The following is a 72,089-nucleotide window of genomic DNA, read 5'->3' as shown; positions in this document are numbered from 1 at the left end:
GCAGGACAGACAGGTGGCTGAGCTGATGCTACATTCAGGATGCACACTACCTTACTCATAGAGAGGCCTTCCTGGTATTTTACACCTCTCTGAGTTGCTCACATGAGGTCCTGGATCTGGATGAGACCCACGTGTAGACGTCTGAAACATGACTGTCGTACTCAAGTCAGAGTCTCCAGGGGAGAGTCCCTCCACTGCCCCTGGTACCCAGGCTTACAATATAGGCCATTGCTCTGTGGTTCTGTTGCTGGATGTGTAGCTGATGGAGCACCGAGACACATGAGATCAGGCGAGCCACCTCGTAGCATGAGCTGAGCTTCCAGGTTTGCTCTGGCTGCTCCAGGCCACTGCAGACTGAGCTCACCATCAGGTCTTAGACCCATTAGGCCTTGAAGACATCTTGACAGCAATCCATTCTCCTTCCCAAAGAGGAGTAGTGGAGGACAGGGCAGGACTCCTCCTCTCAGGGTGGCCTCTCCACAGTGTTGCCAGCAACAGTCCCAACAGTGTAGGGTTGAACCTAATTTGGTGCTGGCTGCCTGGAGTTGGCCCACCGGTTAAGAGGACATACTCTGGAGCTGGACTGCCCACATCCAGTTCTCAGCTTTTACGTCTTAGCAAATTTTTTACTTGTGTGAATTTAGAGGAATTACTTTATCTCTCTCTGTTTCCTCACCTATACAACAGCAATAATAACAGCATATATCTCATAGGATTATTAGGAGAATTCAATTTGTTACTATAGGTAAAATCCTTAAAAGAATGCCTGACACACGGTAAGTTCATGCGAATGCTATAAGGGAGCAGATGTGAAGGGAGTCTTGAGTTACTTGAAAAATGGTGTCAACCTCAGCACATCAGGCCAACTTCCTTCTCTTTTTTAGGAGGTCAGGAGGTCATTACTAGGTCAGTTCCACAGAAAATAACAAATTACTATCAAGTATATCTTGGAATGTCTAGGTGTCCTCAAGTGACCAGGGTGTCTCTCAGTCCAGAATTATGGACACCCAGCTACAATGAACTTGGTCCAAAAATGCCACGCATTTCTGGAGACTGTGTTGGAGCTGCTGATGCTTCAGGGAACCCAGGACTGTTAGACTAGAGGATTACCTAAAGAATAACTGGGCAACGTATGTGTGGAGATATTTAAAAGTATATTAGGACATGGTTAAAGAAGCATAAAAGCCATCCCCTAGGAAGGCAGGCAGGATACTGAACATTTGGTGCTGCAACAGGACAAGGGGCATTGTGGTCTCTAAAAACTATCTAGACACTTTTAAAAAGTGATCTTTTATTCTTTATCTTCCAAATGCAGCTCATGAAAGGCAAACAAGGTTATAGAAACTGAGAACCCAGAGCTGGCCCAGGAGGACCATGAGGTGACCAGACAGATCAGGACCCCAGGAGTCCTAGCAGAGACCCCAGTTCTCGACTTTTGTCCTTTACAAAGCACCGCAATGCCTTTTTGAGAGAAGTGGAGGCTCAGTGGATCCCAAGGCCTATGAATTCCTATCTCAGGTTATGGGGGTTGCCAGATAAAATACAGGCCACCTAGTTAAATTTAAATTTTAGATGAACATTGAATAATTTTTTAGTGTGAGCATATCCCAAATGTTGTGTCACGCATACTTATACTGTAAAAGTATTTGTTGTTTATTTGAAATTCAAACTTAACTGGGTTTTCCTGTGTGTTTATTTAATGGATCTCGGAACCCTTGCTGGGTAGGGTGTAGTCATGGAAAGAAGGTGGATGTGTGCAGCCTCCAGCTGAATGCAAAGAGCAAAGATGCTGGAGGATTCTGATGCCCTCACCTTAGAGTTCAGTTCAAGTCACTGGGAGTGAAGTAGGCCTGGATGCTTACCCCCTCTAGCATTGTAGTTGGCCACTCCATGGACATCAAAGGCTCTTGCCAGTTAGTCACAGCTGTGAGTAGGTCCCCGTGGAGCCCATAGCATGGCCTTCCAGTCTGTAGTTGGGCAATAGCATTCTGATTTTTCCTGTACATGAGAGGTTCTGCTTACAAAAGTGTCCTCTTCTCCCCAAAGATAAATCTTATATCTCCGAAAACTGCTGAAGGTGGATTAAAAGGCATGGCCACTGGGAGGGCCACCTGGAGACAGAGATCCTGCTCTGACAACAGGCATTGCAAGGCTTGGCAAGGTCTGGCCAGCAACCTGTGACCTCAAAGTCAGCAGCCCCGTTGTCAGTAACTTGCCAAATCTACAGACCAGACATAGCAGCCACCATCTGAAACCAAACTCTTTATTTCCTTTCTGAAAGCTGAGCTGCTGAGAATTAGCAGGAGACACAGCCTTGTGGACTAAGGGACAGTGTCTGACCTCACTCCCTCAAGTAGGAGTAGGTGGTAACCAAACACTAGGGATGTGGTGTAAGACTGGGTTTCCTAAACTGAGAGAGCAGTCCAGAACCTCAGACACATACACACAGGTAGAGTCCAAAAGCCAGGTCACAAAGACCTACCTAACCAGGTCAAAACATCACGACAGCCTCTGGAGGCAGAGTTCAAAGAGAATGAACCAGAAACAGGTCAATGTTTCCAAAGTCAGCACATGACTAGCCATCAGTGGTTCATTTCTTACCACTGGGGTTCTGGGTGAAGAATATGGCTGATTACAGATGCTTCTGTGAGGTTAGAGGTATTGTCAGGGACTAGGCCTAACTAGGAGCAACACAAATGGACACTGCTCAGCCCTACTCTTTGAGTACTCTGCTGTCTCCAACTCTGTTAGATGCTCTCTTTTGTTGTCATTCTCTGCACATTTGGCTTCTGAGATTTTGTACTCTTCTGATTTTCTCCTACCTGCTCTTTTCCTGTCTTCTTCCAGGGCTCTTCTTCCTGATTCTTACATATTTATATTCCTCAGGGCTCTGCCCTTGACCCCCTGCTCTTATCTTCTATGTCTTTCCATAATGCCTGGATGTCCTCATTTGCTGTCATTGTTCCAAATAAGAGCACATTTTATTGAAATGTGGGTTGTGGAAACAAAGCATTTATGTCTTTTCATAATTTTTAGTGAGACTTAGGTGAAGTTTTGTTTTGTTTTCTTAAGCTTCTTTAGACTTCATAGCTTTATGTACACAATGAGGATAAATAATACCAAGTAGCTTGTAGGACTGTTATGAGCATTAAATAATGTATGTAAATGACTTTGCACAATGCCTGACATAGTAAGTGCTCAATAAATGTAATCATAAGGCTATTATTTATTACTCCCTCTATACTGTTTAATCTCTTTGTTTCTAGCTCATAACTCCCTCAGGAACCATACTCATATATGCATCTGTCTACTGCATATATCTACATAGATGTTCCAAACACACCTCATGTTCACTGGGTCAAAAATAAAACTGGTCCTTTCTCATTCTCAACCTCCTCTCCATCTTTATTCTCCACCTCAATTGTTGGTACTATCATTCATCCGTCACCCAAGCTAGAGCCCTAGAAGTTATCCTTGACTCTGTCTTTTCCTAGACACTTGTTATCTGCCTCTGCTCTTTAGCCACTCAGTCATTAGAATCTGATGATTTTGCCTCTTCAGTTCTTTCACTTTATATTTTCCCCCATTTATTGATAAAAATCTCTTGACAAGGTAATGATTCAAGGCCAATACCTTGGCTCTGATGAAGTTCATAACTTTGGTGGCAAAGACAAAGTCCTGTGGTAGATTATATTATTGTTAGGAATACTCACTGCCCTTGCATATGAGGCCTATAGGAGAAATATACATCTCTGCCCCATTGACATCTGGCTTGGCTATCAACTTGCATTGGCCAATGGAATGTAAGCATATTTGACATTTGAGTGTGAGCATATCTGACCAGTTATGAGCAATTCTGATCAGAAGCTAACCAAACTGAGAGATAGCAATGATTCATAGAGTTGCATGCTGAAAGGAAATGGCATTACTGTGAATTTATTTATGGCCTACATCAACGTATTAGAAAAAATGTCAGCAATCTGAGGGTTAGTAGTATAATTTGAAAGAAAAACAAGCTTCAATTTTCTAACTCCACCACAAGGCCCAAATCAGCCTGACCATTTCTAGGACACATTGTCTTTGCTTGGCAACAACAGTAACAATAACAATAGGTAATAACAAATGATCATGTATATTGAATTGTGTTAACATCAATGGAGGTTAAACAGAACATTATTTTGCAGTTCCATGTGACAAATTTGTGTATTAACAAGGCTCTTCAAGAGTTTAAAATATTCTGGACTCAATACTAAATACTCAATACTTACTATTAAAGCAGTTTCTTTTCTTTCTTATTTTTATATATATTATATTGATTATGCTAATAAAGTTGCCCCATTTTTCTCTCTGCTTTATTCCCCTCCACCCAGCACACCCCCCAATCAGCATTCCCTCCCCACCTTAGTTCATGTTCATGGGTTGTACATGTAAGTTCTTTGGCTTCTCCATTCCCTACATTATTCTTAACCTCTCCCCACCCCCATCTATTCTGTACCTACTATTTATGCTTCTTGTTCCCTGCACCATTTCCCCCATTCTCTCGCCTCTTCCTCCCCTCTGATCTCCATTTCTGTGATTCTGTTCCTGTTCTAGTTGTTTCCTTAGTTTGCTTTTGTTTTTGTTTTTTTAGGTTCAATTGTTGATAGTTGTGAGTTGTCATTTTACTATTCATAGCTTTTGATCTTCTTTTTCTCAGATAAGTCCCTTTAATGTTTCATATAATAAGGGCTTGGTGATGATGAACTCCTTTCACTTGACCTTTTCTGGGAAGCATTTTATCTGCCCTTCCATTCTAAATGATAGCTTTGCTGGATAGAGTCATCTTGGATGTAGATCCTTGCCCTTCACGACTTGGAATACTCTTGCCAGCCCCTTCTTGCCTGCGAGGTTTCTTTTGAGAAATCAGTTGATAGGTTCATGGGAAACACTTTGTAGGTAACTGTCTCCTTTTTTCTTGCTGCTTTTAAGATTCTCTCCTTATCTTTAATCTCGGGCAATGTAATTATGATGTGCCTTGGTATGTGCTTCCTTGGGTCCAACTTCTTTGGGACTCTCTGAGCTTCCTGGGTCTCCTGGAAGTCTATTTCCTTGGCCAGATGGGGGAAGTTCTCCTTCATTACTTTTTCAGATAGGTTTTCAATTTCTTGCTCTTCCTCTTCTCCTTCTGGCACTCCTATGATTCGGATGTTAGAATGTTTAAAGCTGTCCCAGAGGTTCCTAAGCCTCTCCTCTTTTTTTTGATTTCTTGTTTTCTTCATTCTGTTCTGGTTGAATGTTTATCTCTTCCTTCTGCTCCCAATCATTGATATGAGTTCCAGTTTCCTTCCCGTTACTGTTGGTTCCCTATATATACTTCTTTATTTCACTTTTCATAGTCTTCACTTTTTCCTCCATTTTGCAACCATCAATCATCTCTGTGAGCATCTTGATTACCAGTGTTTTGAACTGTGCATCTGATAGGTTGGCTATCTGTTCATTGCTTAGTTCTCTTTTTGGAGCTTTGATCTGTTCTTTCATTTGGGCCATATTTCTTTGCCTCAGCATACCTGTTATGTTGGAAAGGGCCAAGCCTTAGGTATTTATCAGGGTGGGACAACCCCCATCTCAGTGTTGATACTTTGCAAGTGGGGTAGGGATCCGAGAGGGAACAATGTCGCTTGCTTGGCTCTCTGCAGGTTTTCATCACTTCCCCTCCTACCGATAAGCAAGATGGGCCCTTCTAGTGCTGATTCCCTGGGTAGGTGGGTTTGTGTACATTCTGGGACCCTGTGGGTCTCTCCTATGAGCTCTCCTGTGAGGCTGGGGGTTTTTCCTGCTGCCGTATCCCCCGCAGGTGTTTACAGCCAGAGGTTTTGAAGCTTTCTTTTCTCGCACTGGAGCCCAGGATTGCGTGGTCTGTCTCACTCCCCAGCTATTCTTCCCAGTTTATCTGCACACAAATGTGGGACCACCCAGACCTCCAGCTGCTGCCTTGCCCACCCAGTCCTCCACCCGCAGTCTTGCTGCACGCATCCTCTCCACCCTGGCTGTCCATCTCCATCCCTCCTACTAGTTTGGATGAATGGTTCTTCTTTAATTTCCTGGTTCTTGGGCTTCCATACAGTTCAATTTTCTGGCAGTTGTAGTTATTTTTTGTTTTTAAATTTGTTGTCCTTCTTTTGATTGTGCGAGGAGGCAAAGTGTGTCTTCCTATGCCTCCATCTTGGCCGGAAGACATTAAAGCAGTTTCTAAATCTCAGCATATGGACATATAAGGCCAGATAATTCTTTTTTGTGGGAACTGCCTTGTACTTTGTACGATGTTTAGCAGCATCCCTGGCCTTACCCATTAGATGCCAGTAGCACTCCCACAGTTGTGACAACCAAAAAACGTCTCCAGACATTTTTGCCAATGTCCCTGAAGGTGTCTTCCTGCTCTCTAGTGGTAGGAGATGAGAATCTGTGGCATACAACACTGAAGATATTTTTAAGTGGACAGGCTTTTGGTTTATCTTAGTTCAGATAGTTAGCTCTTCACTTTGCTTATAAGTCAAGCCAACTCTGCCCCCATTCCTAGTAACAACTATTGATTGAGGACCTCTTATGGACTGTAAACATAATTTGCATAGTAAGTAGAATTTGGAGATTAAGCACTTGGCTTTGTTGTTAGACAGGCTGGATTAGATCCAGGCTCTGCTATTTTTTTGCTGTGTGACCTGGGGTAAGTTTCTTTACCTCTCTGCCATTGCTTCCTCATCTACAAAATGAAATAGCATAGCATATATGAAATAACATACTCGAGAGAATTCAAGGAGTCAATGTTCATAAGATGTTTAGAACTGAGCTGAGGGTATGGAAAAACAGTCAATAGATGTTTACTCTTATTCTTGACCTTGAAACAACCTGCAACTTAAACAATATTATCTCTATTTTACAAATGTGGAAACAAATATTTAGGGAAATCAAATCCAAATCACAAAGTTGCCAAGTTACATGGCCAGCAAGAAGAGGAATCACGATTCAAACTCCAGGACTGAAGTGTTTCTCACTACACCGCAGACCCGGCAAAGGCAAGTTAAACCTGAGAAGATTAGCTCTCTTTCAAGGATAAAACTGCAACTTTTCTACTTGGCTAGTTGTCTGCATGGAGTAATGGAAAGACCCACTGAACAGAGGTAGAAAACAGCCTTTACTACTGACTAGTTGTGAGAAGTTGGGCCACTCACTCGCAGATCCTCAGGCTGTTTACTCATCTGCAAAATGGACACAAAAACACCTGCTCTGCGTTCTTCATGGGTGGTGGTCAGAGCGATGTGAGAAAAAGTGCAGCACAGCGTAAGGTCGGAAAGTAACGCTCTCGCAGCTTGTTTTGCTGTGTAGGCGTGTCTAAGACCTGTCTTTCCCCTGTCGCCTTATTCATGAGGCCCCAGGAGCGCACGCTAGCACTGGCTGGGCGATCTGGGAGGTGACTCCAACATGGAGGCAGCAGCTGCTGCTTATCTGTAGTTAGTCAGCCACCCAGACAGATGAGGTGTCCGTGGTGACCTTCCTGCCTCAGTGACTGTGGGAACTCGGGGCTTCCCAAGGCCAGGGGCTGGGAACGTAAACAAAATGGCCCCTGCTGAAGCTCCAGCCTCACCTCCTTCCTCGGGCTGCCCCAACCTTGAAGGAGACTGGAGAGATCATCCAGGCACCACCGCCGAGGGTGCGGAGGAAAAGAGCCGGGGCTCGGGGGTGCCAGGGTTGCTCTACCCCCGGCGCATCCCTGATTCCCGCGGAGGTGGATGCTTCCTGCCAAAAGTCCCACCACCTTCGCTGTCAGCACGGCAGTCAGCAATCTGTCACCCTGATGGAAACTCCTTCTTGGCCTCGGCCCTCGGCAAGTTTATCTCTGTGTTCTGTAGACTGCTTCCTGGTTAGTCATCTGTAAAGAGCAGGGACTTGCAGTCTCTTTCTAGCAAAAGGCAGCAAACGAGAGGCAGTCTGGCAGAAGTGGCTTCTTCTCGGGCCCCTTCTATTCGCCCGCAGAAGGCTCGGCCTGGCCACAGCTCCTTGGGATGGACACACGCGCTGTTCTTCGCAGTGATTGACTTCTCCGCTCCTCCTGTGTGCTGGAGTCTTCCTTCTGCATTTCCTCACTCCTCCAGTAGCACCTCTCAGAGGGATTCTGGGGCAAAACAGAAAGCATTTTAAATCCACACCCTTTTTTTTTCTTAGTCTTGTTCCTCTCCATCCAGCTCCGCATTTAACAAATGCGTCAGAGGCCATAAGGGTGCCAGGGATACAGCAACCGGCAGGCAAGATAAACTTGATGACTTCTCATTGTTTACATTCTAGCTGGGAAGACAGATACTGGACAAGCATTCTCCAAAAGGAGACGCTTGGGGTGCTTGTATCAGTTCGTGCAAACACAGACCAGGCTCAGGACAGCCTCCTTGAAGACATGTTAGCTGAAGGGTTGGGGAGACGTGGGAAGGGGCAGGGGGCCATGTACGTGAAAGTGCTGAGGGAAGGCAGAGCCTTTGCAGAACCCAAAATGAACAGCATAGTGGCTTGTGGTGCATGTCCTGGGCCGCACCCACCCCCTTAAGCTGTGCTTGGTCTCTAAATACTTCTGCTTGCTCACCCACCATAAAACCTGTCAGGTATACTCTTGCTTTGAGGCTCTGCTTTTTTCCTGCCCTGACGGCAGTCTCAACAGATAATTTCCTAAAATGGGTTTGGAATCTGGAGACTTTGATTCTTACCCAAATTCTACCACTTAACTGTACAACCTGAGCAACTGACTTAGCTTCTCTGAGCTGTGGTTCCTCATTAGTAATAGGGGCTAGTAATGTGCTAATAGCAATATTTAATAATGTTTACTCTGTGCCAGCCTCCAGTGCTTAGTGCTTATTGTAGTTTATTGCATTTAATCCTCACAAACACCATAAAGTAAGTAATATTTTTATCCCTTTCTACACTTCTCAAAGGATTCTTGGGAAATCTGAGTGTGACCCAATTATAGATGTACTCTGTCATTATTAAGGGTTAATGCAAAAATGAAATAATATTACCACAGAGTTCAACAAGTGTACATGTAATGACTAAATTCATTTATTGAATGCCACAACAATTCCAGGCTATGCATAATTAAATGAGTCTCAAAATCTTTTGTGTCTCCCCTTCTGCAAAAAGCAGGAGCAGGAATGAAGAATGCGGTCATCCCCAAAAAGCTAGCTGGATGTAGTGCTGAACAACCAAAGGGAGAATTCCACAGACGTGACCCCAGTCCCCCTCCCCCCAAAGTTTACAGTCCAGTGACTGCCACTGTCAGGAACACACACCCAGATAACAGAGTGAAAGCTCAGCGTCAGCTCCTGCGGGGACACTGAGATCATGGCAAACTTACTGCCCACCGAGGGCAAGGGCCCTCCAGGAGGCTGAATGAGCTGGGGGACATTCTTAGGTTTATAGCAGAATTCAAGGTTGGGGCTGAACCTGGAAGGGAGAGCCACATTCTCTTCAGTTCATGTCTCTCTGGTTTCTCCACTGTATCACAGCATTCTTTCACTCTGACTCTGCAAAATTATTTATATGTGATACATGTACTGACATAACAATGACAGATTCTTAAACTGTCAGTGTCTGAAAATGTGAGTAACGAACAAACATGAATGTGTGTGTGTGCATGTGTGCGAGTGTGTGTGTGTAATGGCTCCTACACTTACACTCCCCCACTCGGCAAGAAGTGGTGCTGGTCCCCCCTGAAAGCAGACAGTGTGGGAGAAGTGACACCAAAAACAAAGGAGGCGGAAGAAAATAACTGGCTTGAGCCTCACAGATCCGGATGATAAGCAATGAATAAGAAAGTCAATGAGCTGAAAATCACTTGAATGCAGACACCTCCTAGAGATTATACCCCTAGTAAATGACTGTAGTACACATTTGTTTAAACTCTTTTAAAGTGCTTTAAGCTTTACTACCCATCCCCATACCGCCCCCCCTCCCCCACCCCGTCACAGTAGAGGTAGTCTGTCTTAGAGGTTAGAGCACATTCTGGGTTCAAATCCCAGTTCCAGCAGATTCTGCCACTTGCTAGCTGAATGATACTGGGCAAGTCACACTACCTCTCTGCCTCTGTTTTTTCACCCTCAGTATGGGAAAAGTGCTATCTACCTTGTGGAGCTCTTGTAAGGACAAAGGAAAATAAAATGTGGCGAGTGTTTTATGTTCTATATTTAGTAAATGACTACCTGATGGTGTTTTACAAGTGACAACACAGGTGCCCAGAGAAGAAACTCCCTCTTTTGGGTTCCCCACAGTTCATTTAGAGGCAGCGCTGGGGAAGCAGCTGGCCATTCCGTCTCTGGCCCAGGGCTCTTTCTACCCAACTATGTGGAGCACCCATCCCACACTGAAATAATTTTCAAGTCACAAGTGATTTTTCACATATTACCTCTTTAATTTGCATTTCTCTGCCAAACCTACACATTAGAAGCTCAGAACTGAAGAAAATGTTTATGTAGGACCTTCGGGAAAATTAGTGTAGACCTGGGGCGGCCTGAGGAGACCCAAAGAGCTGCGTGTGAGAAAAAGAGCAAAAGACATCCTGTCAAACACCCTTCAATTGTGGACATGTAGATTATTTACTTTGTGGATTGACATTACACAATCTCTAATCCCAGTTGGCTACGCTCCGCCACTTTCCTCCACCATTAGTGGGTGTGTGCCAGGCAATGTAAACTCCGGAAAGTAACGCAAAACCGGGGAAGTAAATTTGCTTTTTTCACCTGTCACCCCACATCAACCTCCTCCTCTCTTTGTATGTTGTCCTCCTCAAGCTTTAGAAAACTAGAGATAAGTGCATTTTCAATTATCTTTGCTCAACTGCCACTAGGAAAACAATAGAAAGACAGCTGGACTAGGGCTCAGGAGGCCCAGGGGCTTCGGTCCAGGTGTGACATTGGTTCATTGTGGGCACTCAGACAAGTTTGATCAATTCCTCAGGCTTTGGCTCCTTATCTGTCACATGAAAAAAGCATTCACCGAGTGCCTGCCTTGTGCCACGTGCCTTTGATGTTGTCACTTTAGTCTTTTAAAATTTATATTTATATAAATGAGATAAAAAGGGAGGAGAGGAAGCTAAGTTAATTGCCCCATGCCCAGGTGACAGAGAAGAACCTGAACTGAAATTTGAACCCAGGGCTATCTGATTCCAAATTTTATCTTGTGCTAGTAATCCAATACAGTCTATAATATTCCTTCCTATTCTAATATACTGTTCTGTGAATACAGTTAATCAATAGTTGGCTGAGCTTGTTGCAGTGAGTCATTCCTCCATGGCTTGGGGTCTTATGCTGAGTAGGCAGAGGCTGTGAGGAGATTTACTGCCCCCTCGTTTGGTCAGCTCTTATATCAACTATACACTGTAATGTTATAAGTAGTTTCATCACCGTCAATTGAAATTTGATTCTTGCCTTCATCTTAAATGCATCCTACAATAAGAAAAATATTTCCTTGGAAGCCCTTATCCTTCCTTGGAAGCTTAATATTTATATAACTGACTTTACCTTCAATTATTGAAAATTGTTCAACAACAAACCAACGATATTTCACACGTATATATTTAAGAGATTCTAACCCACATAGCATCAGGGAGTGGTATGAAGGATACCTGATTCCTGGATAGTGGGTAGATGAGATGAGATGGTGGGGAGCACAGGATATGGAGTTTTCAGCTACTCTCTCTTGTAATGGAGATTTGTCCCCTCCCCCCCCCTTATTCTCAGGTGACTTTTAAGTTGGACTTAAATAAGAACTTAACATATCTCAACTGTGAATTCACTGCATGATGGCTGGAGGAGGGAGGTACAGTGGAGCACACCACGCTTTCTGGGAGGAGAGACAGGAGTATTAAATGTTACCGATTCCTTTGGTAGTCAACTAGCTATATCATGGACCCTGGTTCTTTCACATTGTAGTTATGCTGTCTAAGGTAAAGATGATGTTTGTTTTATTTTGTTGTTGCATCCTAAAGCTAGCCTAGTGCCTAATGTATAGTAGGTGCTCAATAAATGTATTAAATGAACGTGATGAGGAAGACCAATAGAAAAGATGATTAGGCGAACCTAGGCCATCACTGGATTAAGTGTAAGTTAGCAATTTAAATCATTTCAATCTACCTGAGAGTGGTGACCATATTTTTTAATCCTCTTTCAGTTCCCTAAGACTTAGCCTTGTACAACAGGGGTTCAACCATTTCTATGGAATTTAGGGACTCCAATGATTGTGTAGTGAAAACATTCTAGAAGATAATATGCTGGAAGGATAAAAAAAAAGGGGTAAGTGATTTGAAGGTGGTGCTGTAAGGACAATAGCAACGATTGCAAGCACACTTGGGAGAGCGGGAAGTCAGGGCTGCTCCTGGAAGGGAAACACGCCAGTGCTGGTGACACTGTAACACAAGTTCTCCGAGGAAGGGTGTGACGTGAGTGTTCCCTCTGCGGCTCCATGGGTGCCAACGTGAGTCCATTCCCATTGGCACTGAGGGAAGGTGATCCCCCAACATTCCACTCAGTTTTGCTCCTATCATCTCCTGATAGTCCCAAATACCACAGCTCTCACGGGTCAGATTATTTTTTCTTTTTCCTGTTCTCATACATAGCCACTTCCTGCACACAAGGGCCCGAAGATGAATTCCAGTATCTTCCCTCCGGAACCCAGTACCACACCCCTCTTCCTCTCCAATAACAACTTCTCTGCAAAGGGGTGGGGGAGGGGTTTTCAGTATGCCCATGACTCCTCTCCTTGCTCTATCTATCTTCCTCAAGACTGCCATGCTCAGTGATTCCAAGGTTATTCCCCGCTCCACACTGTGACTGCCATCATTGACAATTTCTATGAAAGAGGAGAAGAGCATACTTTTTAATCTTTAGTGGGACACCTCCTCTGGGCAAGAGGGCATCTCATTATGTGAGCAGGCTGGCGGTGCGAGGATGGGGGATTTAGTGATGCTTCATAGATGTGTGGTTGTGGGCTCAACTTCTGACTCGAAGTTGGAATGAGTAGGAATACATTAATGGCTTTGGTGAGGGGTAAGTAGGGCTTGTTTAAAGCCTGGAGGGAGCAGTGTCCTACACAGCTGAATAAGACAGACAGGAAATCGTCTCAAATGGAGCAAGTGTGGGAAACATTTGGATGAGAAAATAGATAAAAGAAAGAAATGCAGAGTTTTAAAGTCCACATGGAAGGTTTGGGAAGATAACAATAATTAATATTATCCACCCAGCACTCTTCTAAGCTCTTTGCATATATGACTCCACATAATCTTCACAGCAAGTCTATGAGGTACATAGGCATATTATCCCCACTTTACACAATAGGAAATTGAGGCACAAAGTATGGAGTAATTTACCCAAGGCCACATACAACTAAGTGGTAAAGAAAGCTGGAATTTGAAGCGTAAGCTCTACTTCCTATTAACACTGATTCAGCACCATCTATGTACTAGGTAGTTTGCTTTAGTCTAGATCTGGGGCGTTCCCAGGAGACCTAAAGAGCTGCAGGTGACAGAAAAACATATCCTGTCCCATCCTCTTCAATTGTCAACATGTAGATTATTTACATGGTGAGTTGATTTACTTTGTGATTTGTGCGACACAATCTTTAAGCCCTGGGTTGTTTTCTCACACATATCCTTCCCACAAAATATTTGTATATACACATTGGAAATGTGTACATGTTGTGGTATTTATATATTCAAACACAATTTACCATCAGTCTTCAAGATCATGCCTCATTCTTACCTCCAGTATTTAGCATGGTTTCCACTTTATCCCACAGAGGAAATAAGCCAGTCCTTCCACTTTACAGTCAGTGAAAGTGGCTTAGAAGAGGTCAATGGCTTGAGCAAGGTCACAGGTCAAGTTAGCAGCATTTGGCTTAAATCAGGATCAATAACCTCCATCCTTCCAGCCCGATCCTTAGAGGGTCAGCCTGTCCTGGGGCCTGGGCCACATTCCAAATTGGGTAATCTGGTGCATGCTGCCTGTCTGAAATTCCCCTTGTGGTTTTGCTCACATCTGGTGTTTTTCACTTCTCTTTCTAAACACGTGCTTTGATCCTACTGCTGCTACAGCAGAAAGATGTCCATAGTTCCAAGGAGCACAGTTAGCTTAGTGAGAGGTGAAAGATACTCCTCTCAACAGGACTTCTAAAAATAAACAATATCAGGGCCTCACCATGTCATGCTTGAAACACTTCCCGGAAACCCCCAGGTTTAGAAACATCTACACAGTCTCTCTACAGCCCCCAATCCTCCAATGTGCCTGGGTTCCTAGCTGCCCCATCCCCAGCTCCTCTCAAATGCTCAACAGATTTGAAGTCTTGTGCTGTTCTTCCTCTTGGTCATTCTCAGAGTACACAAGATGACAAGGGGTTAAGTCTCTCCCATAACAATTCTGTGGTCATAATTCTCTCTCACACCCACTGAGCTGAGAACCATGTATACTTACTTCCAGAAAAATCTTATCTACAACTAGTTTCCCTATTGTATTTATTTTGTCAAACTTTGTTATTCATTCTGCCTCTTACCTGATTGTAGTAAGTCTACTTCTTAATTATAAAAGTATTTTTCCATTATAATGAACAATTTTAGGGAAATAATAAGAAAAAATCCACAATCCTAGTACTCTAACATAACCACTATTAATTATGTGGTTTGTTTTCTTCTGGGCTTATTTTCCTTGTACGTATGTGTGTGTATGTTTTGTTTATACATAGCCAGAATCATAATTTACATGCAATTTCATATACTTTTCACTATTTAATATATTATAAATGTTTTCTCATGTTTCTACATAATCTTGTTGGTATAAAATGAAAGAGGAAATCAGGTTTTAGCAAAGGGACTGGGCAAATCCATCAGTGACCTCCAATAAAAGAATGGATTGTGACTGGCATTTGGGGGGACCTAAATCTTCTCTAAATTTCTGGGATTTAGGGTGGGACTAGAGAAGACATAGCTGAATACAAAGAAGCAAAACAGTGCCTAATTTTTGAAAACCAAAGATTAAATTGAAGTCACAAATGGCTAAATTCAAGATTCAGGACAACCCTCCCTGCTGAGATAAGTCAGAGGCAAGGCTAAATGTTTGGGTTGCATCTACCTAAACAGTCTCCAAAAAGAACATCTTATCCCATATAGGGCCCCAAAAAAGGGATGTTTGGAAAACGCCCCTCCTTGGGAAAGAACATCTTCCCATGGGCTATGAAAGTTAGAAGTTCCTTACTCCATTTCTCAGACAAGAAATGAGGAGGGTGGGCATTCTTCATATTAGAGGGAATCGATTGCTTCCCAACTGTGTTTTTTACTTTTTCTTGGTCCCTCTTTCCTTTTCAACTGCTCTGTCGTCAGAAAGCCACCCAAACTAAGGCACACTGTCCCAAATGGACTAAGTTGTCCTTCAACCAGTCTTCTTCCTCCAGTCAACCTTCCAATCCAACCTCTCTCGCTGTTCTTTGCTGACCCTCCCAACCCCAACGTGTCTGGCCAGCTCCCTCGTGCCACCTCACTCTCCATCTTCAGCCCTGCGGTGCGCAGAGGCCAGGGCTGAGCAGCAGCCACACCCTTGCTTGGCAGCCTTGGTGAAGCCTTCATTTAAGAGCTGAGCAGCCCCTGAATGACAAATGCCTTGCTTGATGTCTTTGGAGGTGCTCCTCCAACTCTTGGGACACCAGCTGACCTACTGTGTGCCAGGCACTTTAATCCTCACAAGAATGCTGAAAGACTGGTATGGCTCTGCTAAAATTACAGCTGAGAACGCTGGAGCCCAAGATTTGTCTCTATAATAATACATAATACTGTAGAGATGTGAGAGAATTTCTGGGTATTCAGAAAATACCCAGAATTGCAGAAAAAAAGTACAAGGCAACATCACCCATCATCCACCTCCCAAAAGAACCACTTATTTATAAACTATACCTCCATTTAGTTTTCTGTGTGTGACAGAGAGAGTGAGAGGGCTAATCCATAGCACAGACGGGTTTGGGATTATACTATTTCTACTCGTTCACTAGGGCTGGTTACCACAAACTGAGTGGCTTAAACAAGAGAACTGTTGTCTCACGGCTCTGGAGGCTAGAAGTCTAAGACCAAGGTGTCAGCAGGGCTGATTCTTCTGAGACCATGAGGCTTCAGAATGCTCCAGGCCTCTCCCCTGCTTCTGCTGGTTTGCTGGCCTTCTTTGTTCTTCCTTGACTTCTGCCGCACCACTCCAACCTGTGCCTTCATCTTCAGGCTCTGTGCGTGTCTGCCTCTCCACATGGCATTCTTTTTTTATAAAAACAACAGCACTAGGACCTACCCTACTCCAGCATGACCTCATCTTAACTTAAATAATCACATTTATGATAACCGTATTTTCAAATAAGGGCACATTCTGAGTGCTGGGGGTTAGGACTTTTACATATGAATTGGGATCGGGACGGGGGCACTATTCAACACATAGTGACTATTGATACAATATTTCATCTTACTTTTTTCCCTCCACTTCCCATTCTATAGTGGACATTTTCCAGGACAGGTGCATTTTTGTCAGGAAAAGGGTTTGGAATGTGCTGAAGGCATCTGTGGGCAGGGAAAGAGGGCCTGAGTGGGGCTCCCCCTGAGGAGCAAGCCAAAGTGCTGTGTGTGGGGGGAGAGGCAGGAAATGAGAGGAGCACACGGGAAGGGCAGGAACGCTGTCAGAACGTCGGCTGTCGTCATGGTTGTCTACCTCACAGGCTTTCTGAGGACTTCTCAGAAACATGTGTTAGAAAGGGAAAGCTGCCAGGACCGCCCACTCTCCTTCAGGACCAGTCCCCCACCCACGTACCATTGTTTAGCTTGGAAGAGATCCTGGAAGGAAGATGCAGCAGGAACCATAGAGACAGACAGGAGGGGAGTAAGTGTGAGGGAAGTTTTAGAAGGCAACTGATGAAGATCTGTCAACTGTGAAGCACTATGAGACGATAATTAAGAAGTTCTACAGAGAGTCAGAGAAATGTATTTTCATATCTTAGCTCTCCTGCTCTTTTTTTTTTTTTTTTTTTTGGAGACATCTCGGGCGTTACTACTCAGTCTCCCTATTCAGCTACTACACAGCTTCAATTTCTTCCCCTGGTAATAGTACCTACTCATAGGTTTGTTGTGAAAATAAAAATGAGGTGATGCACATAAAGTACTCACTGTAGTGCCTGGCCTGAAGAAAGCAGTTCGTTCACTCATTCAACAAATATTTGGTATCTACTGTTCCTGAGACTGTGCTGGATTCTAAATACATGGTGCTAAAGAAAACCAACAAGGTTCCTGTCCTCATGGAATTTACAGTCTGGAAAGAAAGGTAGATGTTTAAGCAAATAAACATATAACTAAAGTCTATAATTATAAACTGTATAAATAATCTGAAGAAACAAGCTACTTTCCTAAGATGGAAAGTGGGAAATTTTAGTTTGATGGGGATGGGGAGGGGACAAGGCACTTAGGGAGGACACGCTGAGGAAATGATAAGAAACTAACCCTAACCTGAAAGTCAAGTTGGAAATAGCCAGATGTAGGGGTGGGGGTGGGGTGGGGAAGGAGGTCCCAGGTAGAGGGAAGAGGGCCTAAGGCACTAAGAGCTGGGTGCATAGAGGAATTGAAAAACAGTTTAGTGTGACTGGAGTGGAGGGGGAGGGGGAGGGGGGGGGGGGAGGGGGGATGCAGAGAGACAGACCTTCAGAGAGGTTTTAAAAGTCAAAGACTTAAGTTGAGGAGAATGAGGGCTAAACAGGACCAAGGGATTTAGCAAGCAAAAGTCCTTTGACCTGGGAGGTACCAGGTCAGAGGGGAAACTAGATTGCATAGGGTGAAGCAGCAGCATGTGGTGAGGAAGTGAAGGAAAAGAAGGAAGTTGGCGTGTATTCTTTTCACAAGTGCTGTGATGAAGGAAAAGAGAAAGTTGAGTTGAGAGCTGAAGGGAGAATTTTTTGTTTATTTCTATTTTAGGTGGGAGGAATTTCTTAGCATTTTCTAGGCTGGGGAGAAGAATACAGTGGCTAGAGACTGAAGACAGGAGGAGAACGTAGGACTGAGTTCGCTTTTAGGAGGCCCCGTTCCCATGGATGTTTTGCCTGCAATTAAAAAGTAGTCGACTCTGGTGTCTTGATTGGACCATTGACCTAAAGGATGTGATTTCAATCATAGGTAAGGTTAATCAACACTCTATAAAGGTGAAAGGGATTAAGAAGTACAAATTTCCAGTTATAAAAATAGTGGCGAAGATGTAAAGAACAGCATATGGGACGTAGTCGGCATTACTGTGATAACTGTGTGTGGTGTCAGGTGCCTACTATACTTACAGGGGTGATCACTTCATAAGTTATAAGTTAGATAAATGGCTAATCACTATGTTATACACCTGAAATTAATATAATTTTATATGGCAACTGTAATTGAAAACTTCTTAAAGTATTTTAAAAGCTCTGTGCAGACCATTTTAATGTATTTTAAAAAATCAAAACATGATTTTGATTTTAAATATAAAGTCTTATATTTAAATTCTGGAATCTAAGGCAACTGGCATTTAAAGTAAAATTTCAAGAAATGTACATAGAGACACAATTAAGAATTTATTCCACTGATATTTTAGTGCTAATAACATCCCCCCTAACGTAATCCCAGCTTTATTTTTGAATTTGATGGAGCCCTTCCTTGGCACTTACCTCGGAACCTTCCCATGGGTCCAAACTCTCCTGGGGTGGTCCTAGATCTCAGGTCAGTCTGGCATCAAAAATCTCGTAAAGAGTTTTAAAGTCTTAATTTCCCACTTCTCATAATTATTTTTTTTCCTGCCTCAACAGGAGATGAGAAGACAAAGGCCCTGCTGGGTCGATGGACACAAGAAACAGGGAAGTTTCCCTTTACCTCCCCGGCTTCCTCCTCGGCTAGGAATGGCGCACCTTCCCCTCTGCCTTCCTCCTTTAGTCACACAGCAGAAGAAAAAACAGAAATTACTGCTTTTCACGTAGGTATTTATATCAACATTAGATGTGCACAGTTTAAAGAATAAAATAGTTCCTCTTTATTAGACAGCAGTCCCCCACCCCGCTCCTCCCGTTCCTCATTCCTCAGAGGAAACCACTCCCGATGCTTTACTAACCCCACACCCCCTTTTTGGTATTACATCTCTAACCCTAAATTACTAACCCCACACCCCCTTTTTGGTATTACATCTCTAACCCTAAAATCCGTTGACTTTCCACTGTGGAAAATGGAGATTTAGCTTCTACCCCTCCCATACCACACACACATATATTTTCTGGCTTACATACCTATGTCCTCATTATATTGATGCTCAGAGTTTAAATTGCTTTAACCAAATAAATACTCTTCACACCCAGTAGTATGATAAATTATGGTCACTTTCCTGAAGAACATTTTGCTTTCTCTGGAGTTAATAATTGTGCCATTTTTCATTTGCCTAGATTTCCCTCTGCATGGGTCAGGAATTTAATCCCTACCTCCTCTCCCCAGTTGTTTATCTCCTCTCAAAGGGTTCAAACAAATTTGCCGTTTAATGAATTTCATCTTTAAGAGAGTTTTTCCAGAGCCTTCTGATCTGCTCCTATTTGGGCTAATTGACCTCTAGGCTTGCTGTTGAAGCGAAATTCTAAAACTGCCTTTGGGACAGGGATTTTAAGCTGTTTATTAAGAAACAAGACTCAGAAAAAACCTTTGACTGCCCTTCCCCTGACCCCCACAACCCATTTCAGGTCCAAGAGCTTCAGACAGAAAAACCTGCCTTAGGAAGAGACCCTTGGCTTGATCACCGTGAGTATCTCCACTCTAGCAGTAGTCAGGGTGACTCCAAGCCTGTTAGCCTGATACTACGGTGTCCCATTGTTTGAGTTGCCTAGAAAGAATTTTCCTGCCATGTATGCTCCTCAACGCTAATAAGCGTCTACTATCACTTCTGAAATCTAATAGCCCACCCTTCCTTTTTTCTTTTGTCCAAAATGCCTTATATAGCCAATCCTCTCTTTGGAATGTTCATGCACATGTGAGTTCTCCATGCACACATTAAAATTTTTTATTTTCTCCTGTTAATCTGTCTGTGTTCATTTCATTCTTAGCCCAGTTAGAAGAACTTAGAAAGCAGAAAGAAAAAAAATTTTTTTTTTTTAGTCAAGCCTCCACATGGTAGAGCTGTCACCTTGGGATCTCCCTTCACCACCTCCTGGTGGCTCCCTCCATCGGTTGTGTTGAATACTCTGGTTTTTGGATGCCACCTCTTTCTTGATCTTGATTCACTCCTTTGTTTTGGCAGAGCACATTCTCCAGTAATTTTCTAAGAAAGAGTGTAAGGAAGATATAACAGAAGCTGTCAGTGCCCTGCCCACGTCTCTCAGTGCCTACCACGTCCCTGCTAATTTTCTAAATTAGCAGCACAAATGTTCCTTTTCCCGAGGGCTTTTACTGGCCTCAGGTTTGCTCGGGAAATCTTAGGGAATCACACCCCTCTTCCCTGCAAGGAGCCCCTAACCAAAGACTGACAAGAGTTAGTAGATAAACACCGCAGTCTCCTCAGCCCTGAGCGGGGATAAGTTTGAGGCAAAATTTCTACACTGGTCTCCAGAATTCGCCAAAGGAATCAAGTCCCAGTTTTTCACACTAACTTGTTGGATTTATTGGCTTCCTTATTTCCCTTCCCACTGCCTCACATGTGTTTCCTGAGACCATCTCCCAAATAAATTACTTGTGTTCTTATATCTTTTTTTAAAGTATATTTTATTGATTACATTACTACAGTTGTCCCATTTTTTTCTCCCCTTTATTCCCCTTCACCCTGCACCCCTCCACTAACATTCCCTCCCCTGCTTAGTCCATGTCCATGTGTCATACATTTAAGTTCTTTGGCTTCTCCATTTCCTATACCATTCTTAGCCTCCCCTTGTCTGTTTTGTAGCTATCATTTATGCTTCTTATTCCCTGTACCTTTCCCCCCATTCTTCCCTCTCCCCACCCCTCTCATCTCCATTTCTGTGATTCTGTTCCTGTTCTAGTTGTTTCCTTAGTTTGTTTTGGGGTTTTTTTTTTTCAGGTTCTGTTGTTGATAGTTGTGAGTTTGTTGTCATTTTACTGTTCATAGTTTTGATCTTCTTTTTCTTTGGTAAGTCCATTTAACATTTCATATAATAAGCGCTTGGTGATAATGAACTCTTTTCACTTGACCTTATCTGAGAAGCACTTCATCTGCCCTTCCATTCTAAATGATAGCTTTACTGGATAGAGTCATCTAGGTTGCAGGTCCTTGGCTTTCATCACTTTGAATACTTCTTTCCAGCCCCTTCTTGCCTGCGAGGTTTCTTTTGAGAAATCAGCTGATAGTCTTATGGGAACTCCTTTGCAGGTAACTGTCTTCTCTTGCTGCTTTCAAGACTCTCTCCTTATCTTTAATTTTGGGTAATGTAATTGTGTTGTGCCTTAGTGTGTGCTTCCTTGGGTCCAACTTCTTTGGGACTCTCTGAGCTTCCTGGATCTCCTGGAAGTCTGTTTCTTTGGCCAGATTGAAGGAGTTCTTCATTATTTTTTCAAGTAAGTTTTCAATTTCTTGCTCTTCCTCTTCTTCTTCTGGCACTCCTATGATTCAGATGTTGGAACGTCTAAAGTTGTCCCAGAGGTTCCTAAGCCTCTCCTCATTTTTTTGAGTTCTTATTTCTTCATTCTGTTCTGGTTGAATGTTTATCTCTTCCTTCTGCTCCCAATCATTGATATGAGTTCCAGTTTCCTTCCCGTTACTGTTGGTTCCCTGTATATATTTCTTTATTTCACTTTTCATAGTCTTCACTTTTTCCTCCATTTTGCAACCATCAATCATCTCTGTGAGCATCTTGATTACCAGTGTTTTGAACTGTGCATCTGATAGGTTGGCTGTCTGTTCATTGCTTAGTTCTCTTTTTGGAGCTTTGATCTGTTCTTTCATTTGGGTCATATTTCTTCAACTCAGCTCGCCTGTTATTATGTTGGAAAGGGCCAAGCCTTAGGTATTTGCCAGGGTGAGGCAACCCCCATCTCTGCGTTGTTACTTTGCATGTAGGGGAGGGGTCCGAGAGGGAACAGGGCTGCTTGCTTGACTCTCAGCCAGCCAGTTTTCAGTCACTTTCCCCTCTATCTACAAGCAAAGTGGGCCCTTCTAGTGCTGCTGATTCCCAGGTGGGTGGGTTTGTGTACATTCTAGGATTCTGTGGGCCTGAATGAACTCTCCTGAATGTCTAGGAGTTTCTCCCACCGCCACAATCCCCACAGGTGTTTACAGCCAGAGGTTTTGAGGCTTTCTTTTCCTACGCTGGAGCCCTGGATTGCGTGGCCTGTCTAGCTCCCCAGCTGTTCCTCCCAGTATATCTGCACGCAAATGTGGGACCACCCAGTCCCCCAGCCCCAGCCTCACCCACCTGGTCCTCCAGCTGCTGCCTTGCTGCATGTCTTCTCCACTCTAGCTGCTCATCTCCACCCTTCCTACCAGTCTGGATGAATGATTCTTCAACTCCTTGGTTGTTGGACTTCCATACAGTTCAATTTTCTGGCATTTGTGGTTATTTTTTGTTTTTAAATTTGTTATTATCCTTCTTTTGGTTGTGCGAGGAGACAAAGCATATCTACTTATGCCTCCATCTTGGCCGGAAGTCCCACCCTCTCTCTGCTCTTATATCTTCTTTGTTCTACCTCTTATATGTATGCTTTAGTTGTTTTTTTTTTAAAGTTATTTATTTTTAGAGAAGGGGAAAGGAGACAGAAAGAGAGGGAAACATCTATGTACAAAAGATACATTAGTTGGTTGCTTCTCTCACACCCCCAGCTAGGGACCTGGCCCACAATTCAGGCATGTGCCCTGACTAGGAATCAAACCAACAACCTTTTGGTTCGGAGGCCGATGCTCAACCCAATGAGCCACACCAGCCAGTGCTGTATACTTTACTTTCTACTTTCCAAATCTTCTACTGAATATTTTTAAAAATTTTTGCAATCATATTTAAATTAGTAAGGTCTTTTTTATGTTCTTTAAATGTTTCTTTAAAAAAAGTGTTCTGTCCTGGCCAGGTGGTTCAGATGGTTGGAGCATCATCCTCTACACCAAAAGGAGGCTGTGGGTACAATCCCTGGTCAGGGTGCAGTTGGGAGGCAACCTACCGATGTTTCTCTCTCTCTCTCTCTCTCTCTCTCTCTCCCCTCTTCCCTTCTTCTCTCTAAAATCAAGGGAAACATATTCTCAGGTGAGGATTTCAAAAAGATAGTGTTTATTTCATGTATCCACTATTCCCTCTTAGGTCTAAGAGGACAGTAATAATTTTTTTGTTTTCTTTTTCCCTCAGAGATGCTGCTGTCGTCAAATGATCTTTCGGGTGTTTCTCTTCAGTGTGTCAGATTCTCAGAGAAAACTTGTTAAATGTCCTGGTTGGATGTCTACATAAGGGAAGCAGGCAGAGAGGTTTCCCTCTGACTTACTCTCCCACCAGAAGAAAAGCCTCCATTCTTCGGCCATTGTGGGGCAGGAGCAGTCTACCTGATGGCAGCCAGGGGAACTAGAGGTCTGGGGACCACTACGTTTCTTGAACTGACTTGCATGCAATTCATCTTACTGCTTTTAACCACAACTTTACACACAAGAGTACCTGGGGACACCAAGGGCTGAACACATGGAGGATTTTGAAATGTACTGTAAAGGGAGTTGCTTGAGCTTTCTCATCTCTTGCCTTAGAATTCTGCTTTCTCAGGCCTCTTGAGAAACTCTGGAAACACACATAAGAAACTGGTAACAGTGCTTACTTATGGCCAGGCAGAAGGCGGGGCCTGGGCCAATGGGAGACAGGAGTGAGGGATACTTTGTGCTATATGCCTTTTGTTGTTGGGGTTTTTTTTGTTTGTTTTCTTTTGTTTTAGAACCATATGAATGCATTACTTTATCAAACATTAACTTTTGGTTGGGCCCTAGGAGGGAGTGGGGCGCAGTGCATGTGTTTAATCTGGTGTCTTGAACCAGAAATCTCCCAGGTTATTTACTAAATTAGCAGCTTCAATGTTGAAACCATGAAAAGCTTCCCAACAAAAGGCCATTCAAAGCAAATTCAGAAGCCATAAGCAAATATGGACAACTTTAACTCTGTAAAGATGCAAGATTTCTATGAGGCAAAAAAGCAAAAATGAAATAAAATTAAGTCAGGACACCAAAAATAAATTGGGAAAAAATATTTGCAGCGAATGTGAAAAAGGACTAGTTTCCTTAAAATATGGAGGTCTTACAAAAGAATTAAAAACAGGTCAAAGTCTAATAGAAAACAATAGGCAATGGATATAAATAGAATACATTGGTAAATCAATACAAATGGCATTTAAATATAAGAAAAATGTTCAGCCTCACCCATGATTTTAAGAATGAGCATTAAAACAATGAGAAACCATTTTTAACCTATCAGAGTAGCAACATTATAAAAATCTGACTATATATTGGTGAAGTGAGGATATGGGGAGACAGGAAATCTGAAACATTTTTGGTGGTATTGAAAATTGGTACAGTCTCTTTGTACCATAGTTTGGTACTATCTGTCAAAATTTAAAAGTTACTGTATACCCTTTGATCCAGCAACTTCACCACTAGAAATGTATCCTATGAATATGCTTGCAGTGGGCATTAAGATATATTTAAGACATATTTATAAGGATACTTATTACAACCTAATTTGTAGTCATAAAAACTATAAGCAACTCAACCATTCACAGTGAAGACTGACTACACAGATTATAGTATATTCATTTTATATATTGTATGGAATTAAGCAACTATTTAAAACAGTGAGGTACTTTTATATTTATGGAATAATTTCCAACATGTATTGTTAAGTTTAATAGCAAGATATGAAACAAATGTGTATGAATGACCCCATTTCTGTGTTTGGTGTTTGATGGTTTTTCAGGTGTTGTTTTTTTTTTCTTATTTGCATAGATATACTTACATATACACAGAATATCTCTGGAAGAAGATATAAGAAACTAGCAATTAAGGCTACTTCTAGAGAGGGGAACTGGTAAAATAAGAGGTCAAGAAAGGGAGACCTGCTTTTTTTTCCTTAAAAAATTTTTAAAAACTTTCTCTTTTTTAACCAAGTGCAATCCAGGGGGACTGAAGATCCAGGTTTAAAGGTTACATACCCAGAAACAACTTCTCAAATAACCCTGTAGAGACACAAATGTCTCCACTGCATGGATTCTACTGCCGGATGGTGAACACCCCAAATCTTGATGCTGATCCTTGCTTCTAGAACCACCACTACTGTAGCATCTGGAAACTGAATGTGGTTATTGCAACAAATGCTGCTCTCTGCAAAACAGATCTAGCAGTCTTTGCTTTTTGAGATTGCTAGTTCCTGAGTCAAAGTCTAGCACAGATTCCTTGTATACCCTATTTTGCTGTGTATAATGCACACCCATGGTTTTGGCCCAAACTTTCAGGAAAAAAAATTTTTGTTTTAACTTTTTAATTCAATTATTTATGTATTTTATACTTAGATACTTGTTTTTTGCATTATAAAGGAATTTAAGCATTCATTTTTGAACATACTGATATTGTTATTGCTTTCTAGAGTTACACTTTTAATGCATAAGCATAAATAAAAGAATTAAAAATATTTATATAGATATGGCATTAGTATTACCCATGTATAATGTACATTCTTATTTTTCCCTCAAAACTTTGGGCAAAAAAGTGTGCATTATACATGGCAAAATACAGTTTGTGCATAGCTGCAAGGGAGGCTGGAAATAAGTATCTGATATTTTCAACTTCTATAGTGAGAGGTTGCCTCTGTATCCCATCAGGGCCCATAAAGTGAGGAATGTCCCAAATATGGGGAGTTTATATAACTGCACTATAGCAAGGGATACAGGGGTGAGGAAGGAAGAGGAAGTTTGCCATCAATTTTAATTTTGCTTTGGAGGAAAGTAAGAAATTCTCTCCTGGCTCCCATCAAACAAACTCACCTTCCTAGCTGGGTCTTCACATGCACATTATTCAGAATCATAGGTCTCCAGAATAGAAAGGTCCCTATAGATCACTGGGTTTAACAGCCTTGTGTTATCACAGAGAAATCTAAATCAATCAAGTTTGGTCAAACTCAAGTTACCCAAGATTACCTAATGAGAGCTTTTGATGATGTGATTAGAGCCTCTCTGTCTGGAACCCTAGCCTCCATAGGACCTTTGTGTATAATCAGTACTTTAGCAAAGTCTCCAATGAAATATCAAGATGTAGATTCATTTCTGGTAGAGCCTCTTCTTGAACAGCTGGCGCCATTTATTTCAAATATTTTAAAACATTTATACAGGACTTTTAAGGTTTGTTTTAAAAAACAATTGTATTTTTAATTACTAGTTTGTATATTAAAATAAGCAAATATTATAGAAGAATTTAAAATAAATAGTAAAATCCCTTCCTTCATCTCTACTTTCCTATTCCATAGGAATGATCAAAGTTAAAAGTATGGTGGGTGTCTCTCAGTTGTTTGTCTGTGTATATATACACATATACTTATATTTACCTATAGATATAGGTAACATTATACAATCTTTTATGACTTACTGTCTCACTCAACATATAAAATGGACACAGCTGAGACTTGAAGTGGCCGCATACCAGCAAGTTACTTGTAAGCCATGCGTGGGGACACAGTGTCTGAGGGAGGGATGTCACACTTCATGGAAGGCTTGGTGGTAGAGTGATATTTTCGGTCCAGTGGACTTCATGGTGCTGCTCAAAGTGTAACTCATCTCTTGTAGAAAAATACCAACTTCTATATTCAGGACTGTGACCTCCAAATCATCTAGTCTGACCTCAGTTGTAGGTGAAGAGCTATTTTCCTGGGATAAGAGGAAGACTTGCTTAGGGGCCTTGCTTCAGATCACCCAGTCAGGGAAAGGACAAAGTTAGGTTTCTTTCTCCAAGACCCTTGCTCATCATGTTGTGTTACTTTCTGCTGCTTTAAGGGGCATGGGGGGGGGGCGGTGTGGGGAGGGCAGTGCTCCGTTTGAAAATATTCAGATGCTTAGACCACATGGTTCCTCAGACCGCAGGGCTGGTGCTCGGTGCCCGACTCTGTGACCATGAGCTCCTCCCTAGCGTTTTCCTCTTGCCTGCTTCCCTGCCATTTACTCTTTTTCTGGAACCATCAGCCTTGTATTTTTTAATCATGGCGCTTTGCACTCTATATTTCTCAAACACAGCTTTATTATTTGCCCAGGTCGTGGCAGAATACTGAACAGGACAATACTATATTAGATGGATGACAAAAAGAAGGGGGGAAGATAACCAAGTTCAGATAGATGCCAAATTCATTTATTTGGGGAATCGTCATTTAGCGCTAGATAATGAGGATGGAGGATAGGTACAAATCAGAACAAGATACATCTCTTACCCTCTAGGAGCTTCCTGTTGAGATAGGTACCTTTGAACCCTGTTCATCGTTACACTCCATCAAATTTTAGCATGACTCCCAATAATTGCATACTTATTATAAATTACATGTGCTCTGCTCTACTAATTTTTAAATATTGGTAAAACTTAATTTTCTTAATATTTTTCTATAAAGAATGAAGAGAAACAAGCGCTCACATATTTCCTTGCCTCACCTCGGCGTGACACCTTGGGCGCCTCCCTTCGGAGCCCACCGTTCCAACAGGGGAATCAGATGAACGCCTCAAAATGCTATAACACAAGAGAGTGTGAAAAAGGCTCTAATATCAGATAAGCAAAGTATTCTAAGAGCATGAAGGAAGCGTTGCCAAAGGACAGGGAAGTTGAGAATAGGACTTCTGACCTAGCCCTGAACCCAGCTGCCCCGGGGCTTGGCCAGGGATGAGGGCCAGGCTCCACTTCCGAGGCTGGTGTCTGTGCAAAGACTGCCTTGTGAGAAGACTGCACATGAGCTCCTTCTTCACCCCAGAAGTACCCATTTCCCAAAACCTTGAGCGTATGAGGGCTTAATCAATAGCATGTCATTTCATGATGCTAGAGGCAGACTTGTCCGCCCCACGGCCCAGAGCCACTTTTGACTGTCTATACTCAACAGTGGGGCTATGAGGGCCCTGGATGTGGAGTCAGGGAGCTGAGCCAAATCCTGGTTCTCTTAGTGACAAATCAATCGTACGACTACAGCCCTTTAATTTCTCTGAGCCTTAATTTTCCTGCCTGCAAAAAAGGAACAATAAATGCCTTCCAGGATTAGTAACAATTTATAACATTTGTTGAGTGTTTTGGTTTTGGGTTGTTTTTTTTTTAATTTTAGAGAGGGAGAGAGAGACATCAATTTGTTGTTCCACTTATTTACGCATTCTTGGTTGCTTCTTGTATGTGCCCTGACCAGGGACTGAACGTGCAACCCCGGCATATCAGGATGACGCTCTAACCAGCTGAGCTACCTACCCAGCTGGGGCCTGTTGAGTTTTCCACTGTGCGTAGCATGTATCATCTCATGAAATCTTCATGACAATATGATTAAGTCAATGCTATGATTATGCCCATTTTGCAGATATGGAAACAAAGGCGTGGAGCAAATAGATCATTTGTTTGTAAAAGCTCACACAGCCAGGCTGTGCAGAGTCTGAGCTCAAGCACTCTCAAGCCCATGCTCTACCCACTTTGCTCGCTGCTGACCTCACACTGCGGCCTGGAGGGGCAAATAGATAACACAAACGCTTAAGTCCAAACAAGGTGCTATTACGCAATGCTCAATGCAAAATATGCCTTTCTACACAGCCCTAAGAGTAGAATCTGGTTACAGAAAGAGAACTTTAAAGGTAACTTGCTTTATGGTTTAGTCTTTTACAACAGTGTATGATAATCTGAGAAGAGCAGTCGGTTAGGAACAAGGAGACCAGTTCTGCCTCAAGCTGACTCTCTGGCTTTGGGCACGTCATTGAAGCGGAGTTTACTCACCTCTTAGGGGTCCTAACAAATGAGGTCTACAGAGCCTCCTTGTCTGACGATCCTCAAACTCCATTCTCAAAACCGTCTGCAACCTGGACTCTTCCCGATCTCCTGGGAGAGGGCTGGACCGAGGCCTGAGTTCAGGGAGGCGCTTGCTCAGGTCAGCGAGGGCGTAGACAAGGCCTGCGGGGGCCACTGGGAGGGGGGAGGGGTACTCCAGCCAGAGCTTCGGTGGCCGGGCTGGCTGGTAATTATAAGGAAACAGTGCAGAGCGCGTTTCTGTTGTGGTTGTTCCTTCTGTTTACTTTGGGCAGTTCTGTCATTTTTTAACTGACCCTTCTCAGATGAGATTGTCCCTTTCCAGCTGGGTAAAGCCAGAGGCTTGCGACTGATGGGGTATTCGAATCTTCTGCGGAGGGAGGCTGGGACAGCTGACCATCCCCCACGCCCCGCCCGCTCCCCACAAGCACAGACTTCAGGGAAGTGAAGCCAGGGCTGCGAACTTGCTGACAGTGGCCTGCGGCCTGCAAACCCAAACATCCTTCTCTCCTTGGCCTCGCCTGTCTCAGTGTAGCAATGCAAGGAAACAAAAGCCACGAGCTTTCCAGAGCAGGGGAAGACTCCAGCCATCGCCTTCCACAGCTCCCTCCTCCCTTGGGCTCACAGCCCTGCTGGCACAAGGTTATAGTTACAATTGAGAACTGCTGACGGCTACTTTTTGGTTGTTGCTCCAACACACACACGCATGCACACACAGACACTTTCCTCGTGGCTTAAAGCTTTCCATAGTTGATTCAGACACAACGGTGCACATTTGCTCTGCTTTTCATGTTTTCTTTAGTTTGAACAAAATGAATGCGGTGTTTAAGAGTCAGAGAGAGGGAAACTCATTGGCTTAGTTATTTTTCTAAACTTTCCAGTTTCTTTCAGCCTCTGAAAACCAAAGAATAGAGCCTTTTACGCCTAAGATTAGAAACATCTGGCCATCACATTTGAGTCGGGCTGGGCTGACGTCTGGCAAAACCAGGTGGAAAGGCCTGCCGGGTAGAATCGAGGCATTTTAAGCATTGACAGGACTAAAGGTTACACAATCTAACCTCTCGGTTTTACAGACGAGAAAACAAGCCCAGAGAGGTTAGGACTTGCTTAAGGACACACATCTTGTGAGTGTCACAGGTGAAGCCAGAACCCAGGAGCGTCACATTCCCGGTCTGCCACTCTATGTGTACCCCACACAGGGAGGATGTGACTTCGGAAATAAATTAAATATTTATAAATATTCTTAATTCCTCCATTTGACACACGCCACTATTTCTGTTTTTGCATATTTTTACCAGCTCTTATCCCTAGGGCATATATTCTTCCTCAAGAGACGAGCGCACCCGCTCTGCACCAAGGGTTCACTCACAGCCCCCCGTGGAGTTCACACTAGGATGAGATGGAGCGGTCAGACACGCTTGCCCAAGGTCATGCAACTAGAAAGCGCAGGAGTCAGGATTCAGATCCACGTCTCTCTGACTGCAGCTCCAGACTCCAGTAGGCCACATTGTCATAGCCGCTGCACGTGTCACCATTTATACCTGTACACTTTCGCACCTTCGAAATTACGAACTAGGTCTCAGAGCGATCCCCTTTATGGGCATTCAATCACTCAGCAAGTACTTATCAAACAGCCACTCTGTGCCAGGCAGTGTCAAGACGAGGAAGGTGAGCAACATGTACGAATCCCTGATCTCACAGAGTACATGTTCTACAGGAAGAACCAGACAATAACCCAATAAATAAGTACCTAAGGTGCTAAGTGGAATGAAGGGGATAAAGCAAGGAAGGGGAACAGAAACACTGGGAGGTGGGGGTGGGGGAAGATGGCAATTTTAAACAGGGTGGTGAGGGAAAGAAGGCTCACCTGTGACATTTAAGGGGGTGAGGGCATGAGCCACGTGGAGATCTGGGAGAAGAAGGAAGAGCAAGTTCAAAGTTATTGAGGCGGGAGAAGACCTGGTGTGTTCAAGAAACAGTGAGGAGGCCCGTATGACCAGGCTGGCGTGTGCAAGAGGACAAGGACTGCAGTAGCGGAGGAGGCCAGGCAGTAACAGAGGCCAGATGCGGCGGGGCCCGGGCCCAACAGAACGCATCAGCTTTTTACTCAATGAGGGGAGCCATGGGAGCTTTTGAATGGAGAAGTCACACATTTAAAATGTTCTCAATGGTTCCAAAGACAGCTGTAATTGACCAAAAAAAAAAAAAAAATCCTAAATGGTTCCTATGATTACTGTGTTGAAAGTAGAGCAGGGAGTGGGGAACAAGAGTAAAAGCAGAAAAACCAGTTGGGAGGCCATTCCAATTCAGGTAGCAGAAGATGTGACTTGAACTGGGGGTAGCAAAGCAGGCAGTGAAAAATGTTGCAATTCAGGGTGTATTTGGACAGTGGGGCCAGTATGATCATTTACCCTCCTTGCGTGCCATGATGTCATAAAACATTTATTTTAGAGGTATAGGTTGTTCCAGCTGGTGCTATTCCAGATAATCTCATCAACATTGCCACCCCTGCTTTCTGCTTGTTTTATCTCCTTAGGATAAACTATAAGGAGTTGGATTACTGAGTCAAAGAATGCAGGCATCCTTATGCCTCCTGCTATCCATAGTACATTCTACCAATGGTACCCGAAAGATCTTTCACTTTAGCTGCTCCAGAATTCCTCTCCTATCCCTAGCATCTCTTACCCTCTCTCTCACTATGATTTTCTCCTTTTTCTCCACCTCCTCCTCTTCATTTGGGGAACTTATAAAGGGGAAGGGTAACAAAGATGAACAAAGATTAGGGCTGGCCACAGAGAGAGGTAAGAAAAGACTGGGAGGAATTTCTTTATTTTTTTCCTTGTGTTATCCTGAGAAAGGGCCAGCTGCTTCCCGTAGTCAGATGTGAATCTTCTTTGGTAAGAATCAACAAACTGACAATACTGCTTACTAAGAAACCATTTTTTGTTTTCTTCTGGAGATCAATGGACTTAGCAATTTCAATTATCTTTCACGATGTCCCCTGGTGCTAGATCAAACTGCCTCCTCTGCACAAACATTCCTCTCACCAGGGTGGGAAGGTCACCAAACTTTTGGGCTCCTTTATTCCCCTCCTCCAGCAGTTTGGTCCTCCTTTCGAAGGACCCCTCCCCACTGCTTTCCACAACTCTCAAGTCTACTTGCTTCACCCTTCTTATCCAATTTCATCCTTCGTATGGAAGAACAATTTTTCATCATTTATTAAAAGTGAGGGATTTCCTATGAATTTTAGGATCAGTTTATCAGTTTCTGCTGCTCCTAAAGTTCATATGAAAGGCACGGGACTCAGAATAGCCAGATAATCTTGAAAAAGGACAAGTTGTTGGACTCACACTTCCTAATTTCAAAACTTACTGAAAAACTACAGTCATCAAGACGGTATAGTACTGGCATAAGGATAGACATACAGATCGGTGGAACAAAACTAAGAATCCACAGATAAACCCTAAAAGTTACAGTCATTTGATTTTTGACAAAGAAGCCAAGAGCATTCAATAGGAAAGAATCGTCTCTTCAACAAATGGTGTTGGGATGACTGAATATCCACATGCAAAAGAACTTGGACTTCTAACTCAAAATAGTTCATAGACCTAAATGTAGGAGTTAAAACTATAAGACCTTTAGAAGTAAACATGGGAGTAAGTCTTTGTGACCTTGGTTAAGCAATGATTTCTTAGATACAACACCAAGAGCACAAGTGGTAACAGAGAAGATTGGTAAGTTGAATTTCACCTAAATTTAAAACTTTTGTCTTTGAAAGACATCATGAGGAAAGTGAAAGGACAACCCATAGAATGGAAGAAGATACCTGCAAGCCATGAATCTGACAAAGGATTTTTATACAGAATCTTAAAAACTCTTAAATTCAGTAATAAAGAGATGAGCAATCCAGTTTAAAAATAGGCAATTACAATAGACATTTTCCAAAGGAAACATATAAATAGGTAATAAGCAGATGGAAAGTTAGTAGGGAAATGAAGATCAAAATCACATTGAGCCCTGGCCAGGTAGCTTAGTTCATTAGAGCATCACCCAATATGCTGCAAGAAATATTTTAAAAATCCCAATGAGATACCAATTCTCACCCACTATAATATCTATAATTTTAAAAAAGCAGACAATAACAATTTTTGGTGAGGATGTGGAGAAATTGGAACTCTCACATATTGCTGATGGAAAAGTAAAATGGTGCAGCCACTTTGCAAAGCAGTTTAGCAGTTCCTCTAAATGCTAAAAGTAGTTACCACCGACCTACCAATTCCAATCCTAGGTATGTACCCAAGAGAAATGCAAATATATGCCCACAAAAACTTGTACATTAGCGTTCATAGAACCTTTATTCATAGACTCAAAAATACAAACAAAGCAAATGTCTACCAAGTGATGAATGGATAAACGAAATGTGATTTAGCCATACAATGGAATCTTGTTTAGCAATGAAAAGGAAAGAAGTATAGATACATGCTACACTGTGATTGAACCTCAAAAATATTATGGTAGGTGAAAGAAGCCAGCCACAAAAGACCACCTATTGTGTGGTCTCATTTATGTCAAATATTTAGAATACACAGATCCATAGAAACAGAAAATAGATTAGTGACTGCCAAGAATTAGGGGAAGTGGAAATGGTGAGTGACTGCTAATGGGTATAGTTTCTTTTGGGGATAATGAAAATGTTCTAAAATTAATTAATGTGACAGATGCACAACTCTGCATACTAAAACCCATTGAATTGTATGCTTTGAACATGTGAACTTTACAGCATAAAAATCATATTTCAATAAAGCTATTTTTTTTTAAAGTGGCTTCTTGTTCACTGTTGGAAAAAGACACCAGATTGTTCCATTCAGTGCCCTCAAAAAATTGGTCCCTGTAATGCATGGCGGAGCATGCTATGAGGATTGCCCTAAGGGTTGCTAGTAATAAAAGCTGGAGGTGGAGAGGGGCCGGGGAGGAGGATGGACTAAGGGATGGAGGAGGGACAACAAAGAATAAGCGAAGAGATGCACCCAGAAATGAAGGCATAAATCACCTCAAGGGTGGACAGCCAGATGCACCCGCGAAAGGAAATGTGGGAGTGGGATTTGCAAGAGAGCTTCACTGCCAACTGTGTACAAATAGGGCGGAGGGTCAAAGCAAAGCTGCAAAGCAAACATCTGTGAGGAGAAAGACTTCAATGATTCGTTGAGTATATAATGCCGTGTAGAGTTGGTGGGAATTATTTGGTTAAAGTTTACAAGCATGCAGCCAATTGGAAAAATCAATCATGATTGCTATCACTAAATTTATATGTGAGCAAAATTATAATGCAATTTTGCAAATAAGCAGAAAAAAAGTAAAAGGTTAAGCTTTCCTACAAATAAAGCGGTGGATTAACATTGGGTACTTCTATGACAATGCTCCTTTGTCTAAGCAGAAATCTATGTGTATAGTCTTATTTGTACAGTCCCTTATGTCCTCAGAAGAGTATTTTTTAATTTCTAAAAATGTTTTCCCTAAATTAGAGCTTTTAGGAGAGATGTTGGATCTAAAAGGTGCCCATTTTTTAATTAAGAATTTTGAAGTAAGAATATGGGCAAGTGAAATAACACAATGGTTAGCTCATCCCGCGCATGCGCACGTGCACACATCAGCCCCCAAAGGTCAAAGCAGGGCGAGATGCAAACCACATACCAGTAGCCTCTTCTGTGGGCCCTGGGCCTGCCTACTCCGGAGTCTGTCTCCTCCTCACAGCCCTGTCCTGCAGAGTAGAAGAGACAGAGACAGAGAGCTGTGACCAGGGCTTACTCATCTGTACATTCAGTAGATGGTCATGGTTATAATAATTAACATGTGTGAAGCGCTTTGCTGTGTATAAGCCTCCATCATGCATTTGATTTTTTATTTAATTTTAATCTTTGTAGAACCCTTCCCCCACCATGAGAAAATCAAGGCTTAGGAATGAAGTGACTTGCTTAAGATCTCTTACAACTTTCTCCTCAAGTGTATAAACATACCTAAACCTCAATCCACACGCCCTCCTGCCAACCTATGTCTCCTCTCTCATAAGTAAGCTTTTTCACACTCCCTCTCTCTCCCTCTCTGCAGTCATATTGTTAATTTCCCTTATCTAAGGAATGTGATGTACAAAGGCAGGTCACCAGCTGAAAGATCACACCTGGGGAGCACAGGCACTCAGCGCCTGCAGTTCAGACACGTGTACGTATTAAACACAACTTGAGGGTTTAACAAGAGGAATGTCCTTGATCTCTGAAGAAAGTGGGCACACTCTGAGCAAGGAAAGCTTGGGAAATCTCGCAGCATTTCGTCTCTTCCTCTCTGAAGGGAGGAAAGAAAGGAAGAAAAGGAGGGAGGGAGGAGGGTTATTCAAAACAAAGTCATCTGACCTCAAACCCCTTAATTAGGATCTGTTCCAACTCACTGCTGTTGGGGTGGCAAAACAGAGGCCATGTTTTTAGGACTTGTATCTCTGGCCTTGTGAGAAAGGAAGGCCCCTACTCCAGAATCATTCCCCTCGCCTCCTGTCAAAGTACCTATACTTCCTCCATTGCAACGTCATTAATGATCTAGATCTTGAAAGATTTTTTCTGAGTTGAAGAGTCTTAAGAAGCTGCACCTGCTGGGAGGAGGTGAGAATGCCTCAGGGGCAGGGGGCTGCCTGAGCCCGATGTCACCCACCTGCGTCCCAGTGCTTCCTAAAGCCCCTTCACTCACAGGACGGAAAAGCACAGACGCAGAGGCCAAGGAGTAGCTTCACGGTCTTGGGTACACAGTTCCCTCCCCTCCCAGCTGCACTAACCATACTTCCTGTTCTATTATCTGAGGTGTGAGTCTGGCACGCTCTGAAGACCGGTGCCCACTTCCAGCTGAGCACAGCAGCCTTTCCTCCCGGCGCGGATGGCCACCCCGGGCCTCAGGGCTCTGCACCTCCTGCTGCGAAAGCGGGGCGCAGCGTTCGTCTCCCCGGATTCCGACGTAATGAACCACCGTGAGACCGGCATTCCAGGACTTCCCGGGTGTTTAAAACCTAGATGTAGTTCCTGCACATTTCCCCCCACTTTTCATCCCTTCTCTGAAGTTCAGGCTGCTGAAGAATTAGTAGCTCCTTTGATAGCAAAGGGGACACATGCAGGGAGTCAGGGGAGGCCGTGGCCAAACCACCATGTAGATGAAATACATCTTTGATGCTCTCATCCCTTCCCTTTGTCCTTCTCCCTCTACTGGAATCAGGAAAGAGTCTGGAAATACTCATTTGAAACCCAATGTGAACGTAGAGGTCTCTTGTATCTCATGGGGGGGTTATCTGCAGTTATAAAATTTAAATTAAAAGAAAAAAAAAAGCAGCAGCTTTTCAAGCAGATAGCAAAGGTGCTTTCAGGGAATGTGGAGACCACCCCAGTGGAGACCAATTAGAAACACTCGTGTGCCCAGGATCTTCCTGCTCATGGAGCCGGGCCACATGGGAAGTTTGAGATGACTGGCCCACAGTCATTCTCTTCAGGGATTTTCCCTCAGCCACTACGTCTCTGGAGACTTTTCCATCATCACCCTCCCTCTCAGGCCAGTACCTGCTGACACTCATGGTGACCCAGGAAGGCTGTATCAGGGGAAGTGGAGAACACGCTGTGCTGATGATTTATTAAGCCCTGTGGCTTCTGACTCCCCCGCAAGACTCCTCATCAGAGGGTGCGGCTTGGGTCATGCTGGGCACTCAGCAGCTTTGTGGTGGGTATCGGTTTGTGCTTCCTCCCCGTTGCTTTCGATTCAGAGCTTTCCTGTTGCAGTCTGAGCCCGTCTACTTTAGCCGGGGCCCCACAGCAGCCTCAGCTGCATGCGAACTGGATCCCCAGAGGGGCGAATGCAAGGCAGGCAGAGGGGAAGGGTTGAGAGGTAAGAAAGAAAAGTGGCAGAAGCCAGCTGGAAATGAGAAAAAAAATTCCAAAGATAAAATGTCATGATGAGTAACAATAAGGAAACAGTCCAATAATTTAAAAAATATGTTCCAGTTCACATTCAGCCATGGTAAAAGTGAATCATGGTCTAAGTTAATTTGTTCAAATACATTTTCATTAGAACATACCCTTGAATATATTTTTCAAAGAAAAAAGAAATATATAGAATGAGATAAGTTAAATCAAGAATTAATTAAATCCAAGAGGAGTTGGGGGAGGACAGAGTGGATAAAGGGGGTCAAATACTTGGCAATGGAAGGAGGCCAGACATCAAGCAGGGAACACACAATAGAGAACAGAGATGTTGTATTACACAGTTGTACACCTGAAATTTATACACTGTTACTAACCAATGTTACCCCAATAAATTTAATTTAAAAGTATATTTACTAATTTAAAAAGAATTAATTAAAACTCCAGTAGCCCTGGTGAGGTAGCTCAGTTGGTTAGAGCATGCTCCAATATACCAAGGTTGTGGGTTTGATCTCCAGTCAGGGCACATACAAGAAGCAACCAGTGAATGCATAAATAAGTGGCACAACAAATCGATGTTCTCTCTCTCTCCCCCTTCCTCAATGAAAGAAAAAAAGAAAGAAAGAAAGAAAAGAAAGACAATGGGAACTGTAGAGTTTCAGATCCCCCCAAAAATTTATTTTAAAAAATTAAGTATCCAAATCCAGTTTTAATCAAGAATAAGATAACCGACAATTAGGGGTTGAGATTTAGATTAGCTATGTTGGATGTCCTACACTAAATTGTTCCAGGCAAAGGAAAGAGCATTTGTGAAGGCCTAGACATAAGAGGAAGCAGGTGTGTTTGAAACGCTGGAAGCCAACGTGAGTGGAGCGCACGCTGGTGGCTGGTGGCTAGGCTGTTGACCACAAAGAGCTTATGAGCCCTGCTAAAAGGTTGGACTCTAGCCTAAGGATAGTCAGAAGCAACTACAGGATTTTGAACAGAGGGAGGTAAATTGATCAGATTTGCATTAACAAAAAACTTTCTGGCCGCTGGTAGAAAATCATCCAAGGAGAGAGAAACTGAAGGCAGAAAACTAGCAAAAAGTTGCAAAAATCCAGAGGTGATCACTTAGGCCAGGTGGGGATGAGGGTAAGTGGGAAGATGCAAAGGAGTAATTTTAATTTGAATTTGGTTATTGATTGAATATGGAGGGTGAGCAAAGGAATATTCAAGGATGGATCCTAGGTTTCTGGAGAGAGCAATGGGGTGGGTGTTGTGGCATATATTTGGATAAGGAATGTTAGAACCTTGTTTGAGTGAGTGAATTAATATGGTTTCAGGAATTTTCAATTGAAGAAGTTCTAGAAGGGAATTAAATGTATGTCTGGAGTTCAGGGGACGTAGAGATTTGGAAGTCATTGGCATTTAGACCTCAAGTGGTCATGGGAGGGGATGAGATTTCTCAGAGAATGCGTAGAGGAAAAAGAGGCTGGTGTAGGTCAGGATCCTGAGGAACCCCAACACTCAAGCAGTTCATAGAGAAGGAGGGGCTTGCAAAGAACGCTGAAGACCTGCGACTAAGGCAGGACAAAGATACTAGTGCATGGAGGTCAATAGCATCGGATGCTTAGAGTCATGTAAGAGAAAGATGGATGTGCCCGTTGAATTTAGTGATACAGAGGGCATTACTGTCCTTAGCAAAAGCCCCTCAGCACAGTGGGAGCCAATGCCAGATTAGACTGAGTTAAAAAGAGAGAGAGAAGTGAAGAATTAGAAACAGCAAAAGTAGACAGCAAGGGGTGCATACTCCTTCCTCTCCCTCAAATGCCCTCCCACATCATTCCTACTTGGTAAAAATTTGCCCATTCCAGGATTGGGCTGAAGCACAGTGGATTTCTTTATTTATGTGTTTATCTTTCAGTTTTATTTTGTATTGGTTTTGGGTGCACAGCTTAGTGGTTAGATAATCACATACTTGACATGGTGCTTGTTCTCCTCAATATTTCCTGTACCCACCCGGCGCCATGTATAGTTATCACAACATTATTAACTATGTCCCCGATGCTGTGCTTTACATCCCTGTGACTGCTCTGCTGCCAATCTGAGGTGAAGAGGGTTTATAAACAAACAAACAAAAATCCAAGGAATATTTTTTTCCAGAGATGAATTCAGCCAGGGCTGGAAGTCAGGAAGTGAGTGACTTATTCTGTGTTCACCAGACAGGAACTTTCAACCAATGAAGGCCCGCACATTCCCTGGTGCCCACGTGGGGGTGTTGGTCTACATTACGCCAAGAATGTGATGCAATTCTCAAGAACAGGAAGAGGTTTAGCTGGAATGGACAGATGACTCTGACTTGAGGGCGGCAGGAGAGGGGGCTGGAATGGGAAAGTCTTTTTGTTTTGTTTTGTTTTGTTTTTTGTTTTTCCAAAAGAGCAGAGCCAGAAATGAAGGGACAAGAGCAGACAAAATTGGAAAACTGTAACAGAATGCCTTTCTCCCCTGCTGGTAGTAAAGCGGGCAGAAGAAGCCTCAGGTTCAGAATTGGCCCTTTCATCACTTACGAGGAGAGAATAAGCACCAAGTCCTCGAGACTCTCTCGATGTATGGAGGATCTCCCTGCAGTTTTCTCTTTAAGCAAAGAGCAGCTATTCAGATTACAGATGAGAAAATTTATCTCTAAGTTGGGGATAGTGGCTCCCAACCTCACTTGAAAACATAGAATACTGTCTTGTACTATACAATATTGCATACTATTGAAACAGTTCAAATGTTAGCTGCTGGAGTTCTTACACAGTATAAAAGCACAAGGATATTATAAAACAAATTTGAATAATGAAACAATTAGAAAGATCAGTTACAGATGGCATTTGCTCCAAATGACACAGACATACTCTATGACAGACATATTTAGACAGTTTTGAAAATCATTTTTTAGACTTAGGGAGGCATCTTAAATGGAGAGAAACAGGCCTGAAACAACTTACTTTCTTCTTACTAAAAAATTATTTAAAAACTGGTGCTTTGTGAGATCTAAAATTCTGGAGTTAAACCGGAAAACATGGCTAGGAGTTTCTGGTTACACGGGTCAAATCATTAAAATGAGATTAAAGGAACAGCCCTGTTATTTTCTTCAGAGGATACAGAAAAGACAAAATAGTATTTGAAATGGGTGCATGTTTGTTATATTGCAGCATTTATAATAAGAAGATGTGCCTCGTGTCACTTAAAGACCATTTTTTAAAAGCTGCTCTCTTTACAGACTGATGGTTGCCAGGCGGGCGGGGGTGGGGAGCCGGGTGAAAAGGGTGAAGGGATTAAGTTAGAATTGGTAGTTACAGAGTAGTCATGGGGATGCAAAATACAGCACCGGGAATGTAGTCAATAGTATTTCGACAACAATGTATGGTGCCTGGTGGGTACTGGAAGCGACAGAGGGACACTTTGTGAAGTACATGATTATCTAACCACTATGCTGTACTCCTGAAACCAATACAAAATAACATTGGATGTAAACTGTAGCTGAAAAAAATTTTTAAAAGAATAGTAAGTAAATAAATAAAAATAAAGGCTGTTCTCTTTACAGTATAGTTGCTTCCTCTCAAGGAAATGCTAGGTCTAGACACTTTGAGGAAGTAACAAAGAGCCTTTGAGTTGGAGTGCTGCTTCCCTCTTCTGGAAACGTTAAGTCATGACCTGAGAACCAGACGGTGCCAAGGAATCCTAAATACTGCAGAAAAACCAGACCAGGATACTGCTCCACCGAGAGTAAAATAATCGTGAGTTGGTAGTTTCCAGAGGAAAAGACGGGTTGCACTGGTCATGAATGTTTCCCTGAAGTGAGAATAATGATACTAGTAATAATAATAGTGATATCCTGTGGCCCTTACAGGTCACGTCACAGTTCATGAAGCACTAAACCACTGTTGCATTTTTACCTGCTTTTATCCTCCAGTAAGTAACCCACGCGAAGTGGGCAGAGCAGACATCGCTCCCGTTTTCAACCATGGGAAACTGCGGCCTAAATAACTTACCTCAGGTCCCACGGGGCGGAGTGGGGAGCTGGGTCTAGAAGCCAAATGTCCCGAGTCCGCAGTTCAGCACTTTATCCCCTTTCACCTCCGCAGACCTACTGCCTGTGCTGCCAGGAATTCGTCTCCATTGCACTTTCATGTAAATCTCTCTCCTTCATCAGCCATGTCCCACAGTGTTCACCTAATAGATGAACACAAATGTGCTTTGTGTAGGACTGTGGAGGATTCTAGCAAGGCTACACTCTTCTGGTGGCAAAAACAAAAAAATATTTACCAAAACCCCATAAGCAAGTGCATGGATGGTAGCAGAACTTCTTAAACGTTTGCTTAGAAGTTCTTTAGTATTTAGTTTTTTAAAATTTTTTATTTTTCAGTTACAATATTACGTCAGCTGCAGATGTACAACATAGTGATTAGACATTTCTAGAAATTATGAAGTGATCACCCCGATAAGTCTAGTACTTACTTGGCATTGTATATAGCTATTATAATATTATTGACTATATTCTCTGTCCTGTATTTTACATCCCCTATTTAAAAAAATTAAAGTCACTGATTTATTTTTTATTTACTTATTTTTTAAAGATTCTTTGGTGCATAGAGTTTTGTTAATAGCAAGTCCCAACTCTGCTACTGGAGAAAATTGAGTTTGAGAAAGATAGAAGAAAAAGTAGAGTATAAAGATGAAAAAAATCAAGGAAAACCAATTTGAAGGTCAGAATCCTTTTATTTCACAATTCTAAGTGTGCAAATAAACACACTCTGCATGTTAACTAAATGATCAAAGGCATACAAATTGATGTGCTCTTCAGTCTTTACTTTCGTAAGTCTTACCACCTGGCCTTGCATGCCCAGCCCAACAAACCTCATTGCCTACCTGTACTAGTTGCAAGAGAACCATGGGGAGAAGTTCGACAGGTGGAAACTGCCATCGGTTGGTCAAAACTAAGCCTTACACCAGTTCCATAACTCGTGCATGATAAAATGTCTTCGTTTATAGGGTATATTGGTCAAGGTATTTATTATTGAACTTGAGTCCCTTTTATTTAAAGATTTTATTTATTTCTAGAGAGAGGAGAAGAGAGGGAGAGAAATATCAATGTGAGAAAGAAACATCAACCAGTTGCTTCTCCTATGTGCCCCAACCGGGGACTGAACCAGCAAAGCTCGCATGTGCCCTGACCTGGGATCGAACTGGTGACCTTTCGTTTTGTGGGATGATAACCAACAAGTCGAGTCACATCAGTCAGGGCTGAAGTCACTTTTTTAGATAACAAACTGGTAAGGAGTTAAGTGACACAGAAACCTCGTTTACTGCTACCCACACAGCATAAAAGCACCCATAGGCAGGAAGGTTCTGTGGTCAACTAGAAACATGGCCAGACCGAGATCCGCCAGTCTGACTTCATGTTTTATTTTCACACCTAATTTGCCTCCATGCCTGACTCTCCTCCCTCCCCACCCTCTTATCTATTGTTTCTATCCTAAAGATGATTTCATTTGCTGTATTTTCTTCCTCTTCTCCAATGTGTTCACTGTATATAGGATCTTCCTGTTAAAATGCTTATGTTGTGACTTCTTTTTAATGTGGCTCTTTCCTTTCCTGTTCCCTTATTATGCCTATGTCATTTTATTCCATTCTGTTTTCTTCTTTCATTCAAATTATGTGTATACCCATGACTTACTTACAGAATAGCCCAGTTCCAGAAAACTTGCACATAAATTTTTTAAAGTCAGTATATTCATTCTGCAAATATTGCCGAGTCCCTCTGACGTCAGCCATTGCACACAGAGCGCCACGGAGACAAACAAGCACACAATGACTGCTACTTTAACTTGGTGAGCTCTAGGCTAGAAATGTAAACAGGTTGCTATGGGAGGATGAAACCATTTCTCCCAGGTTGGTGGGAAGGACAGGAGACTGTTAGAAAGGCTTTGCAAAGGAGACATCAGAGCTGGGTCTTTGAAAGATAAGCAGAACTTTAGATTCTTTTAAATCAAAAGAGGAAAGGATAGGGGGTTGGTTTACAAGCAAGATGGTCTGGAGAGAAGGTACTAGTGAGTCAAGGCACACGGCAAAGTGCCTGACCCACAGAGACCAGGTAGCGTGGTGGGCAGTGGCGGCTGAGTCCGAAATGGCACAAAGCAGTCTGACCGTGGAAGGCGGACTGTGGGGTGCGTGATCTTTTATTCTATAGGAAACAGGGGTGTGATGAACTCTTAAAAAAACTTTCTGGCACTAACACGGTAGTACTGGGTTGAAAAAGGGACTGGGTAAGGAGAGTAGTAAGGGCACTGCAACAGTCCAAGTTAATGAGAGCTTGAATCTAAGGCCGAGGGAAGGGAAGTGGTGTGTCAGTGGTTATTAAAAACACATTTCGGCTAACAGTTGAGAGGTGGAAGGCAAAATCAGGAGTCAAACGCTGTTCATGACTTGTAGCTCACGTGAAGGGATGGCAGGTGAGGCCTAGAAACTGAAATACAGCTGGAAGCACAAGTTAGGTTTTACCTTTGTGGGCTGAAATGTAGGTAATGTTTTAGATGCAATTACATATTATGGACTATTCAAACAGATATCCAATCAGCAGCAAAAAATTGAGGTCTGGACCCCATGGGGTCAAGTTTGAGGATAGACAGGTGTGCTTCAGGGCTATCAGTAATAAAAGCCATAGCCGAAGCCCTAAATACAGAAAGCGAACTAGTGAAGTTTGTTAAATGCTCGACGTTTGAAATTTTTCATAAAGGGATTCCTCAAAGCAGGGGCATATCTGCATTAATTAATAAGAGAACACGGTATATTATAAAAGCAATAAAAGGGAAGATAAATTAAGGTTTAAAAATAAAGAGTACATGTAACAGTTGGTTTTGAAGCTCTTGCCTACAAAGTTGGAAGTATTACATTAACTCCTCAGTAAAAATGGCATCTAGGAAAATGAAGGAAAACAGAAAGGGATGAAAAGAAGTGAGGGAAAGAGAGATTGGGCAAAAGGACTAGGAAGGGAAGGGTTACTTTTAAAAATCATTTTGCTACATTTTAAAGGGAGCAGATGTAGAAAAATGTTAAATTAACATTGAGACCAATAAAAACGTCAAACCAAGGTTGAGAAAGGGCAAATAAGAACTCACGAGCAAAAACAAAAAAAGAACCAAACAAAAAACATTAAAAAATGACAAAAATCACAGGAGAATCACAGGAGAAATGACAAAAAAAAAATTAAAGAAAATGGAGTAAAATGAAATTGTTAAAAAAAAATCTTTCCCCCCAAAAAACACATAAAATAACTTGACAGGACAAAGTGAAATGCCAAGCGGTTAAGACGAACATGTCTGCATGATTATCCAGGAGTAGGAAACAGAATTACTAAGTGTACTGGGTAGGTGACTAGCGGTTCTGGAATGGAACTTAAGTATTTAAATTTGCTGTGACCTTGGGCAAGCAGGGAAAATGGTTATGAGGACTGTAATAATATGTGCAACATGTCTAATATGCAGTGCTCAGTAAATGAAGGTTATAGAAGAAAAAAATTGAATGTTGTTGACTAGTACACGAAAGTCAAATTTCCAAGTTTTTCTAATCTAAAACATGGATTCGGTTACAGCACTTGAAACAAACTTTATTACAACTGAGTGATTACACTTCTCTAGTTTTATACTGTTGCATCAGCCTTCACTGTAATAAGGAAGGAGTTGAGACTCATTTGCCCATTCTATCTCAAACTGTGTAACATGCTACATATTTTCTTTAGAGACCTTTACAGTACAAGCTACTTGGTCCAATAAGCTTATTTGCAATTATTGTAGTAACATCTATATACCTATGGCACTTTACACCTTTTTGCTGAGCTGTTTGAAGACAAGCAGGGGAGGGTTCAATAGTTTTGCTAAATACATTAACCAAAAAGCCTTAATTGCGTGGCCACCAACATTCAAGCCTTTGATCATATAAACTCCCAATAAGATGGGAAATCATGAGATGTTTTCTTATACATGTAGTATTAAACATTGCGTGTGCAGAAATAATTATCTATTTGTCTTAACTTACTTTTGCTAGACTTCCTACTGATAAAAGTAGAAAAAATTTAAGATCCTTAACCATGATTTTGTGGAACTGAGACCCAAATGTTTTTCTGTATAACCAGCTCCCTAAAATGCACTACACGAAAATATTGATAGAATTTTTTTTTTTTGTACACCATCTTTCAGGAGTGCATCTCATCCACAAAGTTAATTCAAACTACAGAATTCTTCCAATTCACCAGAGCTGGACAGATTCCAAGGCTTTTGGGTACTTACCTTTGAGTTCCACATTCTACAATCTGGGGTTTTTAACTGGAGGATTACTGGGTTATGAGCAGGCTTTATGGAGTTCTTGAATTCTCTGACATAGTAAGAGATATTCAGTACACATGTACATATGAATGTTTTTCTCGGGTAAAGGCACATACCTTTTATCAGATTTTCAAAGTCCTTTCAAAAAGCTTAAGAATCAGTTTGACATTTAAATGAACAGATGTACAATCTGCCAAATATTGCTGTATTTTAACATTGGTGAGATTTCTTAATTTAATAAGCATCTTGGGAAGTTCAGTGTTGTAACCAGAAAAACTGCTTATAAGAGTAGTTCTCCCTAGTAATTCACATGATGCTCAACCCACTGCGACCTGACTTCTGTCCCCATTCTCTGGAATTACTTCTGTCTGTATGATGAAGTTCTAATTGCTCAATTCAAAATATTCTTTGGTCCTTATCTGGCCACTTGGTGGTGGTGTATAATGGAGAAAGCAGACTCTGGAGCCAAACTGTTCAAATCACAGCTCCGACCACTTGCTAGCTCAGCAACTTTGAGCAAATTAACTCTCTGTGCCTCAGAGTAGTATCCTTTGTAAAAAGTTCCTTCACTCACATTGTGTGAACCTTACTTCAATGTAAAAATTAAATTAGCTCCCAGTAAATAAAGCATTATGTATGTTATTATATGGTACCTGGGGTAACTCCTTTCTTGAAAGTCATTTGAAGCCTGTCTCCTATGTCTCATTTTACCTCTGATGGCTCCATAGTTTCACTTTCCTACTTCTAGGCTTATCCCTCTCTAATACTAACTTTTACACTATGGCCAGAATTTGAAACTATAAATCTGATGTCATCTCTTGCCCGTGACATTAGTGGTAGTCTATGCTCCTTAGCATAGTAGACAATCCCTTATGACAGTGGACCTGTCTAGTTCTTCTTCCTGTCTCCATTGTCCACACTTATCCTACTAGGACCGTTGAACCAGCCTTATTCTTTTAACTCATGAGTTTGTATAAGCCTTTGCCTCTATCTAGACTATCCCATTCTCCTCTTCTTACCACACTCCACAAAGTAAATTAGGTGTCTTTCCTCAATGTGCCCCTAGTAACCCTGTACACTACACTGTTTGGTTACTGGTACATTTCATCTGGTCAGATCTTTCCTTCCCACCACTTCCAATAAAGAACAGGAGAGGGAACAACATTATGACAGTCTTGTTCTTTTTTTTACCATCGTAATCTTAAACATTTTTTATAACTCCTTTGTTTGTCATTCTATAACCCCTCTTCTCATTTTTTAAATTAACCCACTGAGTTTACATAGAAATATACCTAGAAAGTTATAAGTACATAAATAATCTAGATAACAAAACTTCACACTGCAGGGAACATTCTAGAAGTATTTATTTCACTGCTGACCACTTGGTTACAGCATGCAACTCTCAACAACGAGCTGCCACTCTCCACCCCTACAGAAGCACCAAATGCTTTGGTACCACTACTTAGCTTTTCAGACTTTCAAAGGCTTTTATTACCAACATCGTTACTTAGGGACAAGCCTTTCAAGGACTTAAAAGAACTTATTTTCTATTAAAAAAAAAAAGTAACTTCATATTTCGTGCACAAAATGCCAATTGGCAGATTTCAGTCCAAAATGGGAAGAAAAAAATTTTTTATCTAGTTCTGGAAATTACCAGGAATAAAATAAGCATTTCTCCTTGCCTTGTTACAAGGAAATAGAATTTTTTCTTTATCAGTAATCAGGACAGTAGCTTTGATGACCCCATAGTTATAAAATTACTTACTGGTTAAAGTTCTTTCCAAAGATGTTAAGAAGTAAGAAGTTGGCTCGTTTTCCTCTACAATTTAAAGAAGTATTTGCAGTATTTGTAGGAGTTATAGGTTACACTGCAGATCCTTGTGACAATATTGAAAAGGCCTACTCTCCCGTTTAAAAAATTCTATCTCAGAAGGTAAAAGGAAATCCCCATTATCCCTGAGCAAAAAAAGGGAAAAATCATAGGTACTTTTATTTGTTAATAAAAGCCACTATAAATGAGTTACGTAGCTGTAGATGAATCTCAGAGAATTTATATAAACTGAAGCAGGTGTGAGGTGCTCTCAGAGACTTTTTCGGATAAATATATTTAGTAGTTTGGGTAGTCACTCCGCAAAAACTTAAATTTAATTAACTACACAGCTGGACACTTTCCATTTTTAAATTTGAGACTGTCCTGACAGGACGCTTATGGGACATGAAACTATTGGGCACAGAAGAATTTTAAAAAATGCTAACAAAGTGTGGCAAGAGGAAAAGACAGTGGGAAAACTGTAGCAGAGAAAGTGAGAAAGGGGCAGGATAAAGCTGTAGTTATGAGCTGGGCCGTTCTCATTAAGTCAGGAGCCTCGGGCTATATGTATGCTATGCTCACTCCTATTAATATAAAACTGGACGCTGAAAAATAAATTTAAGAATGTCCCAAACAATTTAAGTCTTGTAAGGAATAAATGACAGAAAACATTTTAGCTTCTTAATCAAGGAGTGCTATAATATTGATTTCAAGGCATCCTATTATAATTCGTTTAACCATAAAGCAATTGTGCAATAAGCAAAATACAAAAGGAAGATACACCAAAGGTTAACTTGCTACAGGGGCCAACAGACAGGATCTTTGCAGCACAGCAATTAACCTTCACATACTGGAGTCTTATTTAAAAGGCCATCAAAAAACTCAGATTACTGAAAATCACAAATGTCACCAACAAAAGGAATGTTGATTAGATAGAATCAAAAACCTTTCCAAAGGACTGCCTTCTCTGAAGGAATTTCCAACTGCTGCTGGCACAGGTTGGTTCAGTTAAATCTCACTGATGGCTCCGTTCGAGAATGAGAATGCCCCAGTCAGTGCTGTTTTAAAAATGTAAAACAACTGGGAGAGAAAAAAACAAAACAATCTACTGTTCCCTAACATATACATATATATATGTATATATATATGGCTTAGCACCCAGAGAAAGCCTCTGCCCCCAAAAGAGACTTTCTACAGAGGGTTAAGCTTTATTAAATGAGGTGTAATCTTTCCTTTTCAGGATATGCCTTTTCTTGCAAGGTCCTTAGAAGTTCCACTTGGATTCTAATATGCATCTCTGTGAGCTCAGCTTCCTGAAAACATACACCTGTCGGGTTCTAGGTTCTCCGTTGTCAGTGAACGGAGTCACTACTTCACAGCCACCAGAATCGCACATAGACTATTAGCATGATGAAGAACACAGCTACTGCTGCAAGTTTGGCATAAGTGGACCGCATGTTCAAGTACTTCGCATCCTGGCGGTATTTCTTGGACAGACTGGACAAATTGTTAGCCTTTGAATCCAATGCTGTCAAAGGAGAATAAAAAGGAAAACATTAGTGTGTGGAAGTATTTTATCAAATGTATTAAGACATAAAAATAACCAAAATGAGTGACACTATACCAAACAACCACAAAGCTTAAATTATCATTTTTATTTTAAGGGTAAGGTTACATGCACTGATTAACTCATGATCCTAAAGCGATGAAAAAATCTACAATGAATTTTATTTTTTAATTATACTTTATTGCTTATGCCATAAGACTTATCCCAATTTTCCCACCTTTGCTCTTCTCCATCCAGCACCCCCACTGCCTCACGCAATCCCCACACCATTGTTCATGTCCATGGCTCATGCACCTGTGTTCTTTGGCCGCTCCATTTCCTATTGTGTACTTTACATCCCCATGGCTATTCTGTAAATACCTATTTGTACTTCAAAATCCCCTCACTTCTTCACCCATTTCCCACACTCCCTTTCCATCTGGCAACCATCAACACGCTCTCCATATACATGATTCTGTCTCTGTTCTTCTTGTTTGCTTAGTTTGTTTTTAGATTCAATTGTTGATAGGTATGTACTTATTGCCATTTCATTGTTCATAGTTTTGAACTTCTGTTTTCTTAAATAAGTCCCTTTAACATTTCATATAATAATGGTTTGGTGAAGATGAACTCCTTTAGTTTTTTCTTGTCTGGGAAGCTCTTTATCTGCTCTTTTGATTCTAAATGATATCTTTGCTGGGTAAAGTAATCTTGTCTGTAGGTCCCTGCTTTTCATGACTTTGAATATTTCTTGCCAGTCCCTTCTAGCCTGCAAAGTTTCTTTCGAGAAATCCGCTGACAGTCTCATGAGAACAACTCCGTAGGTACCTGACTTTTTCTGGCTTTTCTCCTGCCGCTTTTACGATTCTCTCTTTATCTTTAACCTCTGGCATTTTAATTATGATGTGTCTTGAAGTAGGTCTCTTTGAATTCTTCTTGTTTGGAACTCTCTCTGCTTCCTGGACTTGCATGCCTATTTCCTTCACCACATCAGGGAAGTTTTCTTTCATTATTTTTTCAAATAGATTTCCAATTTCTTGCTCTTTCTCTTCTCCTTCTAGCACACCTATGACGAGAATGTTGGAATGCCTGAAGTTGTCCCAGAGGCTGCTTATGCTATCCTCGTTTTTTTGGAATCTTTTTCCTTCTTGTTGTTCTGATTGGTTGTTTTTTGCTTCCCTATGTTCCACATCACTGAGTTGATTCTCGGCTTCATCCACTCTACTGTTGTTTCCCTGTAAACTGTTCTTTATTTCAATTAGTGTGTCCTTTGTTTCTGACTGGATCTTTTTTATGCAGTTGAGGTCCTCGTTAAGTTCCTTGAGCATCCTTATAACCAGTGTTTTAAACTCTGCATCTAATAGATTTCTTGTCTCCATTTTATTTAGCTCTTGTTTTGGAGTTGTGATCTGCTCTTTCATTTGGGTCATGTTTGTCTTCTCGTTTTGGTAGACTCCCTGTGGGGTCCAGTGGCACAGCCTCACCTATCACCCAAGCTGGGTACTCAAGGAATGCCCTTCATGTGGGCTGAGTACACCCTCCTCTTGTAGTTGAGCCCTGGTTGCTGTTGCAGGCCAATGGGAGGGATTTACCCAGGCCAGTCGGTTGTAAGGATCAGCTGTGACTATTGACCACCCACCTCTGCCCTCCTTGGAGGATCAGCTTTGCAGGGGCTGGATGATGGTGCCCTAATGTGATCTGTACCTGCCCACTGGGTACACAGGCTCTGAGTTTTCCCAGATGGTGCAGAGCAAGGTCAGCCCCATATATGTTTTGCCCAGGCCACTTTGACTGAACTATAAAGCAATATGAGATGGCTGTTACTTGTGCTGGGCTTGGAGATTCCCAGGGGAAGCCAAGCTGTGAATCTAGGCTGGCTGCTGCTAGTGTTGTGTCTGAGGCCACTTAGCTAGAGGTACAGGGGCTGGGAGCTCACTGAGTCCAGCTGTTACTTGTTTGAAAGGATTTAGGAAGTTACAAATCATAAGCCAACACCAGCCATTCATATGGAAAAGTTAGGTTAACAGCTGTAAGCTGGGTGGGATGGAGCCTCAAGGGATCTCCACGGTGGCGCAGTACAGTGTTAGGCACATTGATGAAGTCTGCCCACCTTTCTGTCTTAAAACAAAGCTGTCTCCCCAGCTCTCATCTTGATGTCAAACACTTCAGTTCCTCCCTGTGTGCCACTGGTGCCTTTCAAGCTGCTACCCCAGTGCTGGAGCTCAGAGGGAAGGAGTCTGAGTAAGTTTGTATGTGGGTTCTTTAAGAGGAACTGCTTGGGACTGTAGAAGTTTCTTCCACCAACTCAACCCCCACTGGTCATGAGTCATGAGTCAGCCAGAAGTCATGGAGATTTATCTTCCTGGCACTGGAACCCTGGGCTGGCAGCCCTGGTGTAGGGCTGGGACTCCTTACTCCCGAGATACTCCTCCCAAATTTGTATCTACCACACATGGATGTGGGGCCAGCCTGTTTCATGTCTCCACCCTTCCTACTGGTCTGGATGAATGTGGTTTTTTTAATTCCATAGTTGTCAAGACTTCCATTCAACTCAATTTCTGCCACTTCTGAGTGATGGCTGTTCTACATTTTAGTTGTAATTTTGAATTATCAGGTCAAATTATGTTCAAATTCTTGAGGCTGTACAGTGACGTGGTCAGGAGTGCAGACTCGTGCCTCTGACTCTTTGGTTCAAATTTCAGATGCACCAGCCATGTGACGTTGGTCAACTCAGCCTCTCTAAAGACCCAGATTCTTCATCATCTATTCAATATATAATGGGGGTAACAGAAACCTACCACAGGAGTATAGGGGCATGAGAATGCCTGTAAAGTGAGCACAATACCTGCATATGGTAAACATTTGAAATGTTGGCTGACCTAAGCATCTCCATAATCTTTCAATGGTCTAAATCATATTTTCTCATATTTTGAAAAACAATAATCTATGTAAAATGGGACTCATGTACTCAGAAAATTTAATCAACCAGACACTGGTTGAGTGTTAAGCTTTATTTCAATGGTGAATGCCAAATTTCTAAGATTCTCTAGCAATTGCATTAAACAGACATAAGAAAGTTGTATTGTACTTAAAGTACAATAACAGGTGCTAGAAAACTACTACTATCTACTAAATCAAGCTTTTTAGACTCTTTTGCAACATTTATTTTTCCTACAAGGACATTTTTCATGTCATTATCTTCTTATAATTGTAAACTGAGCACTTAGAGAAATAGCCAGATAGACACAAGCTAAGCTGGCCTAAAATATACAGCAATTTTAAAAAAAACAAACTCTCAGTCTGACATAAATGGATTTTGATTAAATGTTTCACTCCCTTAAATTTTTAAAACACTGTTTTGCAATCTGAATTTGCTCGTTCTCCCTTGGAGAATGCTTTTGGAATATCTGCAGTTGCCTCACGAGACTGGTGTTGGTTGGGAAATGTGGTATTACTTAATAACACAGGCATCACAGCTACGTTTAGATTTGAACCAGCCTATAAGAAAAAAACCTAGTCATGTTAAAAAAAAGTTATAGGCTGGGAAATAACCATGGCAATGCTGTAAGGAATCTTTCTAACCAGTCCACTAGAGTGTATAACCTATTTTACAGAGGTTTTTAACTACTGTGTTTATTGTTGTATCATCAATAACTGGGACAGGGTCTGGCATATAGTTAGCTACTCAAAAATATTTGCTACGTGAATCTAAATCTACTGAGAATAACTGGCTTGGGAACAAACATATGAAATATGAAATAAATAATAAGTAAGAGAATTGCTTTACATAGGAACATTTAGAAGCACATGATAGCATAAAGACAAAGCTACTGCTTGGAAATGTCATTTGCCAAGTATGTGAAGGCAGTATGTGAAGTGCTAGAGGATACAATGATTGTCAAACACGTTATTTTGACCCCTGTATTTGTGGGATCTAAAGTGTAGTAGGGTGACACCTTGAAATGAACCCCATGGCTTAAAAGAAACAGGTAAATTTAGGCAGTAAAAAGGGTATAAATTGATCTTGCTGAAGGAACCCATAAGAACTATTCTTGGGTCTTAAATGCAAAGTATACTAATTATACAACTTTAAAAATTAAAGAAGCAAGCATAAAAGATGGGTTCTTATTATGAAGAAGCTCAGAGAACAAAATATTTTTTTGAGGGAAGCTAATCTTTTCACTGTCCTTCAAATATGCTCTGTTCCGATATGCTTTTTTCTTCCTCTTAAAATACCACTCTTCACTCCTTCCTGATTTATCAAATTTCAAGAAATCTTCCCTGCTTACTTCACGTTTATCTACTTCCTCCTACATTTTTATAGTTCTCATTGTCCATATGTCTATTTAAAACTATCATATGTTGAAGATGGACAACAAGTCTGTGGCCAATGAACTCTGCCAGGCATGAGCGGGGTGACCTTTAGTAAGTACTCAACTTTCTGAGTCTCTGCTGCTTTATCTGTAAAACTGGTTTGATACCACCCACCCCACCTGGGATTACTGTAAAGAATCAATAAGATATATGTAGTCCCCTTACCATACTGCCTGGCACAAAGTGTTCAATTGATGTTTGTTTCCTTATACCATCTATAAATTACTCTGTGGCAATGTTTCTTATTTTCCCAACCAAATGAAGTTACTTTAGGGTATAAATGTATTTCTTTTTCTTTTAAGGTTTTATTTATTTATTTTTAGAGAGAGGGGAAGGGAGGGAGAAAAAGGGTGGAGAGAAACATCCATCGGTTGCCTCTCGCATGCAACCCAACTTGGGACCTACCCCACAACCCAGGCATGTGCTCTGATGAGGACATCAAGCCGGCAACCTTTGGCTTTGCAGAATGAAGCCCAGCCAACTGAGTCACTCTGGCCAGGGCTTAAATGTAAATACTTCTTTTTTAATTAGCCTATCAGCTTTAGAGCAAGGCCCTAGGAGAGAATTCCTTATATTTTTGATAAACTAACCAATATAGTATATATTTTGAATTTTTAAAACATTCCTGTGCAGGTCTACTTTATCCCAGGTGGAAACTGTAAGTCTGTTATGATGAAAATATACACAGACTCACTCAAAATTTGATGCTTAAAGAGTGTGAAGCTAGCTATACACTGGGACAACTGCTCACTACTAACATAAAGGTTAAAATTTGCAGTATGTAATAAAACTTATCATGAATGTGTAGCAAGGTTAAATTCAAAAAATATTCATTAAGATATCTATTTGTGATCAATACTATGAGGCATAAAATATATGAAATAGACATGAAACATAAGCACTGCCTTTAAAGAGTACATGTTCACATTAAACACTTCAGTTAACATTTAAACACTTAAGTAATGTTTAAACATTAAATATATACACTTATTAAACTTAAATATATACACTTATGTATTATATATATTTAAATTTCAGGCAAATTAGGTAAACAGGAACATACACACATTTATATACAAACATCCCATCATATGCTTAAAAAAACATGTATGTAACTAAATGCTTTAAAGAGTTTAATGTGATGTGGGCTATAAGGATCAGAAAAGGCTTCTGCATAGAGAAAGTTCTTGCCTTGGCCAGCTAGCTCAGCTGGTTAGAGCATTATCCTGATACACTAAGGTGGCAGGTTCAACCCCCAGTCATGGCACATGTAAGACCCAACCAATGACTGCATAAATAAGTGGAACAATAGATTGATATCTCATGTCTCCCACCCACCCTCCTTTTCTTCTCCCTCTAAAAAAAATCAATTAAAAAAAAAAGAGAGAGAGAAGCAGTTCAGTTCTTATCAAGATCTTTAAAAACAGGTCCAGGATGACCAGAATGAGTCAGAATGTTTGTGAACCAGGAAAGAGGGCAGCTTGTAATCTCCTTATCTTCCATTATAGAGAACACAGTGTTTTGTGCATTGTCAAGTACTCAGTAATAATAACTGACTGAATGAAAAGGAAGTTGAGACCAGACTACATATTATCTTGCAGTAAGGTTTTAAAGTTTTTCAACAGAGGAATGCCTCGATGAAAATGGCATTTCATAACATCTGTTCTGGCAGCAATAGAGTTGCCCGAAGCGCCTACTCAGGAAACTACTACAATCGACAATTTCCTCTCATTCTTCTTTTCATTTCCCTTAACTTATGGAGGTGTTCCTGTAAATACTTAATTTTGTAAATATCTTAGACACAGTAATTACTTCTGATATGGGATAAGACCCTTACACAGTTCCAACTCAGCAAAAACTGATCATCTTAAGAAAAACATATTGGAAGCTTATAATGTAATCTATTTCTGAGAGATGAATTCTTAACAGCGCTCAATAGAATCTGACAGCGTAAAAGGTACCCCAATATAAGCTCTCCTTGCCTATGGAACGAGAACCCCCTCTTCATAAGGCCCGTCCTGCTTTTGGGTACCTGACAGTGCTTCTCCCCGTTGTAACACTTCTTCAATGTTGGCCACCATAAGCCTCTGCACATCTTGCAATTCAGTGTTGATGGAGCCTAGGTTTCTCCGAGCACGGCTGTCGATGTAGAGCTTCTTGGTTTTCTGAATGTAGGTCTCTAGAACGATGAAGAAAAATGACCATTAAGGACTTCTTTCTTGTCCACCAAAGTACTGAAGCAGGGAATAGGGAGTTCTGAGTTCAGTCCTAGGTTGCAACTGTCTGTAGTTAAACCAAGCATTTGAATGAGTATCAAAGTTTGAGTTTTCATGTCTTCATTTATAAAATGTAAAGATATAATTAGATGACCATTCAGAAGAAATGTCCTTTGCACAACTTTGAATTAGAAGCATCTGCTCTCAGGATCTTTAGAGAAATGAAGACCCACTACAGTAAGCCTTTCCTGAAAGCAGAAATTTTCAAACTGCATTCCAAGCACCCTAAGGGTTTCATTACTTAACTCAACCCCCTCCCTGAAAAGGATGCTGGCAACCACCTAGCATTTCTACAGGCTAACATGGCAAAAGAGTCACTCTATCATTAACAAGTTGAAAAAAATTATCTTAAAAGTATTTTCTTTACATTCTCAATTTCACTCTATTCATAAACTTCAGGTAAAGCAAACGTGTTACAGAGTTTCTCAAATAACCACTATAAAACTGCAGTCTCATTCATGTTTAGCCCATGTCTATATTTCTCAGAATTGTAAGAATGACATTATTATTAATTATATTCTCAACATTTGGAAAAAATCTTAAGCTGTGTGTGCGAGGTGCCTTTCATTTGCCTCTTTGGGTCTCCCCTCCACCCTTCAGCACCTGCTTTGCCTTGGGAAGCTGACCTACATAGACTATATCAACGGGTTCCTTGTCCCATAGTTCCCAGTCAGGTTTAGCCCAAGGGGGAGCCCCTAGAGTAGGAAAGAAGAGAGAACAGTGGCATCAGGGTATTTATTCCTCTAGCTCCTCCCTGAGGAGCTGGCACTATCCCTCCACCAAAAGTTACAGCTCAAGTTGGCCTTCTTGATAAATTTTCTCCTTCCCCAATCCGGAAACTGCTCCTTCCCCTCATCCCTTCAGGCCTAGGGATGGCAATGACTGCTGTCCAGTACCTTGCAGTTCACCTGTAATCCATTCATGTCTTTGCATATAAACCTTTAACCTAATTTGAGTGTATCAACTATGTCCTGTGTGACCTTGACAATAGCAGTCTTAATTTTTTCTTGGGTTTACTGGATCGTTATTATCTACAAAAGTAAAATTTGAAAAACCAGACATTAAAAAATTAGAACTTGGAGTTTGGAGGTAAAAAAAAACTGGACTATTTTGCTAAATTTTATTTATTTCTAAAAAGCAAGATGATCTTATCTAGAAAACCTGAAACACTTCAGAATGTCAGAGACAGTAAAAACCAACTTCTTTTTTTTTAAACTAAAATGTCAGTGATGCAGTCTGAGCATACTTGCTCTCATTTCCTCTACTTGCTGTCCTTAGGGCATCCCCTTTGACCTACTGCCATCAGATACTTTAAGAGGCCTGAGCAGTGATGAGTCTGTAACTCTTCTGTAAGTACCAACACCTCTGGTCACTCCTTCTGCATGTGGTAAATGGTATCCACCCATGGCATCTATCTTCTAGTGCTTTTCTTTAAAATTAGAGAATCTTATTTTTCTAAAAAAAACAAAACACCATGCTTTCTGATTTTCAAATTCTGAACTCTGTAAAATGAGCCTTACTGTGAGTGTGTGAGTGTGTGCATGTGTCTGTGGGTGTGGGAAAGGACTCAGCTATTGTATGCCAATCAGGTATATCTTTAGGCACAGTTCTTGGGCCTAATGAAGAATCGAACCAAATAACTGAAAAGGGCAAAGGGCAACAAGTTCTATGGGGAAAAGATCAGAAGAGCAGAAAAAATTATTTACAAGAAGAAAGCCCCATTCATTCAAAAGAACAAAAAGAAGTGGAATGGAAGAGGCAGAATCCAAACCTTCTGTAAGTAAACATCAGTTAAATTATGTGAAAATTATAGCAGCATAACAAAGGGCTTTTTCCATATCCTTTGCTCCCTTGATACAAAGGCGAGGAGCAAAAACTTACCAAACTCAATAAAGCAATAGGGTCTAGACACAGTGGGCACCTTCTTTCCATACTGTTCATCAAACTCTGAGTGCAAATCTTCTAGGTAGGCAAAAGCCAACTTCTTAGGGAAGGTAGCTTCACACAAAACCAAATAACACACCCCTTGCTCAATAATGTAGCTGGAGGAACAAAAAAGCAAGAAAAGTTTTTTGTAGAGTAACAATACGTCTAACGATTTGAAGCAGACTCTCAGCGCCACACAAACTTTTAAAAATATCCTAACCTAAGCCCTTTGAGGCTAACTAAATCAGAAAGCCAATTTCAAACCACAAATCCTTGGAATCAGAAAGCAAACAGATTTCTATTATTAGAAGTATATTGCAAAAGGAGTATTTAGGCATGTTTATTATAATTATCCATTCATTACATAATTCTTCAAATAATATATCCTAATATCTAAGACTTTTTTCTTGACAACATGAAGTTGTCACTATATCCATCCTTCGATTGCATATGGAAACTAGTACACACAGTTTTAAACTCCTTCCAGCTATAAGGAAAGCAGTGAAACTAAAAAATTGTGTGGATACTTAAAAGCTAGAAGTTAATGCCACAATATTACTGGGTGCAGAAAATAACGACCTCAGGACTAATAATATTCCTTGGTATCTTGGATAGGAGTACTCTGCATCAACTGGAAACTCCCCAGTAACAGACCTGACTTCCTCTTGTGAGAGTAAGCGGTGAGCTTCTTGACCTTCTGGAAGGGGCCATGAGATTACATACCTGACATATTCTTGGAAAAAAGTTAGGCAGCTCAGTGATTTTCAAATGTCTTTTTAGTCATTGTATTCTTTATTTTAGCAAAAATTATATTCAGAAAACCAATATGTACAGTAAATAAAATAAATTCTTTACTTCAAGCAGGAGTCTAAGGGCCTAAAGTATTACACATACCCCCACTCCTGAGGCATGCGAGGATCCACAAAGGAGTGTTTATAGTCTATTATGTGATCTCTCAGGCCCCCTGATGATGATGATGATACTACTGCTGTCCTATGTCTTACTTGGGCACCTGAATTAACTGGTCTCCTTGCCATCAGTCTAGACCATCTTATAACCTAAACCATCAGTTTTATTCCTAAAAAATGAAAAGAATCATATTACCCTACTTAAAAACCCTAGGGGTTCCCCAATACCTATAAAAGAAAATCATATTCCTTGGTATACTATTCATAGCCTTCCGAAACAAATGTAGACCACATTGCATCATATATCCTAATACACTATATGACATGCTGTTCTCCAACAAGCTAGGTTCATTTCCATCCTTGTGGACTTACATAGTATTATTCTAACTGTAATACTTTTTCTGAAAATTAACAAGGAGGAAACTTTGTTAATTTTCCTTAGTACCCTGCTCAAATATTTACTAACAACATAACCTTGAAAAATTCACATATACTTCTCCAGGCCTCAGTTTCCTCTATAAAATAGGGAAAGTAATCACCGTTTTGATTATATATGGAGGGAATCCATGTATATCTTTTAAGTAAAAATGAGCAAATAAGCATACAAAACCAACAAAAAGCCCTGGCCTATTGGTGGAGAAAATAGTGGATGATAAGTTTCATAAAGTATTAATTTGTGTCGTATATAAAACATTTTCCATAAATCTAATTTTTAACATCAAAAATTTGGAAAGAAACAAGGGAAGAAAACGTTAATTTTCATATGCTCAATTCTACTATAATTTTTTCTATGAATTTCTCTATATTCTCCCTCTATCCCCTTTCCTCAAACTTACTCCCTGTAAATGGAAATTTATTGCTTTGTTCTCTCTGTTCCCAAAGCAGGTCATTTACATCCCGAAGAAAGCACCTCTTGCCTTATAGTTGTTTGCATATGCATCTCTGCTAATAAGATGATAAGCTCATTAAAAGCTATGGACATTAAAGGCAGGACTTAATATGTGATCTGGCAAATAAATCTTTAAGAAATAGCTTTTTGATGGAAATAAAAGATGAGATGAGTATAATGGTCCTAAAGGAACAAAGCAAAAGAAAACCTCTTTTCAATTTTATAAGAATTTTCCTAGATTTTTTGTTTCTTTTGTTCCTAACCTATGGTAGAGATAAAGGCACTATATATACTTAAGTGCCTGTAACTTTTTGATGTTAATGAGATTTATAAAAAATGTTTCATATATGACACAAATTTATACCTTATGAAACTTAATATCCACTACTTTCTTAACCAATAGGCCAGGGATTTTTGTTTTGGTTTTTTATGCTTATTTGCTTATCTTTGATGGGTAAAGGTTTGTTTTTTTTCCCCTTTAAGTTGGATACAGAAGGTTGCTACCAGGTCTGTTACCTTGGTATCTGAGTTCTTAAAATAGCAAGATACTTCATCTAATGTTTTTATATTTTTCTCTGCTCTTCTTGTCCTTTCTTTTCTTTAATGCTTCCTGTTTGTTTTGTTACCTTCAAACTTCATATGTATTAAACATTTAATACCAATTATTTGTGGATAATTTGAAATCCAGTAAAGTACCTTTGATCCCTCCTTCTATATGCATTATCTATAACCACTAATTGGGATGCTGTTAAATTATTTTTTATAATTTTCTTTTTTTTCTAAGTAATAACTAACACCTAAGACCATTCTCTATGTGCCAGGCAAACTATTAAAAGATGTACATGGATTCCCTCCATGCATAATCAAAACTATGATTACTTTCCCTATTTTATAGAGGAAACTGAGGCCTAGAGAAGTACATGTGAATTTTTCAAGGTTATGCTGTTAGTAAATGTTTGAGCAGACTATTAAATTACATGTGTCTGGCTCTATGAATCTCCTAAAGCAAAAAGCTATCTACTACTGCATTGCACAATAGGTACAGCATTCACCAGACACAGGTTAACTGGTTAAATTATTATGTTTAAGTTGAATAAACAAACCAAAATTTCAATTTTACAGAATTAGAGCCAGGGAAGTTGCTTCCATGAAGAGACTATACTTTTAAAATTATCTTTACTTTTAAATAATTGTTACCATTCTTATCAGGTGTTACTTACATTTACTGTATTTCATCTTTAAATGATCACAAAGAAATCAGGGTTATACTCACTGAAAAGTCATGGTGCCAGCTTCCAAGGTACATCTGGTAGGGGACTGCTCATTCAGCTTTCGAAAGAGTTGCTTAGCCTGACTCTGGTACTTTTGAAGATCTCGGACAGACTGCAAGAAGACGCTTTCATGTAAGAATTTTCTACACACACACTCAAAAAACGATAAATTAGTGAGAAGCATCAAGTTATGAGGACACTATGGGAATAAGGTCCTTCATTTACAGGTTAGTAAGATTCATTTTAACAAAGAAATAAACAAACAGGCCTAGTTTTAAAGTAAAAAGGAAATCAAACTCCTAGTTTTCAAGAAAATCACACTAGTTACTTGCTAAGAAGCAAAAGTGTACTTTTCAACTATATGTAAGGCACTCTTAACTTTCTTTTGGTTGTTATTGTGCTTTTAAAAAATAACCTCTTTTTAAATTTTTCAATTACAGTTTACATTCAGTATTATTCTGTGTTAGTTTCAGATGTATAGCATAGTGATTAGACAATCATGTACCTCACAGAGTGGCCCTCTCAACGTTTCAAGTACCCACCAGGCCGCATATGTAGTTATTACAACATTACTGACTAGTTTCCCTGTGCTGTAGTTTTCATCTCTAAGGTACTCTAAGCTTTCAGTCCGGTGTTCTTTCCACTATTAGGCCAGTGCCTCCTCCTAACCCATTTCTCTCGCATAATTACTGGCACGGAACTGCACTTGTTCTGCATTCGGGAAAACGCTGGGAACAACAAACTGGTAAGTTTCATTTTTATGCTGGAATGTCAAGCAAAATCTTCCACAGTGTTACAGTATTGAGCATTTCAGCAGAAGTAAATGCGTGCACCAATGACTACAAGTTCTTACGAACACTGTAACTGCAACTAAGTAAAAATGAACAACAGTAAAGACAAAGATTGGAAAGTCAAATGTCCTTTTACTGAATAAATATGTGGTCCCCGTCTGGATAGCAAAAGTCTGAGAAAGAAGGGATATATGCATAAAAAAATGAAAATAATATTTAGATGCTAGAATTACAGGTAATATTTCCCTGAACAATTTCTAAGTGATTTTACAATTTTGTTTTGTTTTTAAGAGGGGAAAAGTCTATTGGGGAAAGAGCAGTGTCACCAAATGAGAAAAATCATCCTTCACTAACTTACAAGATCCAAAGGGAGAAGAATGGGAACCAACTATGCATTACTTATTCACTTACCTACTGGGGGAAAACTTCGGCCACATGATGGGAAGGAATTATTTTATTTTAGGATTATATATTTTGGTTTCAAAGATGGAATACAGTCTCACCTTGACAGATATTTAATAACTACATGTTTAAATAGAAAAGTGTTTCTACAAGGTCTGCCCCCAGTCTGGATCTGAGGTCTAATATTGAAAAAGTACAAAATGAAATCTTAAAATTCTAGATAGTAAGCTGCTGAGCTGAGAGTAAACACAAGGAAGCAATAAAAAATTTTAAGTGGCAGATAAGCAATGCACAAGTATAGATATATTTAAAATGGTGAATTGGAAACGCAAATCAAAACCACAATGAGATACCACCTCACACCTATCAGAATGGCTAATATCAAAAAGGTAAGAAATAACAAGTATTGAGGAGGATAGAGAAAAGGGAACCTTCATTCACTGTTGGTGGGAACGAAAATTGGTACAGCTACTATGAAAACAATATGGGGGTTCCTCAAAAAATTAAAAATAGAACTCTTGCCCTGGCTGGCTGAGTGGCTCAGCTGGTTGGAGCACGGTCCCATACACCAAAAGGTTACGGGTTTAATTCCTGGCCCGGGGACATGCCTAGGTTGCGGGTTTGATCCCCAGTTGTTGGGACACCTATGGGAGGCAGCCAACTGATGTTTATCTCCTGCTTCAATGTTCCTCTTCCCCCCTCACTCTCTCCCTTCTCCCTTACCCTCTCTCTAAAATCAATAAACATGTCCTCAGAGAGGATTTAAAAAAAAAAAAAAAAAGAACTATCATAAGATCTAGCAATCCCACTTCTGGGTAGTTACTCAAAGAAAATGAAAACAGTAGATGCACTTTGCCTCCTTGCACAACTGAAGGAAGGACAACAAATTTAAAAACAAAAAATAACCAGAACTGTCAGAAAATCGAATTGTATGGAAGTCCAACAACCAAGGAGCTAAAGAAGAAACATTCATCCAGACCGGTAGGAGGGGTGGAGACAGGCAGCCGGGGCAGAAAGGACATGTGGCAAAGCTGTGGCTGAAGGACCAGGAGGGCGAGGTGGCAACTGGAGGTCTGGGTGCTCTCACATTTGAGTGCAGATAAACCGGGAGGAACAGCTGGGGAGTGAGACAGATCCCACAACCCAGGGCTCCAGCGTAGGAAAAGCAAGCCTCAAACCCTCTATCTGTAGAAAACTGTGGGGGTTGTGGCAGTGGAAGCAGCTCCCAGCCTCACAGGAGAGTTCATTGGAAAGACTCACAGGGTCCTAGAACATACACAAACCCGCCCACCTGGGAATCAGCACCAGAAGGGCCCAATTTGTTTGTGGGTAGTAGGGGAAGTGGCTGAAAAGCCAGCCAAGAACCAAGCAAGCGGCATTGTTCCCTCTCGGACCCCACTCCCATATACACCATCACAACACAACAACCTGGGTCGCCCCACCCTGGTGAATAGCTAAGGCTCAGCCCCTTCCAACGTAACAGGCGCACTGAGACAAAGAAATATGGCCCAAATGAAAGAATGGTTGATCCAAAAAGAGAACTAAGCGATGAACAGACAGCTAATCTATCAGATGCACAGTTCAAAACACTGGTAATCAGGATGCTCAGAGAATTGGTTGAGTATGGTTCACAAAATGGAGGAAAAAGTGACGACTATGCAAAGTGAAATAAAGAAAAATATACAGGGAACCAACAGTAAAGGGAAAGAAACCTGGACTCAAATCAATTATTTGGAACAGAAGTAAGAGATAAACAGTCAACCAGAACAGAATGAAGAAAACAAGAATTCAAAAAAAAAAGGAGAGGCTTAGGAACCTCTGGGACAACTTTTAACATTCTAACATCCGAATCACAGGGGTGCCAGAAGGAGAAGAGGAAGAGTAAGAAATTGAAAACTTATTTGAAAAACTAATGAAGAAGAACTTCCCCAATCTGGCCAAGGAAATAGACTTCCAGGAGATCCAGGAAACTCAGACATTCCCAAAGACGTTGGACCCAAGGAAGCACACACCAAGGCACATCAGAATTACATTATCAAAAATTAAAGATAAGGAGAGAATCCTAAAAGCAGCAAGAGAAAAGGAGACAGTTACCTACAAAGGAGTTCCCATGAGCCTATCAGCTAATTTCTCAAAAGAAACCTTGCAGGCAAGAAGGGGCTGGCAAGAAGTTTTCAAAGTCAGGAAAAGCAAGGACCTACATCCAAGATTACTCTACTCAGCAAAGCTGTCATTTAGAATGAAAAGGCAGATAAAGTGCTTCCCAGATAAGGTCTAATTAAAGGAGTTCATCATCACCAAGCCCTTATTATATGAAATGTTAAATGGACTTATCTAAGAAAAAGAAGATCAAAACTATGAACAATAAAATGACGACAAACTCAAAACTATCAACAACTGAACCTAAAAAAACAAAAAACAAAAAACAAAACAACAGCAAAAAAAGCCTGAGCAAACCACTAAAACAGAAACAGAATCACAGAAATGGAGATCAGAAGGGCAGGGGAGGAGGGAGAATGGGGAAAAGGTACAGGGAATAAAAAGCATAAATGGCAGGTACAACATAGACAGAGGGAGGTTAATAATAGCACAGGAAATGGAGAAGCCAAAGAATTTATATGTATAACCCATGGACATGAACTAAGGGGGGTGGGAAATGCTGGTGGGAGAGGGGGTACAGAGTGGAAGGAAATAAAGAGGAGGAAAAAAAATGGGACAACTGCAATAGCGTAATCAATACATATTTAAAAATAAAGAAACAGTAATTTGAAAAGATATATGCACCCTTAACATTCATTGCAGCATTATTTACATAGCCAAGATATGAAAACAACCTAAGTGCCCATTAACGGATGAACAACAGATGAAGAAGATGGAGTATATATACACAATGGAATACTATTCAGCCATTAAGAAAACGGAACCTTACCATTTGCAACACCATGGATGAACCTTGAGGGCATTACACTAAGGGAAACAAGTCAGAGAAAGAGAAATATCATATGACCTCACTTGTATGTGAAATCTAAAAAACAAAACAAAGAAACAAGCTCATAGATGTGGAGAACAGATTGGTGGTTGCCAGAGGGAAGGGGAGTGGGGGGTAAAAATGGTTGAAAGGGATCAAAAGGTACAAACTTCCTTTTACAAAATTACAAAATAAGTAAGTCATGGGGATCTAATGTATAGCACAGTGACTAATATTAATAAAATACTAATAGTAATGCATATTATTTTTCAAATATGCATAATTGCATTATTTGAAAGTTTCTAAGAGAGTGAATTTTAAATGTCATTACTAGAAAAAAATTATATGTATGGTGATGTATATAGATAGATTTATTGTGGTGACCATTTCACAGTATATACAAATATTGAATCATTATGTTGTATACGTGAAAGGAATGTAATTTTATAGGTCATTTATACCCCACTAAAAAATAAAATAAATAAAAATAAAACAGTAACCTGAAAATTTAAATATGAACAAAGAAGTAAAGAAGCATGAGGTGAACCAGGAGAATTAGGTAGAGACCATTAGAACTATCACTTTGTATAGTTATCTAGTTTAGCACTGTTCTTATGGCAATGATTTGTTACAGTGCTGTGTTCACTTCAGAAATAGTTTTTCATCAACATGATATATATATGTACCTGTGTATATATGTGTATGTACAGTTTCATATATTAATACTTTAAAATAATTAATATTATATATTACCATTAAATGATATTGCATGTATATGTATATATTTTATATATTTTCATTTATATATATATATATATTTGTTTGTTTTGCCATGACTGGTAAGCTAGTAGAGGAGAGTGTATATATGACATGTTTTGAACTAGGGCACAATATTCTATGTTCCTAAATTTGAATGGCACTTGCTAATTTGTTTGCTTTCCCCGCCTTTAAGTAGCATTGAAAAGAATTCTGACCCCACAACCAAAGGAATATAAAGCTGAATGCTACTGAAGTGCCAAGAAATAATATCAATGTAAATTAATGATTCTCAACCTTGGCTTCACACTAGAATCACCTGGAGATCTTAAAAAACAAACAAACAAAAAAACTACCCGTGCACAATCTCTGCCCCCAACCAAATTAAATCTGCATCTTGCACATGGAACTCCAACATTGCTGTTTTTTAAATATCCACAACCGCAAATGTTAAGTTTTTTTGACAGGTAAATGCAGGTGAGCACCTTAAAGTTTACTTTATATTTGAGAATTCATACTTGTTCAAGGAGTTGGGTCCAAAAAAGGAAAGGGGATAGCATTTGAACCCAAGCAGTCTAACTCTGGAGCTCCTGCTCCTAAGCATGCTCTACCACCCCTTCAATTAAAACTGTTTCAGTGATAGCAGATCAACTTCCTAGATGTCTCACCATTTACTATGAAATTGAATTCAGTTGAAATGCTCAAGAAACCACATGGCAGCTAGTACCTAGACCTCGCAATATAATCACTGCTTTACAAATAAATCCTAAATTCGCTTTCAAGTCACAGAGGGCCCACAGTCAGCCAGTCTACATAAAAATAGATTAGATATCCTAATTCTGTTTCCTACTTCATCTAGAACAGATTTAAACCTGTACTCGCTGTAATGGAAAGATATCTGTTAGTACTCCGATAATGAAGAGGATGTGAATGTTTGGACAAATTCTGTAACTAATCTGAGGTCATCCAGCAGCATATTTAGGATTTGGTTCTGTATATAATAAAAAAAATACAAGATAGTAATTTGCCACACAACTGCAGTATTTTTTATTGCTGTCACTAGGACTGCAGAACAACTAGTTGTATCAATCCCACCTCTTGCCTTTGCAAGAATGTTTAGCTAAACTCTTATCATTATTAAATTCCTGGTGAACTCAACTGGTCAAAGGCCAGAAGCACCAGAACCAACCATTGTCCTCTAAAAGCAATTACAGTAAGGTGATTAATCAAAATTCGTTTAACTATAAACAGACTATCTGCTTTCCTGTTGCCCACTAGGTCTTCAAGTCCACAGAGCTACGGCAAAATGAAAGAGAGGAGAATATGATCCATTTTGAGGTAGAACAGGAAGGTAGGTGAAGAAACTGCAAACATCTGAAAAGGAGAAACATAGGATGGAAGAAAGAAAATAGATTACCAGTTACAGAATCTAGGTTCAAAGAGAAAAATTCATCTCTCTACCTTCACTAGGCCCACATTTCTAGTTAAGCACAGAGGAAACAGTACATAAGATACTCTGCCTATATCATTTTTTAATTTTACTCTCTATTGTGTTATCACAATATCTGAATACCATTCAAATGCAGTAATAAGGAAGCTTGTACAGGGATTAGCACCTAGTAACTACCTCAAACATGGTTTCTAATTTATCAATGTTAATAATTGAAAAGGTACATTGAACTATTTGGCCTGGACAATTAAGGTACTTACTATAAAACCATTTGGTCGAGATATCCATTTCTTAAAAAGGTATTTCAGGATTCCTAAGATGTAGATACATTATTAAAAAGCCTTAGAACAAGCCAGTAAAATGTAGCAGTTAAATACTAAGGCTCTGGTCCAGAGTCAGACAGATATTGATTAAAAACCAGGGGTTCTCAACCAAGGTTGATCTTGCCCCACCCCCACCCAACATGTGGCGATGTCCAGAAATACTTTTGGTTGGCACAACTGAAGGGAGGGTGGAGATAAAGCTACTGGCATCTAAGGTGTAGAGACCAGGGATGCTGTAGACATCCTACAACGCACAGGACAGTTTCCCACAACAAAGAATTCTCCACCCAGAAATGTCAACAGTGCCAAAGTTAAGAAAGCTTGATAAAAAATTCCACTGTGCTACTTATAAGCTGTGTGACTTTACTCAAGAGACCTATCCTCTCTAAGCCTCAGAGCTTTCTTATCTATAAATTGGGATAATAACAGTACCTACTGGTATGAAAATTGAATGACATCGTTCACTTAACAGGCTCAGCACAGAGCATTCTATAAACATTCTGTTTACTACTGTAATAGTAAAAATTAGTGTACAATTGATGTTTTTGCAGATATTAAAAGTTTAGGACTTTCTCACTCAAAGTCAACATTTCTAAAAGGAAATCACCATGGAATTACAATCACAAAAGATTATTTTTGTGTTAAGTTTCTTTCCTTGTCAATTGAACACAGCAACCCATCTTGGTAAACCAATATCTAATTTGGAAAATTAAGAAATACACAATAATAGGTCAACTTTTCAATAAAGTATAAAGGCAGAGAGTAAAGGCCCAATAATATTAAGTTGACTCCAAATCCATTTTGTATTCTTTGCCCACACTGAAATTCAATACAAGAATTGGAAAACTGACCATATTTCCCCCATTTTGGGAAAATTATTTCTCAGTCAAATGACATATTCTTTAAGAAAACATTTCCCCACACCATCCTGCTTGTTCAAATCATGTTCCATTCTGAAGTTTCACTCCCTCCTTCTGCAGAGTGATCCTAGAAAATCTAAACAAATTGGAAAAGAGAAAAATATTTCATAATTTAAAATTCAGGGCATGTTCCTTTTTTCACATTTTATATCAGTGTTTAAAACTTGTTTTGTTGGATGAATAGAAAACATTTCACTTGGCATGACATGCAATTTCAAAATCTGTATCACTATTATTCTAAAAGTGAAAGTAAACATACTTCTGTGTCACACCTACAAAAGATATATAACCAAAGAAAAGCCTTCCTTATTACTACACATTATGGTCAGTTTAGATGTCATTTCTTCTGAAATTTTCCTTATCTCCCTAAATCAACTTGGATACCACAGCTTTTCCATGTTCAACCACAGAACCTTCTTCCTCTTCTATAGCTGTTACACAGCATTATAATTGTTAGTTATCTGGCTTTTCTACTAAACTCTAAGGCCCATGAAAGTACGGACTATGTCCGCTAACCCCCTGCATTAGCACCATGCTTGGCACATTTGATGTGCTCAATAAGCTTTTCTTTTCATGAATATATGAGTGAAAAATCCAAGAAAAGATATGGGCAAAATAATTTCTTCTACAACTCATCGTTGTTTCTTTTTTATTTAAGGCCTTGAGGTTTTGGGGGTTTTATCCCCCTAAAACTACTTAGGTTGTAGTATAAAATTGATTGCTTTAAATACATTATAAAATTCAATTCTCAGCCTCGCTTCTTCAGGACCTCCCAACCTTGCTCCAGAAACTTGTCTCACACCAGAAATTTCCCTTGTGAGTCTGAGGCACAAAGGAGCTCCCTTCAAGATGTCTGGAGGTGTTGTTTTTTTAAATAAATTCAATACACTTTTGAGCACCTACCAGCATAAAGCTGCTGTTGTAAATGCTATGGGAAACACAAAGATTATTAAGATCTGTCGTTTACCTGCTGGGAAACTCTATTAAGACAAAGGAAAATAGTAAGATAAAGGTATAAAGTATAACAGGAATGTTAGACAGGAGTTATAATTCCAACAGTAAGAATTCATCGAAGGAGGTGGCACTGGGCATAACCTTGAAAGACGGTACTGCACTGGACTTCAAACAGGTGCCTATATGTGGCAATATTACCTCATGCACTTTGAAAAAATGTCAGCAAGCTAGGTCAAGGATCAGGTGCTCGAGTTGAAGAATTTAGGAGCTGATTTAACCCAGGACCTGTCAGTCAACCTTATCAGCAAAAATTTAGAAATCCTGGATTTTAACAAAGTCCCTGAAGAGAGAGAGAACACTAGGCGATCACAATCAGCCGAACCTATCCATTCTCCAGAGTGGTATTTGTTTGTTGGTTTTAAGAGAAACAGGTAACACAAAAATCTACCGCCGCCTTCAGAACAGATTTCTTCAGACAGGTAATCTCTCCAAAGTCAAAAGATAAAAGAGCATTTCAGAAGGGACGGGAGTGCCTGGGAAGTCACAAGGGTCTCCCCCACGTCCTAAGAAGGAATCGGGTGCTGAGAGCACAACATTCCGCCAAGTACTTGGTGTGGCGGAGATCTAGGAGCTCACCTGTTCGTCCTCCTGTATCGAGGCGGCCAGCGGGAGCCCGTCCGCCACTCGGGCGATCATCGTGAGCAACAACATCTTCACAGGTTACAGGGACCCGGCACTGGCCCGCAGGGTTGACTTCTTCCGTCGCTACTACAGTTCTATCTCTACGTTAGTGCCCCAAGATCCAGCTCCTTACGTCTCCACTTCCCGCTGAGGTGGCCGGAAACAAGCTCCAGAGCTTTCCACTACCGGTCCCCAGAATTGGCTTCCTACCGAGAATCACAACTACGGGAACTCTCGTTCCGCAAACTCTCCTTCCACCTTCAGAAACTTCCAAGACCCTGCTTACTTTTCTGGATTTCGGCTTCTAATAAGCCTTGACCCTTGAAGGGATGTGGCACACAAACTGAATCAGAATTTTCTAGTTCTTAAAACTTTATGTTTGGGGAGGGGGCTGGGAAGGAGGGTGGAAGTAAATGGGTACTTAGATAAAGGATGTGTAACAAACAATACAAAACAAAATCAGGCTACATATTTTCTTTTTTTTTTTTCCTTCATTTTATTGATTTGAGAGAGAGAGAGAGAGGGGAGAGAGAGTGAAAGGGAAAGAAAGAGAGAGAAACATGCATCTGTTCCAGTTATCCACGCACCCACTGGGTGACTTTTCTATGTATCCTGACACTGAACCTTCACCTATCTGACATACGCTCCACCCGACTGAGCTACCCAGCCAAGGCTTACATATTTTCATGTTTAATTTTTTAATTTTCTATATGATATATTCTATACATAATATTTTATATATTCATATATTTCTAGGCAGAAATTTTTGTCTTTTTTTTTTTTTGCTTATTGGTTTATGATGCACCACTGGATCCTTGAACATTTTCTGGTAAAAAATAGATATATATGGTATGTGTGAATAACTGATCTTGGGTCACAGAGTTGCCATCGGGAGGAGGCCAGAGTTGTCTCTGCATGAAACTGCCCCGATACTTAGGCCTCAGGAATTCTGGAATCTGAGTTGCTTTTGACTTGATCATCATCTTCTCCTTCACACCCAGAAGTTGCTTTTGAGCTCCTGCCCTTTGGTCCCTTGGGAGATGCAGGACTAGGTAATAGCAAACACTGTGCTTAAATTCTGGAAGGTCCCCAACTCTTTTACACTGAATGAAAAGAGTGGGGGGCGGTGTGTAGAGTAACAAACATTGTCCAGAACTTTAGAATTTATAAAGCTTATGTATAACCTTTGCCTGAAACCTGACAACAGCACTGTGAAATGGGTCAAATACAAGAATCATGGAGTTTGTAAACGTTGTACTGGGCGGGGGTGGGGGGAGGGTGCTGGGGTAGGGAAGGAAAACAGAAGTCTTGAATATCAGAGCTGCCAGCAAATTCTTAACTCTTATCAAAGAAACCCAGTAAAGCACATATCTAAATCAATTTAAAATAAGCTGCTGAAACAGGATAAGACTTTCTATTAGAGCCATAATGTTGCAGAGATTTTACGTGTGAGAAAAAAGGAAGCAATAAAGGTTTGTGTCCATTTATTCTTAAACGGTTCTTGTGTACCTAATTATATGCCGGACACTGAGCTAGGTTTTGAAGATGAATAACAGTCCTAGAAACCTGTGGCCTTCTCTACCCCCGGATCAAACACTGTCGCTTAGAAGAAGAGCCTGTAAGTAAATAGCAGCTCCTGTTCGGATTGCTTAAATGGGAAAAAAAAAAAAAAAAAAAAAAAAAAAAAAAGCGTTTCTCAGCAGGAGGTGAAGCTCTTAGCAGACAAAAATAGCCACTATATTTGGACTGATATCCAGACATAGATATTAGTATTGCCGAACGGGTTAATAAAAAATTGAAATACTTTTTACAGATCGATATACAGCTGTACCCCTGAAAACCGCCTTCGGCCCCGCCTACCACCCACAGCATCATAAGTCTTCCTGTTCTGCGATTCTGCCTCCGCATTCATCCAGGTTAGGTTCTGATTAGTCAGTTTCTATGCCAGTCAGCTGCAAAAGCTCCGCCTTCTAGGTGGCCATTGACCGTCTCCAAGAACGGCCCGGCCTTGATGTTGACGTCCGTCCTTTGGCCACACCCCCAGCCCACCGTCTCTTTTAGCCCTGCCCTCGCTGCAAAGCAGCGCCTCAGGAGGCTGATACTGACAAATTCTGTAGTGGTGGCAATTTTGGATTATCATCCCTGAGTAAACCTTTTTACAGCTCCAGCTCCGTGAAAGCAGGAATTTGTCTTGTTCACTTCTGATTTCTCTCACAGACCTTACCTGTGTCTATACACTCAGTCTGTCCAGACATTGAAGTAAAAAGTAAAGATTTGGGGAGGAAGGAGAAAAGAAAAAAGTGTGTATTTTAAAATAATGTAAAAGCCCCTATTTAAAAGAATTACTACTTTACATAGCCTGCTTCAAATATCCAGGCTGCCTCCTAGAAGCTACCTCATGAAACTATGTCTTTCAAAATGTCTGTTCAGTCTCCCTACTTTGTTAGGAAAGCCAGGCCCAGCTTGGAGCTGGGGATAGTGGGGGGGGGGGGGGCGGTGTTGGGAAGGAAAGTTGGGGTAGCTTTGATAGTATCCAAATATGTTAATTGAAATTAAAAATAA

At 40.8% G+C, this 72,089-nt stretch overlaps 1 protein-coding gene across 1 annotated transcript; it reads right to left on the bottom strand.

Moving 5' to 3' along the window:
- Nucleotides 1-44,372: 44,372 nt before the first annotated feature.
- SEC22B (SEC22 homolog B, vesicle trafficking protein) lies at nucleotides 44,373-69,692 on the bottom strand. The gene is made up of 5 exons (XM_054565060.1): nucleotides 69,483-69,692; nucleotides 60,285-60,394; nucleotides 57,170-57,330; nucleotides 55,045-55,191; nucleotides 44,373-48,620 (listed from the first exon to the last, which is right to left on the bottom strand). The coding sequence occupies exons 1-5, from the start codon at nucleotides 69,555-69,557 to the stop codon at nucleotides 48,466-48,468; spliced, it is 648 nt and encodes a 215-aa protein (XP_054421035.1). The 5' UTR covers nucleotides 69,558-69,692; the 3' UTR covers nucleotides 44,373-48,465.
- Nucleotides 69,693-72,089: the final 2,397 nt, after the last annotated feature.

The sequence above is a fragment of the Pteronotus mesoamericanus genome, unplaced genomic scaffold (assembly GCF_021234165.1).
Source record: "Pteronotus mesoamericanus isolate MK-2021 breed Mesoamerican mustached bat unplaced genomic scaffold, CSHL_Meso_final scaffold_99, whole genome shotgun sequence".
Taxonomy (NCBI): domain Eukaryota; kingdom Metazoa; phylum Chordata; class Mammalia; order Chiroptera; family Mormoopidae; genus Pteronotus; species Pteronotus mesoamericanus.
The sequence above is the reverse complement of the archived record's forward strand: the minus strand, read 5'-3'. Positions and strand labels throughout refer to the sequence as shown.

Bases quoted from the DNA above. Each gene is read 5' to 3' on its own strand.
- SEC22B (XM_054565060.1), bottom strand. From the start codon at position 69,557: ATGTTGTTGCTCACGATGATCGCCCGAGTGGCGGACGGGCTCCCGCTG. The intron at 57,331-60,284 runs GTGAGTATAACC...TTGTTCCTCCAG, and splicing joins GCTGGCACCATGACTTTTCA to CTACATTATTGAGCAAGGGG. The intron at 55,192-57,169 runs GTAAGTTTTTGC...TCATCGTTCTAG, and splicing joins CTATTGCTTTATTGAGTTTG to AGACCTACATTCAGAAAACC.